The sequence below is a fragment of the Vanessa atalanta genome, chromosome 15 (assembly GCF_905147765.1).
Source record: "Vanessa atalanta chromosome 15, ilVanAtal1.2, whole genome shotgun sequence".
NCBI lineage: Eukaryota > Metazoa > Arthropoda > Insecta > Lepidoptera > Nymphalidae > Vanessa > Vanessa atalanta.
The window spans coordinates 8512709-8584797 of record NC_061885.1 but is presented as its reverse complement, the minus strand read 5'-3'; positions in this window follow the sequence as shown (position 1 = coordinate 8584797).

The window sequence follows — 72089 nt, the reverse complement described above, 5'->3', positions numbered from 1 at the left end:
GTTTGAACTTTGGATCTCGAAGTCAAGAGTTCAACGAGTCAGTAAACCTATAATTTGATTAAACTATCAGAAAGCATAATGACAGCCATTATGAAGTATTTAATTTGTTTTTTTTTTTAATCTTCATTTTGCATCAATTCTGCGGTAGCCTTTCATTAAACTTTTACTATTATTTTTTGTATTAAACCTCTAAAAAATATACAGCACGTAATGAAATTTTATATAAAACGTGGTCCACGTTTTATATAAAGTTTCAGAATAATACAGAGAAATTAACATCAACAGGATTATACTGAAGTGGTAAGCTTAGCTTTACGGCCTGGCTGTGATATATCGTCTCCTTTGGTTTTGGTCGAATAACGTCGCATTCGTGGGGTGGCCAGCTCTACACTGCAGGATACAGGACAAATATACTACAAACGATTTTTTTAAATAATTATTAGAACTATTACATAAACATTTTCTTTATCTAATATAATAATAATGTGATAAAATTAAAACATTTAAGATTTTATATCTTTAAATCGAATATGATATTTGACATGTTGACTCATATAAGAAAATTTTATAACAATGGTTCGTTTTTTAAGCAAAACTGGCCTTTTACCAAATTAATTTTTTTTTTAATAACAAGCACTTAATCACCTTTTTTTTAACAGTGTTCTTAGGGTTTTACGATATAAAGTTATATCTATCTTTATCTAGGTTTAATTTAATTGTATAATTTTTTTAAATCTTTTATATACTACTTAGCCGAAACGACATTATATGTAGATATTGTCATAAAAATAAAATAACTTTAATAACCAATAACAAATGTATGTTTTTAAACTTTTGCAGTGTAATATTAATCATAATTAATTCAAAGTCAATTTGATGTTCATTTTTATAATATGTAATAAAAATTTATTGGTAATTGCATGTATTGTTCTTATTTTTTTATTTTTAAATAATCTATAAATATTATATTAGATTGTGTGGAATTCCAAGGAACGTGTTCACCTTCAGATTAAAAAAAAAACATAAATAAGCATCAAACAGGCGCCAGAGCGAACCTTAAAACAACCAAAAAGACTTATTATACCTAATAGGTTTGATATTTTAATCTAAAATAATATGTTACGAACTAATTAAAGTATCAAAGTAAACCTGTTTTGGTCGTTCTTTAAAAGATCGTCATCTAAATTAGAGTATTTGGAACAAAAGCCGGACTTAATGCCAGAAGGCATTATCTACATTAAAACTCAGAAATACATTAATATTATACATTATTAGTTTGATCCGAAAAAAGTCAAAGATAAAAATATTTATTTGATATTTCTTACTTGGTGGTAGGAATCTGTGCCAGCCCAGTTGGTCAGGTACCATTTCATCATAATTATATTCTACCCTCAAGCTGCACTAATTAGGAGTTTGTTGTGTTTCTGTTTTAAGTATGAGTGATCCAGTGTAACTACGGGCACAAAAAATATAACAACAACAACAACTTAGTGCTGAAGGTCGGTTGCTTTTTGGTGATAGATGTAAGGAATGGTTAAAATTGGTCGATGGTGACCACATACCATCAGCTGACCGATTTTCTCGCCCACCTATATTCTAATTTATTTTATTTTTATATTTTTAATTGGTTTACCTAATTAAATTTTTACGAACTGTTACTGAAACTATCACACTCAATTAGCCAGGCTAAATTTAACTGATATATCGAAGCGTTCTAAACTATTAAAAACACAAAAAATTAACTATAATTTAATTCACGATCAGCCAAACTTGTGGTTAACAGCTAGTATAAATATAATATATACTCATAGATGATTCATCAAAAAAGAATAAACATATATCAGCAGTCTAATTATCTTTCACCCAAGAGTTCAAAAGTGACATAACTATTAATCATTGACTCTGATTCGGCTGAATGTTTTAAATGATGCTTCGCTAAGACAATATTTGTGACGCTTACGTCATTTCAGCTACTAGATATAGAGCGGAGGAAGATAAATGACATGGCATAACGCATTGATGAAGTTATTTCTATTCATTTATTTTTAAGATATAATAAGGAAGAGACAAAAATATTGTATCGATATATTACAATTCATTTTTTTATTCTTATTAACCAATGAGATAGACTTAAAGGTCAGAGAGCGAACACGAGTGTTGCTAATGACTTTAATATTTGCACGCCAGTAAAGCTCTTAGTCGGCATATTTTTATGGGACATTTTTTTTATGATATCGATTGGTGGACAAGCAAATGGGTCATATAATGGTAAGTGGTCACCATTGCCCAGAGACAATGGCACTGTAAGAATTTTAAACCATTCCTTACCACGCCAATGCTCCACCAACCTTGGGAACTAAGATGTTACCTTGTGCCTGTAGTTACACTGGCTCATTCAACCCTTCAAACTGGAATGCAACAATACTGAGTACTTATGTCTGGCGGTAAACTATCTTATGAGTGGGTGGTACCTACCCAGACGAGCTTGTACAAAGCCCTACCACTAAGTAGCGATCATCATCATATTTCAGCCAATTTACACAAAACCTAAATGAATAATATACCTAAACCTTCTTCATAATCTTCTCAGTCCATTAGTGAAAGCCGTATAAAATCCGAGGGGTTGTTTTTGAGTTTATCGCGTTGACAGGCAGATGTGGAGGACTTATATTAGATAGATATTAAGAAAATGTATTTATATTTGCGTTACATTATAACTTTTTGTTACCATATTGTTCGAGCAATTTTCACTTATAATTGAGGTACAATTTTTATTCTTTATTTTGTGAATTTTGATTTGTTTATATTAGAGTAACTACTGTTAAATAGTTGAACTCTGGAGCCTTTAAGAGTAGTTTCTTTTGGATGGGCGTGTACCACCTTCGTCTTCATCGACACTTTCCATCAGGTGAGGTGAGGTGAGGTGAAGACAAACGCCTATTTCATTATACCTACATAAAAATAACTACTGATTTTCTCAGCAGTTATGCTAACCAACACAACATGAGACCTGTGATTCAATCAAACACCATTTAAAAGTATCGTGACACTTGTCTAAATTCCTATTCATGTTACAATACTTACAATAATGTAATTTATTCTAAACAGCATGTAATGTACGGGTGGCGCTATTTAGTATTCTATTTAGATAATATCTTTGACATAATGACGCGTGTAATGTACATAGGTTATCAAAAACCCAGTGAGTATACCTAAAGCTTTGACCGTTCGATTCATGGAATAAATAGATAGTAGATATGCGTCTGTTCGTTATCTATATAAATAGTGAAAAACAAAGTCGCTTTCTGTTTTTTTTTTTTTTTCAAACAATTCTACGCATTTTGAATATTAGAAACAAGGAAGGTTTTTATAAATAAGTTGTCAATATTTTTTTCAAAATGGTTGTGATGCGTGTTTTATCTACAAAGCGTTTTACGTACTCTAACACAATCCATAAGAAATACATTAAAAAAGTATAGATTTATTTTATGGTATTGGTAGGTGGACGAGCAAAAAGGCCACCTGATGGTAAGTGGTCACCACCGTCTTTAGACAATGGCGCTGTAAGAAATATTAGCCATTCTTTACATCACCAATGCGCCACCAACCTTGGGAACTAAGATATTATGTCCCTTCTGCCTGTTGTTACACTGGCTCAATCACCCTTCAAAACGGAACACAACAATACTGAGTACTACTATTTGACGGTAGAATATCTGATGAGTGGGTGGTACCTACTCAGATGGGCATGCACAAAGCCCTACCACCAAGTAAAAATCTCAAAAAGATCTTCATATAAGTACACGACAACATTCCTCTATCTTCTAAGTTTCACAATAAATTATTTATCATTTATTTATCTTAAGTTATTTATTTATCTTATACAAAAATTAAAATAATTATTAAAGATGACATTATCATCCAGCGATTGAAAGTCGCTTGAAGGGATCGTGAAAAGCGATAAAATTATGCTTGTTTTTAAGTTTGAATAGTAACACTATATCTTTGATCTTTTTCATCTATAAAATATATTTGAAATGGCGGAGTTTTAAGAAAACCGATGAACAGTATTAGCGGTGACAAAAATATCAGCGGCAAATTGGGACATATCGAATGATTTTTTGGAATACCGCCAGCGGTGGCGCTTCGTAAATATCTATCTCAATTCTGTTCAATGAGAACAGACGAGTGCAATTTTAAAACAAGCGTATTCTCTTTAAATACAACAAAGTGACTCTCCTTGCTACGTTTGAACTTCTTGATCTATATAATAATATATAAACTTGGTTTTCTTCAGATAAAACTGTAAAACATTGATGATACGTATTATTGTTTTCGTTACGAGTTCTACGCAGAATTTATTTTTTTTATGTTTATTTTAGTCTCTGTCGTTTAGCCGTGATAAACTTTGAACACTTTGATCGAATGACATAATAATGGGTATTCCCGGCTAAAATGTCGTGCGTGAATTCTTGCACTATAAAGCGCTTATCTTGTATAATTTTCATCATATCAGTAATTTTTAGTATATCACATATTCATTTCATATAATTTCGTATGCATGTATTCTTGCGTGTATAAATATTTTTGGATATATATTAGTGAGTAAATTACATTTTTCTTTTAATTTCGTTTATTTTCATTGTGCACACATATTAACGTCCTTTCCTGTAATTCTTAGCATGATGGGTTGTTAGATAATGCTTGTAGCATTCGGTCTGTGTTAAGTCCAATAAATAAATAAATATATACTTGAATACACAATAAAGTTATACATCATTATACACTACATAAAAAATGATATAATGCGACACATATTAAAAAAAATGTAAATTATATAAGTAATTATATTTATTTTATTATAATATAATTGTATATCTGTATTATATTTATCTTAATATTATCAATGCGAAAAGTAGCTCTGTCTGATAGCTCTTTACGATTTAACCGTTGAACCAATTTAAATTAAATTTGTTATGGAAATAGTTTGAGTTCCAGGAAAGAAAATACGTTACTTTTTTTAATTCACCCTTGGGGGATGTAAAACTTGGGGTAATGTGCTATAAGTAAAGTTCTATAAGTTTAGCGCGGGTAAAGGCGGAGATTCAGCTTATCTATAAACAAATATTGACGGTTTTAAGTCATAGAAAAAGGATGAGTTTATCTTTCATTTTTAGATTAGAGAGACAGCTAATGTTTGAATATCTCGCGTTGAAATTAAACCGGTATCAAATGTCTTTTTAAACAATATATAAAAATAACCATAATTATTTGACCTTTAAGAAAATATCAATGAATTTCTAACAAATATAAATATAAAAGATCCATTAGCATTTAAAGATATTAGGTATAAGTTTGTTTATGCTTCAATAAGTCGATCCACGAACGAAATAATTGACTTTTATTCATCCAAAAAATAAATAAACTTGATTTGTTTATTTATAATCAGTGCAATGTTTTACTTGGTGGTAGGGCTTTATGCAAACTGGTCTGGGTAGGTACCACCCACTCATATATTCTACCGCCAAGCAGCGATTTTTCACACAAACAAAGGACATAACAACATAGTCCCCAATGCGTCACCAACCTTGAGGTTGGTGGCGAATTGGCGACGTACGGAATGATTAAAATTTCGTACGGCTCCAATGTTTTTGGGCTGTGTGGTCCACTTACCATCAGGCCTTCCTCTTGCTAGCTTAAAAAATCCTTTCCTTTTTTTGCTTTTTTTATATTTCTTTCTCTGGTTATGTGCTCACTTACCTTTCATCTTCCTTATCGATCATTCTTTATAACTATCTCTTTTTAACAATAATGCTTTATGTAATAACTGATAATAAATATATCACAAACTGGATGCCATATATCAAGTAAATATAGTGAAAATTCGATCGTTTATATCATTTTCATCATTTCATATTAAAAATGTTAGTGGCAGAATATTTTCCGCATAACTAACACGTATAAAATAAAATGCTATTGTATTGAAAATACATTTACATTACATAATGTTATGATGTCATCCTGACCAATCAAAGTCATGGTGACCGTTCTCAATGGGTCACAACAAAGTACACAAAAGGTTTATATCAATAGTTTTTGAAAGTTTGCACAAACACTATATAATATCATTATAAAACTAAATTAATCTAATATGACCATTACATTATAAGTTTAGTTCAGTTTTCGATTATTTTTAACTTTGCCGTTTCATAGATTTAAGTCATTTGTAAAAAATGCATTGGTAAAGAAGGCATATTATTCGATACAACTCTTATTCATAGCTTTTAAAATAGTCTGTTAAATGACGATTCAAAAGTGCTTGTACTAGCCTACTTGAATAGAGTATATTTTGACTTTGAAGACAACCACAGAGAGTTCAGAATCAACAAACGACATCATAAATGGAAATAACGCAACCAACACAACCAACTACATTTTTCGGGCTGCTACTCAGGTATCTTTAAATATTGTCGAAAAACATTCAAAGGTCTGAACACAGGACCTCGAGATCTGACAGTTTTATAAACTAGTCACTAGATCAACGAGTCAGTCATAATAATATGATCAAGAAGTAACAGCAATAAATAACTCTTTAAAGTATGTAAATAATAGCATTAATATGCGAAAATGGTCCCGGCGCCAAGAATTCGTAATAACATTGGAGATTATACTTGAACTTGATTCTGTTGAAGGTTGACATTTAGCATTATTTTCGTCTTATCACAACATTTAATAATATCAGACGATTTTATTATTTTATGAATACATTTTCTTATATTTTTATTCACTTCTACAATTTAGTAGAGTCTCTATCAATGTATTGTAGAGTGATTTTATTGGTGGTTCGACTGATTAGTTACAAATTGTACCGCTAAACAGTTTTATTTATTATTAATGTGTTCAACTTTGGAGAGTGAGTGAGCCAGTGTAGCTAAAGACACAGGGAAAATAACATCTTAATTCGACATGCTTAAAATTTCTATCAGTTCTAATATCTATGGACAGTGTTGATCGTTTACCAACAGGTGTCCCATTTGCCAGTCAACATGCAAGAAGAAAAAATAGCCCGAGTAAAGAACGATCCACACTCCTTATCTTTAAGACCTTAAACTTTATACATGTCAAAAAAAGCTATAGTGATGTCCTGCTTTATGCCGGACGATTAAATTGCAATCAGCTGAAACCAGCGATGTATTGACGATGAATTCGCACAAGTGTTCCGAATTATGTACCGCTAACTCTCGATACGTTGACAAGTAATTATCGTTTCATAAGGAAACACTAAAACAGGTTGCAACTGGCTTGCTATAGCTAAAATTCATATAAATATATTAAATAATTATAGAATAAAATCATCATCACGGGAGGCCAGGCATTTGAAACATCGAAATGTTTTCGTAATAATCGTAAAATAATCGTAATTATTATTGAATACCGATATATGGTATTTAAAAACAACGTACGTCTGCAAACAATTCGTAGATTTCAGACTGACATTCCACGAAGGGGTATTATTTATCTTCTTGGAATTATGGGTTCCCTGGCCGGTCTGGATGATACTTGGCCAATATGTTGATTTTGGGATTGTCTCTACTATGAATCGACAACTTCAAATTGCAGTCCAGAACCTCCTTGGTAGTCGCAATTTAGCCCTCTACACCAGCGTTCCTAACATGTCTTCGTTGCCGTCGATCTAATATACGAATCTTTAATGTGTTACGATATTGAAACCACTAGGTACGTAGAAAAAATTAGTAAATAATACAAGTCGACTTTATTTAATATTATTCTTATATAAAGTAACAAAATAAATGGTATATGCGCCACACACACAAACAAAAGGTACTAAGAAAAAAGTTACTAAGGTAGAAAGTGGCAGATGAGGTTACGACGACATCAGAGAACTTCATGTTGTTCTGTCAGATACTCCAAACAACCCCGGAGATAGTAAATATGGTTGCATTTGCCACAACTGGGAATGAATCTTAACTAGCAGAATAGCTATAGTAGCTGCAGTACGCATTGCTTCAAGGATTCATCAAAACATCTCATCGTTATATATGAATTGAATCCATATTTTACCTCTTAGGCTGTATAGTGGTTAGACAAAACATAAAACATTTAGTCTTATACAAAGAGAGCCACTTTTAAGTTAGAGAGTACGCTAGGAGTACCCAGAAGATAAAGCGGTTACTCGAATTTTATTATATTTTAAGGCGTCAAAGGATTAACCCATTGCTTTATTTATAAATGAATAACTTCTACTTGTTATTTAAATAACTAAACACTCTTAAAGGATCAATTTTGTAACCTTTGTCCGTCCGTAGGGTTCAAGATTGCTTCATAACAAATTTTATTTAAGACGAATCAGTCGTTTAGATTTAAGCAGATAAGTGAAAGAGTAACATTCGAATTTATAATATTAGTACAAATTAGTACAGAATATTCAATTTTTAACTGACTAATTAATTTGGTCAAATAAAACTACCACTATATCTCAATCGTATTTCCTTTGCAATCTGTGTAATAGTAGAACATAATATTTTCTATTAAATGAATTTAATTGTAACATATTTTCTAGTATTAAGCATTGTTGAGTACTCATATATTTTGACAGTGATATTCTATAGAGTATTATTATTACTATCAAAACGTAAGATAACATTCTGAGACTGCTTCACGTCAAATATATTAATATTGAAACTCGGGAACATCGATTTTTTTATGAAGACGGTAATTTTTTTTCTTTTTTTTTTGTATAGGCGGACGTGCAAATATGCAACCTAAAAATAAGTGGTAACCACCGCTCATAGACAATAGCGCTGTGAGAAATATTAACATCGCAAACTCCCCATCAACCTTGGGAACTAAGATATTACATTACACCGGCTCACTCATCCTTCAAACCTGAACACAACAATACTGAGTACTGCTGGGTGGCGTTAGAATATCTAATGGGTGGGTGATACCCACCCATGCGGGCTTGCACGAAGCCCTACCACCAAGTAAAGTCATTGGTGATGTGATACATATTTAAAACCAACTGCATTACTAAGCTATAAGGAATATTACTAAGAGCCATATGAGTATGGGTCACCATTTGTATTAAACGTGTTAAGTGTTTTCGGAAATCAACACACTGTTTAATGTGTAGGGTATTTATTTTTAATTTTATATGAAATATACTTTAGTTAGGTTACAGTTTCAATTTCATTTTAAAACTACCATTACAATATAATGGAAATTTTATCTACTTATATTTATTTCATAATTAATTAATTACAATATTAAACATCTTAATAATATTTATACAAAATTGTGACTCACACTTGTGAGTAAAATAATTCTAGGGATATCATAAATTATCCCGTAAAGATCAAGTGCTTTTATAAAATCATAGCATAAAGTAATCGATTTAATCTTAAATCGATTTTTGAGGTCATTCAGATTCAGGTCAACTGCTTAGAAAGTGTCATTGGGACGCTGGGAAATCTCGGAAGAGCTCGTGTCAACATTTGCGACATTCGGCCTGCGGAGACAATTACAAAGTATTATTTTTCAACTGAAATAGACTTTATATACGAGCTTATAAGAGCGATAATCCCAAAAAATATTACGCAATGAATTTGTAAACTCGACACTTTAAGATTGATTGACTAGTCGGTGAATGAACTTAGCAAATATATCGAATGTTTGGAAAACAAATCTCTCAAGTAGATACGAATTGAAAATTTTGTATTGATTTTAATTAAAAAAAATATATATTATTATATGAAAGCTTCATCTTGAATGATATGCATATGAAAAATAATTATTACCATTTATGCCTTAATTATAATAATTATATTTTTTATTATAAGAGCGTGATTTTATATAAATATTCTTGAATTAAAAATAATACTGATAAAATAAAATTTCCATTCAAATAATACGATCTCGATGTAGCGATTAAAATGTATTTACATATTTATATTTTATACATCATGTTTATTTTATACATCAGTTAACATAATATCTATTTAAAGGAAAAAAACATATCTTGGCAAATCATATCTAAAGAGCCTTTAGACATTATAATTAAATATAAGTTTAGATACAATAAATTTATGTAAGTTTCGTTATTCAATTTTTAATTGATTGTCTTGTAATCAATGAATTCGAATACGTTTTCAAGACACAAAACGACTTTCAAACTAAAAATAGCAAAGCGAATATTACGTCACGTTGTGTTTCCTGGAAAACGAATGCCAACTGAATATTTATTCGTACTCAAAATGCAAACTGGGTTGCAGCTTACATCACATTACGATGTTTATAGATCATCTAAAGACACTCCGCCTCGGTTTTATTTCATTATTTAGAATAGGCAGGCTGACTGTCAAAGAGGTCGTTCGATGGTCAGTGGTAACCAATATCCTTAGACACTTCAACTACGTGTCTTGTGCCAGTATTAACGGCTCACTCAACAAAACAAAAGTACTAAGTGCTGATGTTTGGTGGTAGAATATCTAATGAATTATTGGTACATATGTTAGTGTAAAAGCTCGAACTAACAGTAAATCTTAAGCATTTCCAGTAAAACCTAAAATTTAATTTTATAATAACCACTCAAATTAATATACAATTCAATATTAATGATTAATTGTAATGACAAATTACTGGATATTTCTTACGTCATTATTTTAACGATGATTTAAAAAAATGCCTGAGATTTAATTTTAACACAAAATAAATAGTATTACGTACAGGAGGATCTACTGTATAGAACTGTACTATGAACAAATGATAAAATACAGCCAAAGGATCGTTATTCGATCTTCCAGTTCATAGCAAAAGTCTGTATTAACGAACGGAAGTATTGCTTTCATATAAAAATAATGTTTTCATAACAAGAACGAGATACAAAAATCACTAATTGCATATCAAATTTGTTATTAGGTTTGTTTATTTTAGATTTACACTGATAACGTATCCCGACTTCTCTCTCCTTCACACTTTAAAATTAGCTAGTAAGTATATTCCAAGAACCCTTTTCTATAGTGTTCCGAGACTAGCCCAAGCCTCCAATACGGTGCTGCGTCATAGGATATCATAATTAATTATATCATTAATAATATCACATTATTATTATTATTACATATTATAAATATATACAATTATTATTGTAATTAATTGATCAGTAATTTGTACAACTTAAATTAATATTATTTTATATGGAATAACATTTAATACTGGCATGTAACACTATTTCTTATTTTAAAAGTGATTGAGCTGGCATAAGGAAAACAGTTGGATGATTGGGGCATTGTAAAAATATAGAGAGAGATTGAAACATCATGGTACAACATAATTTTATTTTGCCATCCCGAACTACTGAAATTACAATAGTTTGCAATATAAAGTAAAGCTATGTGTATAGGGCAGGTGCGTTGCTGATCTTGTTAAATGGGTTCATTATAGTAACGGGCTTGTAGGTAAAGCATCTGTTAAATAGGTTCTTAATAGTAAGCAGATGTTTAATATTTGGATGCCATCATCTTTTCCAATTGGGAGTTTTTTTTGTTAAAGTATTTTTTAGCTAAAAATATAATATACGAATAATTTACAAAGTCGTGTCTTGTTGACTGAATGATGTCCTAACAATTATTGAAATACCGTTAAAAAATAAACAAAATGCCGAATTTTAAAAATCAACGTTATAAACGTATTGGTCTACATATGGTATTAAGATTTACAATACAAATAATTACTAATTCAAATATATTTATTCAACATAGAACTATCTCACTTTATTATTCATTTTCAAAATACTTCCATCGATTTGGAACACATCCGTCACCTGTAGTACGATGATAGCTTCTCATTACAATAAATAATAATAAATAAATATTGGACATCATATACATTATACTCTGATCCCAATGTAAGTAGCTAAAGCACTTGTGTTATGGAAAATCAGACGTAACGACGATACCACATACACCCAGACCCAAAACAACATAGAAAAGTAATTATGTTTTTCTACTCGGCAGGGAATCGAACCTGGGACCTCGGACTGGCGTATCCATGAAAACAGGTGTACACATTACTCGACCACGGAGGTCGTCTAAGTTATCTCATTATACTCCAAGTGTACAATTATTAATGATTATGAGCCGAGATGGCCCAGTGGTTAGAACGCGACTTAACCGATGATTTCGGGTTCAAACCCAGGCAGGCACCACTGAATTTCATGTGATTAATTTGTGTTTATATTTCAACGATATTCTGCCACATGTGTATTCCGCCAACCCGCATTGGAGCAGCGTGGTGGAATATGCTCCAAACCTTCTTCTCAAAGGGAGAGGAGGCCTTCGCCCAGCAGTTAGAAATTTACAGACTGCTAATCTAATGTATAATTTATTTGAAAATTTCATTGATGTCCCTCCTTTAATATTGATTACCTGCCGCGTACGCACTATCGTGTCTTCGGATTAAAGTGATATGTGTCAACGTTTACTTGAGTCCTTTACTCTTGACGTTACGTAGAAATTGCTATGTAGCCGTTTTTAATAGTCTTTATACATTTATTTTATTTATTCCTAAGGGACTCTAACAAGGCATTCAAAAGATTAGATCATAACTTTTTAGGCATTAGGAATATATTTGTTTGTATGAACACCTAGTTCATATTACTCGTGTAGGCGTGCTATATGTGCGTGCGTGCGTGTATAACTCTATACTAATATTATAACTGCGAAAGTCACTCTGTCAGTCTGTGTGTCGTTCTGTCTCCCTATCAGTTGCTCAAGGGCAAACTACTAAACGGAATTTGATGAAATGTACTATAAATTAAACTCTAAGACCGACATAAGCTACTTTTTTATGCCCACCCCTAAAACGCAAGCGAAGAAGACGCGGACTATTTGAAAAACGAAATGAATACATAACTGAATATATTTGGGAGTGCAAGTGAACGACATTATACTCTATACTAAAGGAAATATAAAAAAAAGGTCATAGTCATTAATTATAAATGTTTATAAAAACATTATAATTGCTTATTGATAATTAAAGATGTTCAGTTCGCATAAAATATAGGTGCACATCTGCGACCTGGGAATGTACATCACCCACAGTGACTGAACGACCTTTAATTTTATATCATTATATTTTTATCAATACGCTATACCTATATATTTCTTAATTTATTTGATTATTCAAAGTTAAAAAGTTTTTGAATGTCGTATTAAAATAATTTACCTTGAATTATTGTGTAATGAACCAATTCAAAAATTCTCAAGTAGATAATCAACAATTTTCAGAATAACATTTACCTTGATATATTGTACAAGAATTTACAAACTCAGTTGTTGTAAACATTATTAGATAATGATAAACAAGGTTTTCGGGAGCCCGTGTTCAATTTAAGGTAGTATTCATTTTAAAATTAGACCTTATAAGTAATGGACAGAAGCTTCCATTTCCTTTGAAAACTTAAAAAGATTTGTCTACGTGAATCTGTAATTGGGTTGGCCTCTGGATACTAATAAGTAGCAGTCACGGCAACTTCATAACGGTGTAACATTTTCTCAAGTATGACGTAACAGTGCAATGACCCTTATCTATCTATATCTGTTATCTTGCTATAAATAAAGTCAAGTGATGATAGAGTGCATGTCTTGAAATCTGCACCATCATATATTCGGATTTTTTTTATGTGTTACCATTTATTTATTTTCGTTTTATTTATCTATCTCAGAACATTTCTTGACACATGAAATCAGACACAAGAAACTCTTCCGTAAAATCAAGTTAAAAAAATTACTAAGCAAATTAATTTAAATTAGCGTTCAAATTATCAATACGTATCAATCGTGTTTGTCGTTGAAAATATAAAATCACAAATCCAAATATTTTGAGGCCGTCCATAAACTTGACCACATATTAATCTATAAAAGCGATTTGACATGATGACTTTTAACCTGACACAAACAATACCATAAATAAATGATGTAGATGAACTTACGTTACTTACTATATTACTAGTGTTTAAATGTATGACTTTCCAAACAGAAAACGCAGTAGGAGACGCTATTATCGTGTTATTAATAATAATAATAGGAGGGAAAATAAAATATTATGCGACTCTGACTTCTAAACTATAATGAGATGTATTTTAGGAACCAATACGTATAAATAAAACTATTTGTGATGATTACAATATAAAAAGATAGATATAGATATGAATAGTCACACACTCACACCACTCCACGTAAAATTTGCAACATACTATGTTTAGTATGTACATTCGTTAAAGTGCCACGTGTTTTATCAATTTTGAAACAAAGTGTCTAATATTTATTCACATTTGTGTTAACTAAGTAACAGTCGTATATGTTTATACATTAAGAAATGCTTTTGTAAAGACAATGAAATGTTAGAAATATACTTAATTGCAACAAAAATATTTACATGAGATTTTCTTTCGAGGCATGAGTGATACATATCAAAAAGAAATGAAAATCCGTTATGTTAAAACTCCGTGGATTAATTATTTCTAAATATCATTTTCTACTTCAAAAGAAGCTAAATTCTTAATAATTTATAAATAATATATAATTTAATAATATTTTTTACAGTAAATTCACTAAAAAATATATATTAACCTAATCATGATTGAACAACTAACTCAGTCGATCCTAAGGACGCTCCACAACACTAATGTTTTGCTAATAAAACTATTAGGTGCCACTGGTAACCATATTTATTCAAAAAAATTATCAATGCTATATGCAAACAATTAGCGAATCTTGCCATCGCGATTCAGAATTATCTACAATTTGACATAACGCCATCTAGTATTTACAAGATGAAATATATATATACATTAATTACGTATACAATGATACCGACGCGATAATATTATGATTTTTTCTGAAATTATGTCCAATGACCTGTTAGATTCGGAGAAATATTTTAGGAAATGTTGTAAGTTGAAATAATAGAATAAAATGGAATTTTATTGTTTTTGTATGTAATGGTCTAACAATACGGTCGAAAGTACATTAAAAACTAAATTACTATATTCTTCACCAAGTAAAGCTATATTTATGTAGGTACTTGATGCTTTAGGTCGATTTCCGTGACGAATACTCATATTACTACGGATGCTAACGGGTTTTCGAATTATTTCGGTTGTTAATACGCTTCGTCCGTTAAGCTAATACAAAAATCAGTTCATGAATGATTTATTTTATTAACAACTAATTAAGATATCACGTGGATTTCTTAAACTAGTTGAAGATAACCGTCGTATTTTGTTGCTGGATATTTTCGGAACGGATACTCACATTTTAAGCCACTGGTAGCTTCATAAATATTTGACCAAGATACATTTATAAAATTGACATTCAATAGCAATAACTCTTGTATGGTTAAACAATTCTTTAGTCTTATCTATAAATATAATAAAATTGGAGTGTCAGTTTGTAATATTAAAATAATCGCGTTTTACTAAATGCATATCTATGTATACACGGTACATATACCTAAATAACATTTTTTACAATTTTTGTCTGTCTGTCTGTCTGTCTGTCTGTTTGTTCCGGCTAATCTCTGGAATGGCTGAACCGATTTCGACGGGAATTTCACTAGTTGATATATTAAGGAGTAACTGTCACGCTTTTTATTAAATTCAATTCACGAAGTCGCGGGCACAGCTAGTAATATATAAGAATAATAATTTAAAAAAGTCTTTGAATTAAGAACTGTATATGTTATCTAAGTTGAAAATGTGTTAATATTTAATCCAGTGCTCGATGTTGATAGAAAAATTGTAAGAAGATCTGCCTCAATCAATTTTAATTCTGCCACCACCACCAGTGCAACACAAAGAAGTTTAGGCAGCCAAACTTCTCCTCTAGAAGAGATGCGACTTTGTCCGTCAGCTCTTGCTTACTTAAACTAGTAAAAACTTTATTATGTTATAAATTCCATCCATTTTTAATGAATACAAGTCGCATAACGCATTAGCTTATGACAATCAATATCAAAACAACACAATTATATTCGCATATATCCCCAACCGGAACATTATAGCCGATAGGATGTGACAATCATAATTCTGGTGGGAATTGCCATCGCGAATGGTTATCAGCAACAGGAATACATGCATATAGAATACTACACATTAAATAAGTAAAATTGTCAGTTAAATTATAATTGTGAATTTTGTTTTATTTTTGCTGAATTAAACTTCGAGATTAATCAATATCAAATTATTTAAGTAACTTTGCATGCATTTTTGAATCACTTTACCTAATTTACTTAAACTTGAACCACTGTTTATTTAATGTAGCAAGAAGAACTGGCAAGAAGACATAAGACATTTTCTGCCACGCACAACCACTCTGTGGAACCAGCTTTCGCCGGCGGTTTTTCCGAACCGATACGACTTGGGAACCTTCAAGAAAAGAGCGTACTCTTTCCTGAAAGGCCGGCAACGCACCTGCAAGCCCCCCGGTGTTGCAGATGTCCATGGGCGGTGGTAGTCACTTTCCATCAGGTGAGCCTCCTGCTCGTTTGCCACCTTTTGTTATAAAAAAACAAAAAAAAAGAAGCTCTACTCTTTATCGTCACTCAGTTGCAGATATTATTTAATATAATAATTGAATAATTACTTGTCCCGCATGAAAATCAATGAATACTAACTCCATAAATTTTTATCATCTACATAATCATTAATCATCATCATCCTCATCATCAAAATCATTTGAGTAATACGCCTTGTTAATCTACTTTTTTCAATATGACGTGATTAAAATTTATTTATTGGCAATACTAAAATTATTTGAGGAATTTTATTATAGACCGGAACATCTTGCCCAAAGAATGAATGAAATGGGTGAATTGACTTTTTGGAGCCAAAAACCAGGTGTTATGAGTTACGGCTCTCTTTTCTCATAACAAAAAACAATCGAATAAGATGATAAACAGTTGTGTTATTCTATATGTTCCAGTCAAGACAGTGTAATATCTGAAATAACATCTTAAATCACATACCCATGGGGATTAATATAAATTAATGCATACAAGTAATTATAATTTGGACTAAGCGCGCTAAACCCACTTGAAGAAACCTGCATTTGTTGGTTGTAATTGTGCCACATATAAATGTATCAACCAAACCGAATTGGAAAAATGGAACCTCAACTGGGGAAGAGATCCTTGGTCAGAAGCGGGTCATTTGCAGGCTGGTACTTTAGTTTTGGAACTAAGTTACTTTACGTGGGTTACAGTAGAGTCAGTAGAGTAAACTGACAAAAATCGTCATGTAAGGAAAAAGGTTTTGCGATATTTCCCTCTCTTTCTCTGTTCCTCTGACTTTTTCTAATGTAATGTTTCAAACCTATTTTTTATACAAAAATATAATTTATTCTGATTTAATTATTCTCGAACATTGTTAATTTATTCCATTGTTATTAAATACCTAATATATGGAAGCAACTTCGTTGCGACTGGGTGTCCAGCTCTTTTTAATGCAAATAATGCTCCAATACGCATCAACTTAACACTGCTAGTGTAGGAGTGCTTGTATTAAATGGAGGAAGTAAAACTACGAGTATTTTATATAAATCGTCAAACGTCATTTCCGTTATTTATCGTTATGTCAACAATATGCTAAATATGCTAATAAAGATATAGCGATTGTGAATTAACATAATGTTTGCTTTGAATGTAATTCGATTTGTATTTAGATAATAACCATTAGTCTCACATATATTAAAACTTGAAAATATTTAAAGGAAATTATTTATATCAGATATTAACTACATGCATACCAATTTTAAAATTCACCGACAATTCCAAAATTTCTGAACATAAATAATTTAAGATATAGTTATTGTTTAGTTGTCCCGACCAATATATATACTTTTTTTATGGTATATGTGGCAAACGGGCAGGAGGCTCACCTGATGTGACTACCACCGCCATGGAAATCTGCGACACCAGAGGGCTAGCAGATGCATTTCCGGCCTTTGACGCCATATCCACATTTGGGAGTACCAGGATAGGAGTAGCAGCAGGAGTAGTATATTATTTTAATATTGTATTATTCTATTCCTTTGGGTTCAAAATCCGATGTTGTCAATTCTTGCCCGGAGTTCAAAAAGTTGCAGTGTTACATTCTCATATCACGTAGAGTACGTACGGCATTTGTTTTTGGGTCTCTTTCTCATTGGATTTCGTTTCATCAGAATATAAGAACGTGCGTGTTTGCTCTAACTTCAAATCACTTTACTATATTTTTACTACAATATCTCCAGCGCTGTTTGTTTGTCCTTGCAACTAACCGACTTCAGAGCACTTCATATTTGGGAACATTTCTTTCATCTCACAAGTCATGAGTACCAAAAACTAATCGTTATTCCAAACTTATATCATCATGTTATTGGTAAGTAAATCCAATTAAGTTCCTATTAAATTTACGAAAGCAGTTTTTATGTTTCAAATGCTAAGTTAATTAGAACAGATAAATCAGTTTAGACCAGTTGTGGCTTTTTTATGGTTTAATATATAGTTTAATAGTAAAATATCAATATTAAAAATGATGTATTTTATTAAAAAATCATTATGTATTTTGACTTTATTTGATTCCAATTTAAATGTAAGTCGGTTTCTGTGTCTCTGGTTTAATAATATTTGACATAGTATTAATTATATTCATATAGACTTCCCCTCATATGCAGCAGTCTTACCATTAATTATAATAATGTCGACTGATTTCAGTTACACTACACACTCTATTCCCTCCCCCCCATAATGCTTGGGACTGAAAATCAGACACAACAATAATAGAGACATTAATTATAAACTTAAGTGCCCTTCATATCCAGTAGTTCATCGGCATCTTCTTTATTTAATTCAATGCATGTTACAATTATATATGTCGTGGAAAACCAACAATTTTAATTAAAAGTCACTGACATGATTGACAACGGGTAAACGCGGTGACGTCATTTGTTGTTAAAGTCACGTGGACATAGTCGTGTTGGAGAGTAAGGGGACTGTATAACGGACACTTGCGTTTAAGTGACCGATCAGCCCGCACATCCAAGGCGAAACTGTAGGTTTACCTATTTGTAACTAATTTGTAATTCGTAGTAATAAATCCTTGCTAATTCCTACGAGTTTATTTGATACATCGTGATGGACCGCGTACCATCGAAAAGGACAATATTAACGCTCAGCCATCGCTGCCGTCGTCATATATAAAACCTCCATGTATGCAAAATAATTAAAATTATATTGTAGGTGGTGATAATCAAGCCATTGAGGTTTATCGATGGAATGCGGATCAAATAATTATTGCAACACATTCAAAATGTAAATTCGATTAATAACAAAAATAATCACGTACATATCATTTTGTTTATATCGCGATGGTTTTTCTGAAATTTAATTAAACAATGACCACGAGCTATAATGGCGAGGTTTAAACTCGAATTATTTGTGCGTTAAGCTTCGAATTACTGTTGCTTTCGCTGATGTATGTTAACTTTTTGCTTTGCATTTTTAATATCAGCACCCAACTGTTATTTACATTGAACGATTAAATAAATATGTACGAATTATGACAGCGTGGAACACAACAGCACTTTCTCGTTTAATCGTAAATCTGATTATTTAATAACTTTATAAATAGTATATAATATATTATAATAGTATATATTGACGACCTCCGTGGTCGAGTAGTGTATACACCGGTTTTCATGGGTACGCCAGTCCGAGGTCCCGGGTTCGATTCCCAGCCGAGTCAATATAGAAAAAGTTAATTAGTTTTCTATGTTATCTTGGGTGTGTGTGTGTATGTGGTGCCGTCGTTACTTCGGATTTTCCATAACACAAGTGCTTTGGCTACTTACATTGGGATAAGAGTAATATATGTGATGTTGTCCAATATTTATTTATTTATACTACAATAAAGAATATTTATATATTCTTAGTTCTGATAACTTGGTAATGGTCATGAAAATGGCTCACTTAATGGTCAGTGATCACCACTACCCATTGATAATGACCGATGTGACTAATCTAGGGAACTACGATGCTATGTCTTTTGTGCCTGGTCACCCACTTTAAGCAGGAACACGACAATACTGACTATTGCTATTCGGCGGTACAATATATGATGAGTGTATGTATACCAATGATTTATTTATTAATATAAGAATTGTTTACATTAAAGTCTTACATACAAATTAATATTAAATGTATTGTACAAATCGTAACCACGTGGAATGTACAAGACCAGACCAAAACCAGATCCCTATGAGGCCATAAGACGATGTTTTATATTTATAAATTTAAATACAAGTACAATATGTGATCAATTATGTACACATACATATAAGATAAACTATTTTCAGCCTATCACAGAATATCTTATCAGTATCATGTATAATTAAATTATTTCCTCAATCTTAAGGTTCGTATTTGATTTCCAGATTTGGTATTAATTACCAATAATTAAATTATATTTAATGGATTTCAAAGCTAAGAAGCTTATATACCTCATTAATTTAAGCGATTTAGAATTGTAAGTCATCTTTAGTAAGCGTTACACACGGTCTCAGACGATAAGTATAAATTTTTAAAAGCCTTCGACTGTTTATGTATAATATTGCAAGCGTTTAGACGTGTTTCGGTAGTTTAAGCAAAATATTACAAAGCGTAATTAGACGTGATGTTAGAGCCGAGATAGCTCAGTGGTAAGAACGCGTGCATCTTAACCGATGATTTCAGGTTAAAGCCCAGGCAAGCACCACTCTGAATTTTTATGTGCTTAATATGTGTTAATAATTCATCTCGTGCTCGGCGGTGAAGGAAAACATCGTAAAGAAACCTGCATGTGTCTAATTTCAACAAAATTCTGTCATCATGTGTGTATCCAGCAGCAGCAGAGCGGTGGAATATGCTCCAAACCTTCTCCTCAGAGGGAGAGGAGGCCTTAGCCCAACAGTCGGAAATTTACAGGCTGCTTATGCTATGCTAATTAGATATTATTGACTTTGTACATGATTCGATTCAATTCAAACAACAATGCATTTTTATGGTAAGTGGTACCTGATTCTATAACCTGCATTGGCACCAGATTCTCTTGATGCCCGAAGAGCGAACTTCTCAACAATTTACAACACAGGTACAAAAATGCTTCTACCTTTAATTTATTACATAATCAACAATGTCAGGGTACGGCTGTGCGTAGAGTGTATCATAATATCCTAAGCTCAGATTGTATACAAAAAATACAGGGTAGTGTGCACGATCAGGCATCTTTCATCGATCTTTGTCTATTTAGGCTTAACCCTTTTCTGTGCTAGTTAAGACTATGGTGCTGTAAGTAGGATCATGTTCATCTCTCCTTATTATTGATAAATGCGCTTGGCTTGGACAATATGATGCATTCATTGAAATGAATAGATTAAAATCGTATCCATCTAAATCTTAAAAAAATGATATAAAACTTAATAGATTTTTTTTTAATTACAAGAAAAGTCAAGCTTTTATATAAATGAACTTAAAGGGAAAAAAATAATTAAAAAGTTATTTACACTACTTAATAGTAGTGTAGTCTAGTCAAGTAATCTTTATAATTTTAGTAAAATTTATATTTTTGTTTGTACGTTTGTAATGAATAAACTTCACATTTCCGATTTTAAAAAATCCTTCAGCATTGGAAAGCTACATTTACCTCGAGTAACATAGACTATATTTATCGCTAGAAAAGATTAGGGATCCTTACTAAAACTTAGGTAACGTAACCCAAGGTGTAAAAATGTGCCCTAAAACGTCTTTCGTCGCATGCGCTGCGGAAACTATTTATGATAGAACAGAAGTATGTTCTACAATATTAAAGAACATATCAATCTCTACAAAAAAAAAAAAATAGCAATACTATGTGTTCAACTATTATCGTTATGTCACAATAACAACTTTTTACATTTTAAGTTAATAGAAATACCGACTAAAATTAGACCATGTTATTCATACTTCTGTTCAACCCCTTATCCAAAAAAAATCATATTGTTTTCAAGAATGTTTCAATTCATGTAGATGACTTTCTGCAATAGATATTACGAATTTAATAAGTCATAGAAGTAGAGGAAAAAATATCTCTCTCCCTTAAGATTAAATACGTTACTCAAATAAAAAAACCGATGAACAAATTCGGATTGTAAGTATAAATAGATAACGTTACCACGTTATATTTAAACACAGTACCCTGTGTTTAAATATAATAAAAATAAAACAATAAAAATTTATGAAAGGTAAAAATATAAAAAAATATATATGTCCATAAAAGTTCGTCGCGTCTCAGAAATTAGAAGTCAGATTTAAAAAAAGAATTTGAGTTACATAGTTCATTTATTGTAAGAAGGTTACAGCTAGCATTAACCAGAAATGTTAACCAATTTGGCAAACTGTAGGAAAAAACACATCACGAGTGTGAAAGTCATGTGTTATCCAAAATTAAACACTACGTGTCAAAGCAGCTAACCTCTCATAAAATAATATTCCGTTTACATTTGCCAGCTACGGTCAAGAGTCATCCCAATTAAATACAGACATAAAATCTTTAAATGTTTATATATCCGATAACTTTTTATTACTACTATTTCAAGAATATACATTAAAGTTTTGTGACGAGTGACTTTTGAACCAAAACAATGATAGGGATTCCTCATTTCTTATTTAATAATAAATGTTTTTTTTTTGTAATTTCAACACAATATGATATTTTTTATAAGTTAATTATGTATTTTGACATAGGCCGGAAAATAAAATTCCGATTCTAATGGTTATTTTTCAGTAGATAAAGGTGATATTTGAACGAACGCGATTTAAAGAAACCATCCAATGGGAGGATAAAAGGTAAATAAACAACATTGGCCTTGAATTGAAATGACGTCAACTAGAGAAGGAAAATGCTGAATGAGTTGCTTAAGAATGAATGTTCTCATGGATTATTGATATAAAAGGTAGGCTTGCCTTACTTTTCTATCTATTGGAATGAAATGAACTATTTTATTATGTATGTGATGTCGTCGTGACCGATTTCGGTCACAGCGGATATTCGGAAGGACAGCTACTTAACTCGAAATTTATTACGATTTACACAAATATTTCCTCACTCTCAAAAATTCAATGGTAAGATAAAATTCAGCATGATATGACCTTGTGTTTAGATGCAAGACAAACAGCTTTACATTACGAAGCTAGCTATACCCTCGAAACTACGATGCCCTGATGCTGCCAAGAATTACTCGACAGATAATACGATTAAGTTTTTAATTCCCGAAGGTTACTGGGATTCGAAACCAGCATCTCGGATTCTGCAGCGTTATAATGTAACCAGTACACAGTCCATAATATACATTAAAGAAAATAATAAGGAAAGTGTAGGACTTCTGTTTTTCCGTTTATGTATTTGTAAAGAATCTGGATAAAACTTAATAAACATTACTGGCTAATCGGTCTGACAATAAATTTACCATCCTCAACTTTTGGAGTCTCATCGTATCTTTAAGAATTTTTTTTAACACTTATTCCGGTTGATATAATAAACTCCTCAGTTAGCCAAATAAAATGATGAAATACTACTATTTATCATGAACATTAAAGGGTGATGAAATAGACGATTGGAAAACAGTAGAAGTTGATACGCATAGTAAAAGACAGAATCAAATGGAAGTATTTAAGCCTCCTCAGGCCTTAGGCAGGCCTCCATTTCGCTGTCGAAAGAAGCTGTTATGATGAAAGAAAAACAAAAAGACGAGATTTTTTTTTTCTATTTATATAAGCTTAAAATTCGTATTCGAATTTTAAATATTTTCATATAATATTGCTAAACAGCAATAAAGGCTCATTTTGTGTAATAGACACAAAACTTGATCTTAATAATGTTGTAGTCAAAGCGTATCGTCCAATATTCAGTTATGCGTCTTGATGTTGAACCTTCGCATGCCAGTGGACTTTGGCATCGTGAGATATATAAGGCATGCTTCACATTGTTAATGTACTGCCAACGATGTGATCTAAGCTCTTAATATGTCTCTTGTGTCTGTAATGAAATTGTCGACGGTAAAATCATACCCTTATGTTTACGAATAGTTGTTTCATTTAGATACCCGTTTTCTTGAAGCAAGACTTTTTAATAGATAACCAGGAAATTGTTTCAGTAATATGAGTGTTATATTAAATAAATAATAAAGGAGAGCTGGTACTTTATTCGCCCAGAGGATTTGAAATGCGTTTCAACATTAAAATGCTCCCAGCATTCTTGGCATCATTATAAACCTTATGTAAATATATTCATGTAAAAATATTTTCATAATGATAGTTTATATATAGATACGAGATGAATTTATTTTATAATAAAAATGTTCCCCCTTGTTTCAGTAGTGTTGTTACATTTGACTCGAAATCAGAAATACAATATTCTTATACACCCTTTTTATCAAAGAGATAGCTTCTCAGTTTTTCGAAATATATTATCAATTCATGAACTGCCAGTTAGAATCAACGCCTTGTTATACGCGATTTATCAAATAAAATCACCCATGAAAGCAACTTTAGACATATTTCAACTAATATCATATTCATGAACTCGATAGAACGATTTTGTTATTCCCGTTTCAAGGAAGACTAGTCGCTATATCCTAGCTGTAAGGTTTATAATAGGTTTTTAAAAACTTATTGATAATGGTAACGCATGTGTGATTACTTTTGACGTGTCTAGTGAACCCAGTGTTCCAATTATTTCGATTTCTAATTGACTATATCGACATTATTTTTTTAGAAGCATGTAAAAGTTTAAAAATATAACATAAATGCTTTGCCATTAAAAGAAATCAACGTATTGTATACTTGTTATTAGGCGTAGTCTTATAAACTTCCTTGGAGTTCAAGCTTGCTTCGTCAAATAAATTTCTGAGGCAGGCAGACAGACATCATGATATAAAACGAAGATGAATCTTATCTTTGATTTTATTATAATGCATTCAAACTCTTAACAATGTTACCTGTAACCTTTACTGTCATAATATGCATTAAATTAATTTAGTGTACCTGAAATACGAAATAGCCGTTATTTGAAGGCACTTTGCCAGTTTACAATTGATCCTCTAATCTATATTTGATTTATAATTAGATTCAGATTTCGATTTTCGAATTGATTCTATAAATTGGACTGCGTTAATTGAAAGGTCGCTTGAGTTTGCTTATTTTTAATTAACTATAAAATCAAAAATCAAAATCAAATAATCAATATACTACTAATATACTATCAATATACTTTATTCAAGTAGGTTTTACAAGCACTTTTGAATCGTCATTGAACAAACTATATTAAGTGAAACTACCACCGGTTCGGAATGCTGATTCTACCGAGAACAACCGGATCAGTGCCATTAAAAGCCGTCTTCTATTAATGAGATAGATTTTGAACTTAATTCACAATAATTACTAGATGTTTGTACACAAGACGTTACATGATTGAAACCAAAATAGTGCTCGAAAATATTAATTATCACACGAGATTAAATCGACAGTAAAGCTTCCAAAGGTTCGAGGCAACAAAGATGGCCGAAGGCAATATGCAGCAAGAGGCAATCAACATTCCTCAATATTTCAAATCTTATTTATCTAACGCAACTACCAATAAAATTAGAAGCAATTTGATATATATTTCAATTAATGTGTGTCATTTACGGTATTTTTATTATTCCAATAAATCTTATCTATAATAATGGATATTGGTGCATCTGTTTGATATTAATAGACTTCGACACCATTACCGTAAAAGTGCATGTACCTAAAAATTTTCACTTTAACGAAGTGGGATCGAAACGTACACGCTGCCGTTCAGTCGTTTTCCTAACTTAACTGGAGTTGGATCGAAATATAATTGGGATCGTATCGTGACCGCTTTAAATATGTAGATTTGGCAATCTGTGTTGATTAAGCTGAGGTTTATTTTCGTGAGGAATTGTCTAAGTTAGATCAGAATAGAATTGAGAACTTATCATAGGCGTTATTATAGAATTGTTCCCTAAAAAAGTCTTATACATTTTGGAATGGATATACCATTCCAAAATGTATAAGATTTTTTTTATCTGCTTACAAAATTGCCGATTATAATTATGCTGTCGGCTTTTACTTTTATAAAATACAAAATGAAGGTTTTCCTCGCGGATAATTCGATAGCCATTTCATTCTCTCTAATATAGATTGAAAACCATTGGTTAAATATTATACCAAAAAGATTAACCATTAGTTTATATATCAGGTGTTCTCGATAGCATCTATATTTAATTTTAAATTTAATTTGATCTCGTAAAATGACAATTCAATATGCCTATAAGAGAATATTTGAAAAAAAAATTGCATTTTATTATGTAGGTAAATATATTTAATGTATTATAAATAAATACATTTTTTTTATTTCATTTTACACACATTAATTTAAATTTACTGTATTAAGAACGAAGTTATAAAAATCCTATTCGATTTATCCGTGCATCGGTATTCGATGTCAACACTTAACACATGAACTGTTACTTGCTCAATATTCACCAATCTATTAAATTTACTAACTTAGCAATAACTATTTAACATATAAGTTTGTTGAATAACTCCATTGTTTTCATCGATCCAGATAACTTAGTTGCAACGTACGAAATGTAACTAGTTAAATAAATGTATTCATACAAAGTTTCATCGACAAATACGTCCAAAATCTATTCGATTGGTCCAACATTTGTTATTAGAGTTGCATATTGATTATCTTTATATTATTTGGTTCAAACTTTGGCTTCATATTTATCCATTTACATATACGAGTAAATTACCAAAGCAAAACTAGCATATTTTGAAATTCGAGCAGATTTTGAGTTCGTTTAAATTGTTTAAATTATATTCGACACTATGACCAATTTCAACCAGTAAAGACCAGTAAAAACCAAAGTAACGACCAATGAACAACTTTGACATTGAATTGAAGCGATACCATTGGTCGATCACTGGAATCTGGATTCGAAAAAAATACGTTTTGAATGTCAGCGATGTTGTTATGGAACCTTTGGAGTAAAATTAGTGTAAAAAGGAATTTAAATGGAATATTCGTTTCATTATAAAAAATATATATATTAGTATAGAAATGTTTGTATTGGATAATATTGCAGAGCTATAAACAATTCGCATATAATAGGCTATATGAATCAAACGGCCTTCACTTGTTATCAATTGACTAAGCCAATTAGGAATTCTGTAAACATCCAGATATAATACCTAGTTGGTTCCATAGCTTAGCAGATCATCATCCCCATACATCTCATGATTTAAAGATCAAACGAAGGATCAGGCCAGAAAAAGTTATTGGATTTTTCTATCAATATATTCTTAGAGATCTTAAAAGTTACCAGTTTTTACACTACCACCCCCATAAACCAATGGATTTTCAAATTAAAAGGAATAAACAGTACCCCTGTGTACGTACATACTCACACACCCGCACAGACACACACACACACAGAGCGATCAATAAGAGTTATTATAAAAGTATAGAAGAAGCAAGAAATATACCTCCATGCTTAGTAACTTGGGTGCAATATTAAAGTTCTACTAATACTAGTTCAAATAACATCGCGTAATTTTTATAATATGATCGTTAAATTTAATGTCAAATCTATAACCTTAGTAGGTCTATGTTAATGTTTCACAGAGTTGTTTTATGTTTGCAACTTATTTGGTCGGATGATAATCGTCGTAATACGAATAGAGCATGATTAAGTGCACGTGGACTCCATTTAGTAGAGATGACCTAGAATATCGAATATGTGAATCTTAAAAGAAGGTTCTTAAAGGAAAGTTCAATGCCAGGTAGCCAAGTATTGTGCTTGTAATTCAGCTTGTGAACCAATCTGAATAAAAACAACGTGATGAAATCTGCATGTGATCTGATCCTTGTGAACCCATTTTTAACTTGAATGAGATTATAAAGAAGCATCTAATGTCAATCTACATATGTCAATTCGATTACATTTTATTTTTTGCAATAACAAAAAACATTGTAAAAAAGATTAGGTGTGAACGTACCCAGTGAAGTATAATTTCAAAAATAAAATGTTCAAAGAATAAAATATTGGAAGTTCGATAGTAAAATATCAGAAAGTGATAATCAATATTGACTTTATATTTTATTATAATATTTAAAAGATACACATATTAAAAAAAATATCCCCATCGGTTGGATATAAAGTGTGTATTTACACAATAGTCTTGGTGGTAGAGCTTTGTGGAAGCTCATCTTGGTAGGTACCATACACTGATTACTAATTTTACCACCATACATCAATACTGGTTTTGATGTATTCTAGTTGGATATTTGAGTGACAACATAAGGGACAAACATTTTTATTTCCTATGTAAGAAATGGTTAATATTTATAACGCTGCCAATATTTATATGTAGTGGTGATTATTTAACATCAAATGCTTACTGATACTATAAAAATAAGAATAGCACTGTTAACGCAGATGTTTGATATCTTATTTTAAATGATTGATTTATTTTAAATTGAGTCACAGACCTTTCAATTACAAGTAACACTTCTATTTAAATATTAGGTCTGTGGTCTTTACCGCCACTTATAAACACAACATATTACACACATGTGTGTAAGAAATGTCTTCTAGGAACGGTCAGCATAATCATTTAGTGTGTATCGTAAAACTACAAACAAAGCAATAACTTGTATGGAATAGTTCAAATGTAATCATTGATTTTGCATTGAAGATTCTATTTCTATTATTGGATTCCGGTCATGTATATTAAATGACCTTCAGACGAGCTACCTTTGTTCAGAGATGTTGGTAATGTAGTGGGCCAATATGCAATATGGCCAATTCGTTGGTGAGAAAATATTTGCCCAATACATACCAACACACCGAAATACGAATAAGTCTGGTTTTCGCTTAGTATTTAACCTTTAGTACAACTAAAACTCTATTTTACTTTCTTGTTATGTATATAATGTTGTATCAATTGAAGAGAAAGTAAATTTGTACAGTAAATTTGTCGCAAATATCATTGCTTTATTAATTGTTCTATTATTTTCTATCTTGTTATATATATACGTTATAATAACAATATTATAATGAAAAAAAAAAATAAAAAAAATTACCACTAATTTGTCATTTATTTTCATCCGTTTTGGTTCTCTAATTTTTCATAATAATATTTAAAACTGTTTTTACGGTTATATCGTTATAGAAAAAAAAATTATGACTGACGCCTGTAATTCATGTATTAAACTAAAGACTATAATTTAAAAGCCTTTAATTGATTATAAAACGCATTTTATTTTTCAATACCTTACTATTGAAATATACTTTTATCAAGTGCATTTCAGTTACAATTTATATGAAATTGATGACGATGTGAACTTAAAACGATCAACGATAATCAACTATGCACTTCAATACATTCCATTTTTTTTAAAGTGCTTAAAACAATAGCAAAATAAAAAAAGTGCCTAAAATAATAAACAATAAATAATTATGAAGTGGTAGCCGTATGAGAACATACTGAGAACAATTGAAAACGGCGTTGTTTACTTTGCTCGACGACAGCGGGTGTGGTCACGTACCGAGCGCCTGTGTTATTGTTAGAGACAGACGCTTATTGAAGATAGCTAATATTAATACTTTCTATACTAAATATTGAATTATTCAACTTTATTATATATTAAATAAATTTTAATTTACAAAACTAACATTTGCAGGCAAAATTTACGCTAAAGAAAAGATGGGAATTTGATTAAATTTTTGTTTTGTCCGACTTTCTGTCTTTTTTTACTGTCCTAATTTCCGCCATGTTTTGGTGAGGGAGGAGGGGGGTATTGTTTAGGTATAAGGTACATTTGTCCAAACTATAATCTTTCTATAAAGGTGGCAAACGAGCAGGAGGCTCACCTGATGGAAAGTGACTACCACAGCCCATGGATATCTGCAACACCGGGGGCTTGCAGGTGCGTTGCCAGCCTTTCAGGAAAGAGTACGCTCTTTTCTTGAAGGTTCCCAAGTCGTATCGGTTCGGAAAAACCGCCGGCGAAAGCTGGTTCCACAAAGTGGTTGTGCAAGGCAGAAAATGTGTTTAAAAATCGTGCTGTTGTGGATTTTCGGACATCTAGGAAAGTATGTAAGTTTCACATCAAAAGGATTTATAGTATTTAGTTGAATACGAATAAAAACTTACGTCTTTATAGAATGAGGAAATTTGTCGTATTCTGGTATGACTCATGAAGATCGTTTCGTGAAATTGTGTTATGCTAATATAATAATACATTTTCATATAAAATTATTATAATGGTACAATTTTGAGAAGTCTAATTTTACACAATATGTCAACACGTTTTGAAGTCTTCAGAGTCGTGATACACTATTTGTCATACCACGTGCAATCTTAATTGCATTGCGGTTCAATTACTAAGTGTCATATGCTTAATTTGTGTTTTTTATTCACTTCGAGCCCTGGGAGGGGAAAACTACACGGATCATGTTTGAATCAACCACGAGCGAATGTGATGGAATTACCTTTTAACCTTCTCAATGGAAGTCGAGACGCATGTATCTAGCATAGCATTACAATAGACTCAAATTTACGAAGAACTATTTTTCATATATCTTTTTCACCTTCATCTACGTTTGACATAGACGTTTCATTTGTCTTAAATTTCTTGAAAACAAAATGATATAATTTACAGAATTCACCTGACGCACAATAACGTAATGAGCACCTTTTTAAGTCGCCATTTATAATATTATATATAAATGCCAGTTCTAGCACTAAGGATTCCTTTGGGATAGAGCTACACGTATTATGTGACTATTCAACTGACTTGCTATTGCGCCGCTAAATATACAGACCCTTGCGATGGTGTTGAATGTGTAATAGCGTTCCAAAATTTGGACAGGGAACCCTACAAGCGTAATTTTAAGTGACTAATGTTTCTAGCCTAGGCGTTGAATGAAAAGATAATTAATTGATTATATCAGTCGAACAAATCGTACCCACAACAAGATAATTAGTTTTAAGCTTTAAATAAATATTAATAGGTTTTATTTACATAGATGATTTAAATAATTATATAAAAAACGCAATTAATTTTATAGGTATTTAAAATTAAGAGGGTTTTGTGGATGCCCGTGTGGGTAGACACCAAAAAGTTTTTTGTATTGATTTGAAGAGTGAGTGAGCCAATGACTACAGGCACGAGGGACATAACATCTTAGCTCCCAAGGTTGGTGGCGCATTGGCGATGTAAGGAATGTATAATATTTCTTAGTGTCAATGTCTATGGGCGTATTTCACCACCCATCATCAGGTCCATGTGTAAGTTCTACCTATATCATTAAAAAATATATAATATAATTAATAGACAATTATTTTAGTTATTTTGGTTGAATAATATTACAAAATTTTGACTATTGTCTATCGTATTGGCACGTAACCGTTATCAGTTGTCGTGGGTTCGATTACAACTTGGAACGAATCTTTATAGGTCATTTGTTTCGGTCTGAACGTTGTCCTAATAGGTCTGCTATGTTACAATCACATATTGGAGGACAATATCTGCCAACGATTTCATCACTTCGTTGAAAAATAATTAAGACTAGGGTGTAGATCTACTCCTATTGATTGCTTCTTTGGTCCCTTCGCCGAGCCGAAATGGCCCAGTGGTTACAACGCGTGCATCTTAACCGATGATTTCGGGTTCAAACCCAGACAAGCACCACTGAATTTTTATATGCTTAATTTGTATTTATAATTTATCTCGTGGTCGGTGGTGAGGAAATCAGCATATGTCTAATTTCAATGAATTTCTGCCAAGTGTGTATTCCACCAAACCGCAGCAGCGTGGTGGAATATGCTCCAAACATGAGGAGGAGAAAAACCTCAAAGGAGAAGAGGCCTTAGCCCAGCAGTGGAAAATTACAGGCTGTTAATGTTGGTCCCTTAAGCGGTTTCGAAATAGAATAATCGAACAGTTAAAAATCAAGTCACATTTTTATATTTAAATAAGTTAATAAACTTCTAGAAAACGTATCCATATCTATTTATCTTTCTGTCTAAACGTACCTATGCTCGTTTTAGGAGAAGAGTTTAAGTAAGTATTTTGAACCGAGCAAGTTTGCTCACCGGATTTTAATGTATAATTTTCACCGATATTTGGCTAAGGTCAAGGTTCTTTCCAATATGCTATTTCATATACCGAAGAATTTGGTTCGAATCGATAAATATTTTAATGAATGCTCAAATAATATTATAAACTAGCTGCGCCTCGCGGTTTCACCCCGTGATTATGGGGTACCTCGGAATATTCCCCATATTATAATAAATAATCCTTCTTGACGATTGCGTCGAAAAATCAAACAGATAAACAAAAAAATATGATTTTTTTTTTTAATTACAAATAAATACAGTATTTTTATATATAAAGCTTCTTGAAACCACAGACAGACATCGAATTTATTCATTTATATAGACAATATAGATGTGGTTAAAAAATCACGCTTGGCTACTGGATTTAACGCTTGAACAAAACACCTCGGAATTTATGAACACCTGGTAGTTTATAAGGTGGCAAAATTTATTGCCTTCGAGGACAAGTTTAGTATAAACATAATGTTATTTATCACGAGAGTAAGCCTTCTATTTATTGAACATGGTCTAAACTGCAACGATTTTAAACTAAACGTATCTGAGTCCGTGTGATAATCCTGGACGACTTTTAGAGAAAATTTATTTAACACCAGTTGAATCTGCGGTTATACCAGCGCTACAAAAGTAGCCTTTATCCTTTCCCGGGACTCAAACTACACCAAAGTTCATCTAAATCTGTTCAGCGTTTTAAGTGTGAAGAGGTATTATTTTACTAAGAATGGAAGTTTTGATCGTCATGGTTTATTTTGGAACGAAGTTCTTCTACACTGCTTACAGTAGAATGAACTGGCAAAAATCGTCTAATAAAGGAAAAAGCGTAATGCTTCCAGATAAGCGTCAGCCTCAGTTTTTAAACTCTCTGATTCTTTCAATTATATAATATTTAAACTTATTTTTTGTTATTTGTTTTAATTAACAAATATATTTGAATAACAATTTTTTTTTTTTTAATTATTCTTAAACAGTGTTGATTTTTTGAATTCAAATACATATATTTAGCGAAAGCAACTAGTACCTACAATGATTCTATTGATATTATTACAGTTTTAGCAAATCAGTTTACTCTATAAGAATAAAAGCAATTAAAAAGCACCGCGGCTTAGACTATGCTATCATGAGTTATCTCATTATATATGTATCACGTGAACTACTAATCGTATCGGGATGAGATCATATACCAGTAGACGAGAAATCGTCCGTAGACCGTGGTTATAGGCTAATATTTTTTTGAATTCCGGTGATCCCTTTTTTGTTTTATTTAATGCCCAGAGGAGCGAGCGGGTAGCAGTTAGTAACCATAACAATATATAAACATTCAGAAGGTTTCTTTAATAAACATTTAATTTTATCTATTCTGTAAATTATTACGTTCTTTCTTCTAATAAAATAAATAATTTAAAATTCAGAACAGCGTTTCCTACGTTATGAGGTCAGAGGTATGTATTTTTTTTTTACAAATGGAACCTTTAACGAAATTAATAAAACACCTCGGAATTTACTCGTCTTCATTTCGAAATAATATACTGAAAGGTTATAATCAATTAAGAAGAAACCCGAAACTTTCAGAAAATTCATCGCTGTTGATTTTATTTCCCTCTTTTGGAAATTGACATACATAAAAAAACTAACCAATTCGCGGTTCCTTACTGATTCTCCTAAAGAACCTAAGAGTCTCTCAAATCTCACATAAAAATCACTGAGTCAGATTTACTAAACGTAAGTGTGTTTGTGCGAACAAAAAAGGTCGATCGAATATATCAGTCAGAATACTTAAATAACATAAAAATAAATTTCCAACTTATAATTCCTGTTGTGTTTTTTAATTCATTTATGGTTCTTAAGTATTGCGTGAAACGTTTTAAAAAAATGTTATTTAACTCTGTTGCAATCCCTGTGTCATATAAGCAAGGAAATGTATATTTTATACGTAATAGTATATTATATGTATTATGTTATAAGTAAAAAAACTAAATAGTGTTTTGTTTAGTCATATCGACGAGTATCGTAAATTTAGCTGGAATTTTCATATTTTTTTTTCTCATAAAATATATTCTTAATATTATATTATATATTTCCATACTTTTTTTTTTATTTGAACAAAATAAAACTGAAATCATTTTAGGGTATGAATAATTACAGTTGATGATCTGAATATATTATTAAAATTAAAATAAATAAATAAATAAATTACGTTTTTATAAGCAAAATATAAAAAAAAATCGTAAATTTGAATTGCAATATTTCATCAATGCAAATGCAATATAAAAATAATAAAATTAAGTTATTTAAATCAACTCTAGATTGATTGATATTTATAACTTACCTATTTGGTTGCAACTTTTTTATTTTATTTTTTTTAAATGTTATAGCAAATTAAATTAATTTTATATATATATATATATAACTATGTTAATTATTATTAAAATAAATGTATTTATAATTACCCTTTTTAATTTAAATAAAATAAAATATTAGGTACTTACAAAATTAAATTAATTCTTACGATCCAATTTAATGACTCCATTTTCAAATTTAAACTTCAATTCACAAATACAAAACACAATCAAGAAATATATTTATTTGAATATCGACATTTACATTGTCACTCGCGATGTAATTTACGTTTCTGCGCAAGCGCACGGCAACGTGCGTACACGTTTACACCAGTTCATTAACTGATATTATTTCACTTCGCGAGAAAAATCGCCGGCGAGCTTTATTCGACGTCATGTCGGTCATAAATTATTCTTGATTCTTATACAATGCCTTATTAAAACTGCCGAATTCGGTTAAAATTAATGTCTGCATTATTAAACATAAACAACATCAAAACTGTAGTTTTGATGTAGAATAAATCCGTATCGATTTTTTTTTTAATTTAAAATTAAACTTCTATGGCTATGACCCGAATTTGAGTGCAACATTTTTTATACGTACGCAAAGTTTCTGTCATAAATATATTTCACTTCTATGACATTTATTGTTTATTAATACAAAGATTTGTTTATTTTATTGATATATGTATAAAGGCAGACCGGCAAATGGGCTACTGATGGTAAATTGTCACCACCAATAGATTTTGACGCTGTTAGAAATATTAAGAATTTACATTTTCATCTCCAATGCGCCACTAACCTTGGGAACTAAGATGTTAAGTATCTTGTACCTGTGGTTACACTGGCTCACTCACCATTAAGCCCGGAACATAAACTCCTAATATAGAACATATTTTTTATTTCATGGAATCAATAGTGTATATGTCATGATTTTTATAGAAATGTAGAACACACGTTTATTATTACACAAGTAAATATTCCAATGCTGGGCTAGGGCCTTCTCTTCTTGATAAAGATTGGACTTATTGGTAATCCACTAACCTTTAGGCCGTGTCGAGTTGTTATTAAGGTATTAATTATAAGTTGGTTATAGTATTCAATGATTTTTATACTTCTACTTGGTGGTAGGGCTTTGTGCAAGCCTGTCTGGGTAGGGACCATCCACACATCGGAGAATGGTGATGCATTGGCAAAGCAAGGAAATATTATTATTTCTTTCAGAGCCAAAGGTTAAATTTGTGACTACTTATTATTAGGTAATCTTTTTGCTGGCCCCACTACTATCCTATCTTTGTTATAATAAAGTACAGATTTTTTTCATGTGCTTATCATGCTTATAATATTGGAGCAGCGTGGTGGAGTAGCCTCGAAAAGAGAGGAGGCCTTAGCCCAGTAATAGGAAATTTACAGGCTGTTAATGTTGTATGTTGTAAAAATTGTATATTATGTAAATTTATTTAAGGAAAAGATGAACTGCGTCTGTAGCGGTCTTATTTTTTTTTTAATGGCAATTTAGATTTATATTTAATTTAATGTAAGATGATTAAGGATCTACTTATAAAAAAAATATTTTGATTTTGTTTATTAACTAGTTTAATATAACTAGGGTGTATCTTACTAAGTACCTACATATAACTGTCGATATAAATGTCGCGCAATTAACTTTAAAGAGCCATTTCTTTGACGCAGGAAATCTTCGGAAGGTGCCCGTTTAATGCTCAACTTTGCTCGGGACGTTCCTGAGCACTCGAGCGGAATTCAAACGGGACTATTTCAATACAATATGTTTGGTACTACTCCTATATGTATGAATAAATATCTAAATAGTACATCCGAATGGCATAGATTTTTTAAATTTACAAGGATTTGGTTTTGATAATAAATGAGTACGATCGAGGTAGCTAAGACTGAAAATGTATAAACCACTAGTTTTTACCTATGGGTTTGTACGCGTTTTAGGGATTATTTGTTGTTCTGATTTATAAGCTTTATTGTTGTAAAGTTTGACTAAAATCGATTCAGTAGGTTTTGTATGAAAGAGTAACAAACATCCATACGTATGTATGTAAACTTTCGCCTTTATAATGTTAGGTAGGAAGTAAGAATGTATGGATATATTATCAATGTTATACCTCAACATAATTAATATATAGCCCTCATTAAATATATATATGGCATCGAATTCGTTAATAATAGGGGAAAGTATTTTATGTTTTTACAAAGATATATCACAATATCACATATATAATATAAAAATACTAGCGACACGCGCCGGCTTCGCACGGATGCAAAGCTGATACTAAATATACTACACTATGTCTTTATATACAACGTTCGCGGTTTTTCAGTCATTAGACAATACAAACGGCTATGTCTCTGCGTTTTAAATCTGTAATATCTTCGAAACTATTCATTTAAATTACATGCTGTAAGGGGCCATATTGATCTATATTAAATGCACAATGTATTTAAGGTACTTAATTGGATAAGCATTAATGCTGTATTGTGTAAAATCGTTTCAAAAATAGGCCATTGTATCTCCTAAAAAGTAAAGGATAAAAAATGGTTATAGTGGTTTATGCCTAAGAGCTAGACGTATATCATCCTAGACTTTTTTGTAGACTTCTTTAAGGTGTACAAAACTGTACTATATTACTTTGATCTATCTTGTAGGGTTAAGCCAGCATTTACAATGTCTTAAAGACCAAATGATTTAATTTACGACATCACATTAGAAACATCTTAAATAATCCTCAGTGATTCTCAACTATATTGTGCATCTATTATACATATAAACCTTCCTCTTAAGTTGATTAATAAATAGTTTCTCATTAAAATACGTTGTGTAATTTGAAAGATCTAAGCATACACAGAGACAGACAGAGAGCGGTAAGCGACTTTATTTTATACTATGTAATGATTAACGACCGAAGCGTTTGCGTAGAATCATATAAAATTCATAACTTAATTCAAATATTTGTCATACAGAATCTCATCCGTTTTTGTAGTCGGTTAAAACAAATTCACTCGTGTTACAAATTCGTGTATTGATGACGTGATTTTAATCATACGTCACCGCTGTGGTTTATTTACGATTTCTGTATATAATGATATACAATTATAAAAACAATATGAAATGTGTGTGGTTATATGATTCATTCATCCATCGTTTAAAGGAAACAATGTGATGTTTCATGGTGACATAAGCGACGTATATTTATACATTTACCGAATGACTTATCTCTCCTGATAACAGGTATAGCGTACAACAGCCTAGGTGGTTGACCGATTGAATGAATCAGGGCTGATAAGATTATTAATAGTTATATTAATTGCCGTATCGTAAACGTCAACTTTGCTTCACTAATCAAAAGTTGAAATATAAAAGTGCCCTTTATACTATGTCGGAATATTATTTTCACGCTTCTCACATAAATATTGTAAATTTTAAGAAGTTGAAACTGCGAAGGTACTTAATTGATAACATAAATTAAACCTTCACGGAACGCAATGAATCATCTGATATGATTTTTTTGTATAGTTATTTAGTTTTTACAGTTAGGCGTTGAAAATACAGCTTTAAATGGGTGGCATTTATAAATCCACTGTCTCTGATAATGCGTTCTCAAGGTTTATATTCAGAACAGGTCTATCGGAATACTTGGGATTGATGATTCGAGCCTCGTTCAGTTCCGCGGTCGATTGGAAGGTAAAGCCAAATTATAAAAAAAAGCTCAATGTGCTCAGTAAGGCAAGACGGTATTTCACGTCAGCCCATCGCCTAAAACTATACAGCAGATGCAGATGTCCATGGATGATAGTAGTCACTTTCCATCAGCTGTGCGTCTTGCTCGTTTGCCACCTATAACAAAAAAAAATTGAAACTTGTTTTAGTATGGACTATGGACATACCTGGAGTACAAGAGAAGTGCAAAGGTAGACACGAAACGACCTCAATGAGAGTTATAATTGAAAATGATCAAATATCATAATTGCATGTAAATAAATTTATAATAAATCTCTAAATTCGTTTGTAGTCGTAAAAGTTATAATATATATTTCTGTTAGCTTAGAATCAGATATATTGTGCTCTGTCTAGTTTATTTACATGTTAATATACTGAATTAAATTATGTTCAGACATAACACGAAATACGAGTACGGACCGACAGAAATATATTGTTTTGATACATAGTTGTTGAGATTAGAGGTAAATATGTCAACAGATAAATAATGTAAATAGCGAATTACACTACTTGTCGTGTACATTTTTTTGTTTCATATTAATTTTATATCGTGGCATGTCAATATAAATTAATTCATATTTATAAAACTAATGTAATTGTTAGGAAGACGGTCCAATGGGCTACCTAATGATTAGTGGTAACAAACCTTAGAAATTGGCGCTGTAAGAAATATTAAATATTCTTTATATTATTAATATTCCTTACACTATCGCGCAATATTACATCAATTAATTTCAATTTAATGAATATAATATATAAAATCCGGCTCGAAGGACCAAATTTACGAACCTCTACACCAAATCGCGTCTGCAGACTAAACCCAATACAGTAGATTTTCTTAGATATATATGTCTTCCGTATGTTACTAGTTGCTAAAGGGACCAGGGAGTATCATCCAAACTCACATATGATGGTAGCACGATGGTTCCGAGGTGTACCAAAAAGCGAATCACAGGTTTTATAAGAGCGCGTAAAATATCGGTCGGTCAATTCAGGTATCGATTAGAAGAGAGTGTTTCAACGCAAGTGGCGCTTAAGTCGAGCATCGCGTCAATGGGAACGTTTCTACCCTGTTTCTTGTGTTTATTAAAGAACGTACTCGAACTCATATCCAAACGAGAAAAACAAATATAAAACTAGAAAAATCTTCTTTTATATAATAGTAAATATATACTACACATTAGTTTTTACATTAGCAGCCTGTAAATTTCCCACTGCTGGGCTAAGGCCTCCTCTCCCTTTGACAAGGTTTGGAGTATATTCCACCACGATGCTCCAATGCGGGTTGGAGGAATACACATGTGGCAGAATTTCGTTGAAATTAGACACATGCTGGTTTCCTCACGATGTTTTCCTTCACCGCCGAGCACGAGATGAATTATAAACACAAATTAAGCACACGAAAATACAGTGGTGAATGCCTGGATGTGAGCCCGAAATCATCGGTTAAGATGCACATGTTAGATTTTTTATAGAGATGTAATACATTATGTCAGGATATTTTAAGATAATTTCTAAAAGACAATAAAAGATTATATATGAAACGCAAATATTTATTTAGCCATTATAATAGCTGAAGTAATCGTAATACTTACGTATACTTTATTCAAGTAGGTTTTTAAAAGCGCTTTTGAATCGTCATTTAACAAACTATTTAAAGTAAAGCTACCACCGCTTCGGAATGTAGATTCTACCGAGAAGAACCGGCAAGAAACTCAGTAGTTACTCTTTTTCCATATCCAAAATTACAATCATGTTAGTTAAATACTGTTATAACTAACTTTGTTTATATAATACTAACTTTGTATATTGATAATTGCAAAAACAAAATTCATATATTCATCAATAATTTAACAAGCAATAACAATTATTATACTATATCACAAAATTATATCGTACCTTAAATGTTAACACCTTGCTGCTCCAGGAAGAGAAAAGAGTAAAGTAAAGTCCGAAGTAAAAAGTGTTCTGTACCGAGCTTCCATCACTTATATAAGCCTCACTACAAATCACGTGACTCACAATAATGAACAGAAAAGTCAAAGTATCAACACAATTCAAAAATAACTTAAATTAAAATATTATTATTACAGAATTGACTAAAACATACAATACATAGTGTTGTTTGCATTGTTGTTGCTTGTTTGTAATTGTCTAATTATTTATTTATTTCTTACTTAATCTGACACACGCGTTCTAACCACTGGGCCATCTCGGCTTCAACTAGAAAATTTACTATTATTTAATATAATAGTAAATTGTGGTTTTGCTGAAAATAAAAAATAATTGTTAACTTTTTACGATGAAATATAATGATGAATGAATATTAAATATATTGCGGTATATTATTCGGAACATATTATCATACGAGAACATGAAATTCACGCTTGTCACGTTGGTAATAGAAATTTAAAATGGATGAAACCCCAACGCCGAGCAACCTATATGATAATATTATAAATATAAAAAAACCTTCTTCGAAAAGCTGCATCTTCCAGTATACGTTTTATGTACATTGGTTAAGTAGTTCTTTTTAGTTAGGCTATACTTAAAAGACGTCTGCTTTTTAGTGAGATAGTCTATATTAATATTATAAATGCGAAAGTAGCTCTGTCTGTCTATCTATCTCTTTCACTTCCAAACCATGGAACCGAATTGATGACATTTGATACGTTCATTTGACATTCCATACTTAAACTCCAAGGAAATACATTGGCCAATTTTTCTTCCAAACACCAGACAACCAACCTCTAAGCAAAACTGTGTATGAAAACTAGTTCAGTACTAGTAAAATCATCAGACAAATGTACTACAGTGTTAGTGGTCGACCGATTGAATTCATTTAATATATTTAAATATAACCACTAATGAAATTAATTTTAATGAACTTACTGTGGTTTAACAAATGTTATCCCACTATTTATGACATGTCATTATGAGTAACCAAAAATTACATATGTTTTAATTTTAATGTACAAAGTTGATACAAAATTTTACACTCCCGTTTAAGTGCGTGGTGAAAAATATATTAAAGAAAAAAAAAGTATTTTTATTTATAGATTTTCGAAACACCATCGGCATATTTATAAATTATGGAGTAAAAGTAAGAAACAAATACTTGTGCGGTGTGATACACCACTACAGGCGTTTACATTATACACTACACAACACTAAACTTCTACATTAATATATAACAACAATATGGAAGAACTAAAAATAATAATAAATTACTCCAAATTGAAAAAAAAAAACATGAAATAAAAACAAAGATTGAACTTGACACTTAGCAAAGAGATCATAAGTACATTTCAAGAGGTCAGACCAAATCTAGTATTTATGAGGTTTTATTTTCAAGATATATTTATTATTTTATTCAAACGCTGGTTGATAGTGCCTGATGTGAGACCGTCTGGGTAGGTAACAATTATTCATCAAAAATTCTGTTGCTTACGCTTTCCGAAATTAGCTAAATGACGATTTTTTTCCAGTTTACTCTTCTGTCCGCCTGATACTAAGTTCCAAAACACCTTTTATAGTGATGGGTCTAATTTTCGACATATCGACGTGGTCACTTTTTTTAAAATGCCAAGAAATATCAAAAAGTTAAAATATATAGCCGTACATACAAATTAACCGTTAATTTGTATTGGAAACTTAGCTACTACTTGGATTAAATAATGTAAGCTGTTTTCCTCTAGACAGTGTTGCTTAGATTCCCCAATAAATCCCTTCACTGCGTTCGTATTGAGTTCGTATGTAGCAAAAATCCTGGCAAAAACTCTGTATAGTTTTTGTGAAATTTATTAATTTAAATAACAGTTTTTCTCACTAACTCGCTATTATTATTCTAAGTATCGTTTCGTTATTAATTTCGAAATAACCAATAACTTCTAAATGGTGTTTACTTGTTTCGAGTGAAAACAGATTATTATTAATGAATATATGTTTTGCTATGTGAAATCAGCGTGGTGGAATAAGCTCCTAGCCCTTGTCCATTATTGGGATATTAATATGGTGTACCTTTTTTTTATAAAATATTTTGTTTAGTTTTAATCAAACAACCAAAATAAATAACTTTTTAATTCCTATAACCCTAAAAATATATATGACGAATGAATAATTGTACTATGAATATATATTTTTAGTATGCCTTACAAATGTGGGTCAAATATGTCATGACGTATCTGAGAGAGGCCATTAGTGTCTCATTACTTGTTAAAACTTTAGCTTTCAACAAAGTTGCCCGCATATAACACATCGTTAATCTATGCAATAAATTTTAATAAATCTTTATAAGAGTTTAATCTAAATGTTTTTATGAATCTACAATTATTAAGGTAGAAATACTTGATAGATTTTAATGAAATAGAGTCACGATGGCAATTATTTAAGTGATATTACATAATTTATAATCAAAGTCATTATTTAATGAAAAAGCATTCATATGTCGATAAATCCTATTAGACCTAAAGACCTAGTGCTTAAAGAAACCCTCTCAATCTCTCAAAAAAATCGGCGAAGGCAAGTCCGAGGGATTTTGTTTTTATGTGTATATTTTTTTATGAGGCAGGTGGTCTGGCATATGGGTTTCCTCATGGTAAGTTATCACCACTGACGAAAAACATTAGCGCTGTAAGAAATATTAACATTCCTATTAATATTAACATCACCAATGTGCCACCAACCTTGGGAGCTGAGATATTATTTTTGCCTCTAGTTGCACTGGCTCACTCACCTTTCAAAACGGAATACAACAATACTAAATTTTACTGTTTGGTGGTCGAATTATGATGAGTGGATGGTACCTACCCAGACGAGCCAAATAAATTTAATTCGCCCGTCCTGGGGAGTCCTTTATAACTGTACTGAATAGTCGTTTACCTAATAAGGCAAAACCTTTGAATATATATATATATATAGTAATACATATAGATTTTTCATTAGGAAATTCAATGAACGTCGATGAAGATGCTGTTATAAATTAATTCTCGCTTGATTTCAATTGAACTTCCAAACTTCGGAGTTGGTTCATTTAACGTTTTCAAGTTGTTTAGAGCAATTAGCTCCAAGAATCAACGTCTTGTTTAACTTTGATGTTACGAGAAATGTGTTTATCTGACGATTTACTGAATGCCAATTTATTTATAACTACTGTCTTCTTATGGATTCGTTTACACAAATAGGCTTGTAATTATAATTCTGCCCAATATTATCAAATTAACTTGTGGGCTTTGATTCCGATATGATATACTATACAGATGGTAATCAATATAAAATATTATATATATATATATATATATATATATATATAAAGTATATGTTTATGTGTGTAAATAGATGATTTCCTTCACCGCCGAGCACGAGATGATTTATAAATTTATTTATTTATTTGGATCCCCAACGGTTGTACATAATGTACATTTAAAACATACTTTATATTAAAACTATGTATAACCGATTACAGGAGAACAAGCCGTTCTCACAAAAAAATACAAGCGGTATAAAAAACACGAATATTTAAATAAAAGGGAAAAAAACAAAAGGAGTTTACTAATTAAATTAAAAAAAAATATTAAAATTAAAAAAAAACACAAGACGTAACTAAATTTTTTTAAAAGTAAATTAAAATTTGCACTATAAAATAAATCACATATTTTCATGAACGATGACAGCCCGTCACAATCAATATCCAGTGAATACAATAAATGCTAATTAAGCACATTAATTTACGGTGCTTTCCCCGGGTGTGACCTCAGAATCATCGATTAAGATTCACGTCTTGTAAACACTGGATAATCACAGCTCAATATCGAAAATACTTATCACTGATAATATTAAAGTCTATTTATCAAACACGGTTTAAAATAATATTTTATTTATAAATACGTATCAAAATTTTAATATATGTAAAAATGTAAATTGATATGAACTTGTAAATGCATTCGACGTTTTAATTAATTGTATTCGTTGTAAAATTAATACCGCATAGTTTCGTTTAGGAATTTATTTTATTTCAACGCATTTATTTTAATCTCATCATGATGTCATAATTTATTATTCATTGTATTTTAATCTTTTGTTTTACACGCGTATATTGATTGCTCGATTAACTTTGAAACAGATATAACAACTGCGGGTGTATATCGTGGACGTCGAGAACAATATTTTTTCATTAATGATCATTTACAAATAAATATTAGTGGTAGATATTCGGTCATATTCGTCTAATGTTTCATGTGCTTGGACGTTTCGACCCGTTTTTTTTTAAAAAAGCATTCACCGTATTATTAACACTAAAGTTTGTGAAATAGTCACCAATGAATACGACGTATACAACACGAGCAGAATAAGCTATAAAACAGAATATAAAGATATCAAATCATACCTAAAGCAAGACAATTGCTTTTTTAAGAAACATTTAATCTTTAAAATATTGAAACAACGTAAATACTGCATAAAAAAATGAATTATTAAAAAAAAGAATAGAAAAAATATGTATTCAAAAATAGAACCAATAGGAGATAACTTATTATTTGTCTCACAATATTGAATCTGTGTATATGCAATAATGCCGGTAGAACAAACAAGCCTTAGTAATTAACATAATTAGATGAGGCATTGTACAGAATACACGTAAATCACGTGATCATTGAACCGATAATGAAGAAACAATAAGGGCGATGTCTTAAGGCGTGTCATATTTACGCCCTAATAATTTCTAGTGTGTAGATAGCCTAAAATTTTTCCTTTTTAATTGTTACTACTAGGAAGACAATATACGTGCCAATAATAAAATATGTACTGATTGAAACCTAATTGTATTACTTCCTTATTGTTAATGGCATAATATAATGGAATTATTATATCTTTACGGTACTCAGTTTTTTAACAACATCGGCGTACCTTTCGATTTTCAAATAGGACTCTGTTTGTAACAGCACTGGCTAACTGTTCCATTTTCAAAAATGTATAAAAACTGGTAGAATTAAATTAGCGGTCATGTTAGTCAGGAATAAACACACGTAGGACACAATTAAGAATCCTTTATATTACTTATCACGAACAGTGACCAACATAAAAACATTAGTAATAAAGACTTTTTTGTTTTGTCACATTAATCACTGTGAAGATCATCTCTTGTTTTGCTAAGTACGAAGAATGTAAGGCGAAATATTAAAAATGTACTAATGGTCGATTTCGTCGACAGCTGCAGCTCTCAGCGGAGTCGAGCTAACTGTGTGAGCTATTAAAGGTAACATATGTATACGGCATATACAGATGTACTTACCATTTATTCACAGGCCTAGTCCATTAAGAAGTCCAATAAGAAGGCAAGAGGTCAACGACACGTGCAAGACAACGTTTGACTCCTGGCTGGTACTATGATTGTGTTGATAGGAAAATGTTAAAAGGCAACCTTTATAGGCTCAACCTGGGTTAAATTCTAGGACCTCAAGATCTAAAGCCATGTTAGTTAGCCACTATATCAACGAGGAAGGACTTGTGTATATAAGATTCATGTTATGTATAATAAAGATTTATACTCGAATGCAGACACAGTTATTACATACGTTTGATAAAAACAAACAAAATTAAAAACGAACGGCGTCTACGCACCACAACCGGTATAGCAACGTTAATCAATCATTATAATATGTTAAGCTTACAGAATCTAAAGGTAATCGACCGAGGCTGCGAAAGTAGGTTGAACAAACAAATAACTTTTTCATTTGTAAAATATATAATACTAATGTTTGTTCTGTTCTCAGTCAGATAATGTCAATGTTAACTTTAGTTGACTAATACATTAATGGATGTCATTAATTAAAAAATAAATGAAATAAAAAATATAGATGCCTAAACTTTTTATATATTATCATGTACGAGTATTTGTTTAATCCTCCTGTAAAATTACTATCCATCGGTTACACGATGGATCGTAAGTACATTCAAAACATACTTTATATTAATTAAAAATACAAGCGGTATAAACAACACGAATATTTAAATAAAAGGAAAAAAAAGCAAAAGGAGTTTACTAATTAAATTAAAAAAAAATTATAAATTAAAAAAAAAAAACACAAGACGTAACTAAATTTTTTTAAAAGTAAATTAAAATTTGAACTATAAAATAAATCACATATTTTCATGAACGATGACAGCCCGTCACAATCAATATCCAGAGAATACAATAAATGCAAATTAAGCACATTAATTTAATGGTGCTTTCCCCGGGTGTGACCTCAGAATCATCGATTAAGATTCACGTCTAGTAACCACTAGATAACCACAGCTCAATATCGAAAATACTTATCACTGATAATACACACACACACACACATCAGCCCGCATTCGTCCACTGCTGGACATAGGCCTCTCCAAATGCACGCCACTGTGGTCTTTCTTCCACTGTCACTGATAATATTAAAGTATATTTGTCAAACACGGCTTATAATCGTTTATAATTACGATTGGTTGACAGTTGAAATTTAATGTAACAAAATACAATGTTTCTAAAATGCTAAGGTTTAATTTTTTTTAGTAGAGACCCTATATATATTGGGGTGAACCAAACGTAAGCGTGATTCAGAAAACAGTTACTACATAGAAATTTTCAGTACAAATATTTAAAACATTTATTACGACTACCTTTATTGAAATATTTAACAAGGCAGACGATTTAATTATCAAATTGTAGTAAGTACTAAATTCTGATAAAATTTTAATTAAATTCCGTCCACATCGATCAATCTGCTAGACTTTTTATCCCAACAGACATCGGCGAAATAATCCGTCTTCACTAGAAACAACTAAATACCATTTAGTAGTAATTGGTTTACGAAATTTATAGCTAGGAGACAATAAAAAAAGAAAAATGGAGCTCGTCAGAAATCCTCTTATTCAAATCAATATGTCTCAAAAACTAAACATACTAAGTGTTTGCAAGGAATTTTGCTACATAAGAAGTCATTAAGAACGCAGTGAATGGAATCGTTTGAGGATCTAGGTAAGCGATATTGTCTAGAGACAATGAGCTTATATTCCAAAATTCAAGTACAATCTTATCCTACCTTTAAGGTTCATTTTTCTTGGGCCTTTTAAAATATATATTTACGATTCGATGAGTTAAAAGTTGGATAAACAGTTGGATCATCAGGCCAATATTTTTTTATAACATAGGTAGGTAAATGGCCAATTAAGAAAACTGATGGTAAGTGGTCACCACTGCTCATAAGCATTGGCGTTGTAAGAAATATTAGCCATACCTTCCACCTTGTGTCATGTGCACCAATCTAAGACCTAAGATCTCATGATCCTCGTGTCTGTAGTTACAGATACTTGTATCTGTGGCTTCCTCACCTATCGAAATGGAACACAACGAAAATAACTTTATAGGTAGAATATCTGAAGAGTGGTGGAACATACCCAGTTGAGTTTATACAGAGCTATAAAGCAGTAATACTTAAGAAACACTTATAACTTTATTAAAATAAGAATTTAAAGCTTGATTTGGAAACAAACCATGTATTAGCGATAGGTCTAATGACGCGTGCGTCCGTTCAATCATTACCGAGTTTGCCGCGTCGTCGAGTTGTTCGTCGAAACCGATAATGCTTCATCGATTCGAAGTGTCTATTTATGTACGAGCTATTAAAATAGCTTTTTGTATTAAAATGCTTTGTTATAGCCAGAAACTTGAGTTAAAGTAAATTTAATTATCGATGAGTAAAATTTAATGCATATGAAATATTATTTAATAATCTTGCAATTGACAGTAATACAACAATTAATACAATAAGATAATGTTTAGGTTAATTCTACAATAAAAGACTACCAATAGTTATTTATCTAGTCTGTTTTTAAAATTGAAATATAATACACATCGAAACAAATCATATCAAAAACTCTGTCCAGAATACCACGTGTTAAAGCAATTATAAAAAAAAAAAAACAAAAAGGCAAGGAAAGATGTATGAATGGACTTAATCAAATAGTTAGTAATACTCTTTAAGTAAAAATGAGCAAAGATATATTTGTTGATATAAATTAAAGCAACCGGTAAGAAATGAAATACATTATCATTTTAAAAAAATTAAATGATATGAGGTAACTGAATGACATTCAATGTTTATTCCCATGAGAATTATTAACATTAAGTCCTCAAATATATACAAATATGAATTAAAAAAAGTTACTGTATAATTCTTGACCGCATGGAATGTTAGTAAGAATGCTAGCGGCATTTCCCCGTTGAATCGCAAGCAAACAACTGAATAAATAGTAAATAAGATAAATTTTATATGATAAATTTAATTGCCATTAATTTATAATATAAATCATCAAGTATATTTTTGATTATTATTTAAATTTAACTTCAATAACATTTCGAATGTTTAGCAGCGAATATAACATATTATGATTGAATTTGTTTTTAAATTATATTTGTTAATCGGCTGTTACGTATTATATTACTCGTAACCGAAATTAAAATAAGATTACAAAATTAGTTTAAATACATATTTTATTACATAGTATGAATTACAAACACACTTTATAAGCAAATAAAAATATTATTGTAAAACTAGAATATATCAATTATAATTAAACTAAAGCAAGAACTGAGTATAGAAATGCAAATCTAATGCGTGTTCGTGTGCGTTATTGTTATTCGTCATATAAAAGTTACGATTCTAGTTTTATTATGTGAGCAGCTGTGTCACGTGGTTTAACTTTATTTAGATCATACATTCCATACGATGAAAACAAGCATTTTATTAATTAGGCACACACTAAAAAGTTAAAATGTTTAGGGAGCAAATTTCACACGACTTTGACCCAATGTTTTAAAGTACGTTTTTATTTATGACAGGATGACTGAGTGTTTCCAGATTATAGAAAAAAAATTGTAAGCTTGAAATTTAAATCCTATCACAAAGTGTAACACGTAAAAAAAATGTGTGAATAAGGTCAAAAATATGACTCGAGGTTTGTCCCAATTCATCTCAACCCTATTCCCAACCCAACCCTATTCCCCCATTTCATGGTACCTTAATATTCATAGTAAACTATTAATATATAGTCTTTCAAGATGTAAGGTAAGTTTTATTGCATATATTCTTTATTAACATATGTTAGTAACTAACAATAACCAATTTAAATTTAAATAAAATAATTGTTTTAATAACAAAGTTTACCAGGTAAAAAAAACATATTTATAAGATATATATTTGTGTGTGTACATGCATATGGTTGTGTGCAAAATACGGGAAAATGGACTACTTGATGGTAAGCGACAACTATCGTTTATAGATATAGACAATGCAAGATATATTAAACATCCCTTACATCGTTAATGCACCACTAAACTTGGGTGAACTATGATTTGACGTCCCTTGTACCTCTAATTTAACTGACACTTGTGTCACTCACCCCACAACCTAAATCCAAGTCAAATAAATATTAGTAAAACTGTTAGTTTAATAAAATAATAATTAATCTTAATTAAATATGAACAAGGCGTAAGATTATGGCCGATAAAAGCCGATAAAAGCTGAACAAATGTAATTATTTAATAACAGCCAAGACAAGCGTGAATCATTGTAATTCGAGACACATTGAAATATCCTTGACCTGTTTTTTTTTATAATAAATGACCGATATGATTTGACGTTTAAAAAAATAGGTCACGTCATCGTGCCTCTGTATCTAAAACGTCAAATCAATGTCAAACTAAAGTTTTGAAGATTAATCATACATATGTTGTTAAGCTTTTTGGGTCAACTGGGCGTAATTATCTCTATTGGCCGTATGAATATGTTCCTTTATTCGTCAACAGCAATAAGAATAATTATCATTAAAAATCTAGTTTCTTTTTTAGAAAAAAAAAAATTGTAACTTTGTACAAAAAGTTTACTGAACAATTTCTAGATTTTAAAGTTTTTTTTTTATACTATAATCCAATTAATATGAACATTTGATTTAAATACCTCTAATTATATATAGAACTTGACATTATACAATTTATTTGATATGAGTAATAAATTAATTAAAAATTTCGCTTGGATACGACCACCATTAAAATTTAAAATTACTCTTATGTAAATAATGAAACATACCGAGAACAATATGATTTTATGAAGTGTATGAAAATTTAAAGTGAATGAAACTAACGATTCAAATTGAAACATAAAGTGGATGTCACCATAGACTTCATTTCTATCAAGTGTGGATTACATGAGTTCTTTTTTCTGTCAACTGGACGTAATGTGTCCTTGTGAACGTAGCTTTACGGACGATTTAGTTAATTAGCACACATAAAATACGCTCCATGTAGAAAAGATGAATGTATTCCATTCGTTTGCGAACATTTATTGATGATGTCCTTCAGACAGATTTTGGTCACGGCGAACGTTGAATGGGAAACTAGCTAACTGAGCAGGAAATTGCGTTATAGTTCAAATGTTTGTGCTAACTCAAGTGTGTGAGAGAGAGAGATAAAAGATTAGTTATCTAGTTTAACTCAGCTTCGTTGATATCTCTTTTTATATTTTATTGTAAAAAGTATCAATTATAAAATTCTAAAGAATCGTTAAAGAGCGTTTGTGTGCTAAAGGATATTACAACACTAATGACTTTTTAGTTGACTGCACACCTTAGGAATGAAATTATCGCCGCCAGGCTGTTTCAAATAACTAAAATATAATTATTATTGTACATGCAAAATGAAAAAAGAAAATAAAAGAAATCCGCTGAGTTTCTTTCGCCGGTTCTTCTCAGGTCCGAGGTGTTAAATTGAGAACCAGTGGTAGATTTTCGACTATTAATAAGCAAGTGTAAACACTTCTATATTGAATAAAGAAATTTGACTTTTTTTTTTTTTATGGCATTCGTTGGCGGACGAGCATATGGGCCACCTGATGGTAAGTGGTCACCACCGCCCATAGACAAAGGCGCTGTAAGAAATATTAACCATTCCTTACATCACCTATGCGCCACCAACCTTGGGAACTAAGATGTTATGTCCCTTGTGCCTGTGATTACACTGGCTCACTCACCCTTCTAACCGGAACACAACAATACAGTGTACTGTTATTTGGCGGTAGAATATCTGATGAGTGGGTGGTACCTACCCAGACGGACTTGCACAAAGCCCTACCACCAAGTAAAAAAGTCAAAACTTTGACTGTTACTTTGATACCACTTGCACGCCAAATATTATCATGTACGGGGAAAATGCTATCCCAAAAACATTTACGAAAGACAAGAACAAATGTACTGATCTGTAATTATAACTATAGTAAAATAAATTGAAATAAAACCTTTGTAACAAGAAACTCATTCTAGAATAAAACAAAAATTAAATAACGTAATAAAAAAAACCATGAATAAAACACAAGGAATGCAATTCACAATTCGCATTGTAGAGAATTAATAGCCGTACAAACTAAATGTTGTTGTTTTTTCCCCAAGACGTGTGTGGTTGTATAAAATAGAATAAATGACATCAGGGGCCGCGGTCACAGTTTTATTATTCGCAGTGGATGATGTAAGTTACACATTTAGTGAGCCGTTAAACGAAATTACTTAATTGAACACGAGGGTTTCTAAGAAATTGATTGTAATCAATGCTAGCAGATTATAGAGTATGTCATTAAGAATATTTACGTATAATTATCACGTATACTTCTGCAGTAATGGGATTTGATAAATGGGCGTGTCCTTTTAAACAGCCTTTTATGATGGATATAAAGTTCAATTTCGAAAATACGTAACACTAAACTTTTTAGTAACAAATATTAAGTAATGGTAAAAATAAGGGCAGACTGTTGGCAAAATTTGAATCTTGACAGTCAAAAAAGGACACACTATATAATAGCAAAAAGATGTCTGCTAATCAGTGTAACCCCCTGTGTGTAGCTTGTGCTGAAATTCGGGGATGTATACAATGACCCACAAAGTTCAACGATGATTTTCAGCGACCGCGGTAGAGACCATACAAACAACAGTGACAGATTCAAATAAATAGATATATTATAAAATAAACAAATGAATAAGAAAATGATAAAAAATTTACTAATCAACTATTGTTTGTTCGTATTTTTAATTTTTTATAAATACTTTAGGAGTTATGTCGAAAACTCGAAGACCAATTATTGCGTAAACATGTACTATGCCGGTATTCAAGACTTAACTCATGTCCTGGAGTAAAAAATACTAGTCAAAAAACCTTATTGTATAACTACAGACAAGATCATACTTCGCGTGAATGAAATTTATTGCCCACCTTAGGGTCGTTTTAAATAATTAATTATTAACGTAAATGTAAAAAATATTGGAAAATTTAAATATTTTATATTACATTGAATTTCTTTCGCTAGTTAATTTTTCATGACTCAGATATTTCCATTCGACAATGAGAAGCAAATGCTTGTAAACTAAATTAAGGTACGATCTTGTTTGATTGTGAGCTTTTAAAATATATTATATGAAAAATAAATCTACTTCAACAACATCATATCTAGGCAAAACTTTTAGATCTCATTGTAAAGACATCCATTTATCACTTTTACAGCGGTAATTACAAGTATCAATTAAAGACATTGCATCCAATCAGACTGCAATTAGCAAAGTGATTTCGAATTAACAATGGAAACCTAAAGGTGTTTCATACAACCTCGCTGACATTCGCGTGACGATGCTATGAAAGGCCTATGGCCTATGTAATGAAGTTAATACACTTTTTTAGTAAATTGAACGCGTTATAAACGATTTTCTTTATAGCCTTACCTTAATTGCTTTGTTAGTTTTTCCTATGAGGTTATGATTTTGCAAAAATGAAAGCCATGTTGACTCAATCATAGAACGTTCCCACGTCATGCTACATTTTAAAATTAGAGTGTTAATATGAAGTACTTTATTACTAACGGATTTTTATAGAGATCGTTTTGTGTTGTCGATGTAATTGTAATTTTATATCAAAGGCGCATTAAAGCAATTATTGCCACACTGAACTCTATTAATATTAGTTACTAAAATATGAGTGATCGAGTATCGCGTTAATCTGTAAAGTTGATTTATCACACAAAACGTATTATTTAAGTTAACATTAATAAAAATGTCGTAAGTCTTTTTCATTTAGAATATTTTGGCTAAGATGATTATAGAAACGAATCGTATTTTTTTATACCCACGGTACACGGAACACTTTGGCAAGTGTGAATTTAAACATACATACTTGTCTAAAATGATTAGAAACAAAATTAGTTAAAAAATTGTATTTATTCGTTTACTATTAACACTCAATATTAACACTGCTAAAAATTATTTTTCTAAAGTTAAACGGCTCTAATTGAGTTACATTGATTGTTTTTACTCCCGATTTTCGGAAAAAGGAATTAAAAACTAAGAATCTCTAGTGTATTATTGCAGAATAACTGCAGGACGAGATGATGCGCTGAACGAAACTGTGTCACTTTTCTCCACAAATATAGGGCACAGGAGGTAAGGTTTCCGCGCGGTATATTTATGGGTAACGACCAATCCAGCAAGGTCAATGACTTATATCCACTTCTCTCTCTCTCCACCACATTTTCTCATATCTTGATCATATTATGGACTTATTAGGTACGGGAACAAGCAATGGAATACTTTGCTTATATAGTATATAGTATATAATATATAAATTAGATCAAAATTATTGATCTCAATATTTTTTTCTGTTGGTTACCTGTAGGCACTTTACTGTATAATTGAAACACCGTGCCTTCATTTACTTGTTGGTAGAGCTATGTGCAACCCGTAGGTACCATCAAGTCATCAGATATTTTACCACCATATACTGAATACAGCAGTATTCAGTCTTTGTGTTCCGGTTTGAAAGGTCACATATCCTTAATCAGTATAAATACAGGCACAAGGGACATAACATTTTAGTTCCCAAGGCGCATTAGCGATGTAAGCAATGGTTAATATTTTAACCGGGTGGCACATTTGTCCGTCCACCTACCTATATCATAAAAAATAAATATTATATAGCGGTATAGACAAGGACACAAAGTCAAAACGCTGGGAACAGTGAACTCTAGATCTTTGACATCTCTTAGATCTATAAAAGTTCAATGACCTTTTAACCGCATTGCCAACACTTATTGTAATCGAGAACGATTGTTCTCTTTTGGTATTTCGATATATTTTTATTTTATTTTATTTAAATCACATGTAATATTTTTGTAATTATAATTCTTGAGTGATGTCACTTGTCAACAGTCATTTGATATACATGTGTGTATGTATGTGTATACGAGGCGCCACTGACTCATGTGTTGCTTATTCATTTGTTTTTTTATTCATGGATGGACTTAAATTATCATATGACATTCTTATTTCGTTTTTATTCACACCCATTATAGTGATGTGTTGTGTCATAACAAGATAAATGTTAGATTCGTTTTACTTTATTTGGTATAAGATACTAATAGAATTATTATCATATCAAAATTCGGATAGCTTATGTTTAGGTTACCAACCGTCGTATTCTGATGATTCATTCATATTTTTCGGGTATGTATTGTTTTTATTTTTTCCAAGACATTTTTCTTTGCACTCTAAAGATTTTTCATTTCAAAAATATTTCCAAGATAAATTAAAACAGTCTCAATAACAGTTTTTATTGTGAATAAACCGTGTTTATAGTGATTGAGGACTAGCAAACGGTCACGGCACGGCCACCGTGTCGGCAGTGTTATTATTATTTTTGTGTCTGTATTTATTTCTACTTTAATTTTATAGAATAAATCTCGTCTCCTCGGGGGTTAATTACAATTGATTTATAGCAATTATTTAGACATAGTTTTATTCATATCTACAGTTTTGTAATAATTATACATTATCACTAACTCGACTTGAATGTAACGGCAACTAGTAAATTGACATCCTCTTCTGAATTTTCAATTATTTTGGAGATTTATTAAATAAGATTATAGGTATTTCAAGTTTTTATTCAAAGAGCAATTTATTTTAATCTTTTTAAATATATATATATATATATATATATATATATATATATATTTGTGGACTGCACCATTATAATACGGTGGCATATGCATATATTTTATTGGAGTGAGATATATCTATTCTACTTTGTGAACCAACTGGTCTAAAGATACGTTGACATAAAATTGTATTTGATGTCTATATAATATGTAATACAATTCGTCTGCCGCTATCGTTAAAGGAAAACACGACGAGGAAATTATTACGAGAAAAATTCTTAAAGAGGAATTCATTCATCAGCTATTTTTAGATATATTAATTATTATAATTAGAAATATATTATATTCATCTCATCCACTTTCTGATTTACGGAACTTCATGGTCCCCCGTGCCATAGAGTCTTACACTCTAGAACCTACTTGTCCCAACGGCTATCAATTCTTCGACAGATGTGACCGGCCTACTGCCACTTCAGCTGGCTGATTCTCTGAGCTATGTCGACCACCTTCGTTCTCCATTGGATAACCTCGTTCCAGATCTGAACATTGAAATGATTCAATCATTTTGTGCAAATCACGAGTGACTGGATTGAAAACATGAGTGTATCGTGTCCCTGTTGAATCGATTTCTCATTGTCTTAGCAAAAGCTTAGTTATTAATATTTATACACATTCAAAGAAACGTATTATGTCTCTTCGTTTATATTAAAGTACATACTATTTGATTGTAGTATCAATTGATCTATAATTATCTATGATTTCGTACGTTTTCGTTCCGTTCCTAATGTCTAACTGAACTACAAAACCAATATACTTCAAGCTTATATTAAAATATATTATTATATAAGAACTGCGAAACACCGTTACAGCCGATTTAAATTTAGACGATTGCATTACAAACATGAATTTCACTTTCTTGATTACAATAAACGGCTTGAGATAAAAATAATTTACGTTAAAAATAAGTATATTAACTATAAATATTTAATCTAAGTAATGCAGTTCGCCAAAGTTGTAGTTTCGCAAAGCCTGTGAGAGCTACTTCTTGACAGGTTAGACAAAGGCAGTTAACCGATACTGTTCTAAATTCACTGCATTGTCTTATTCGTAATCCATTTTTTTATGAGTTTAAGAGATTTTTTTGACGACCTATAGTCTTCTATTTGATATTATTTACTAGCTTACACCCGTGACTTCGCTTCGACTAAGTGCTTGGTACTCTAGATTTTTTCCTGTACCCCTGAAAAAAACTATGCAAAATTACAAACATTACAGACTTACATTCGCATTTATGATATAAGTGTAGGTGTTATTTATAAGAATATAAATAATCATTTTTTTTTTTATTTAATTATATTTAAATTTGTATCTAGGTTTAACAAACATTTATAAATTAAATTCTGATGGGAAATTTACAGAAATTTGTAACTGTGTGTTGTTTGTATTTCAAACGCAGAAAGGTTTAAAGATAATTTTAGTCAAATACGTCCTCAAATAAAAACTCAAACAAATGGTCGTTAGAACAGTGATTAAAATGTAAGCAAGCTCGTTAATATATTATATCAGTATGTAGTTTTTGCAAATATCAAAATGAGAGTTTATTTAATTTTTATTTTAACTATGTAGTAACTATAGAGAAAATAAAATATTTACTTTATGCGAAACAAAATATACAGGCGCTAAATGTAAGTTGTATACTCCTGGATATATTAGCTTTGAAATTAGGTTAAAGATTACTAAAAGCGTTTTAGTACTTTCAGACTTTATTGAACACAAACTAACTAAACTCTTTATGCTATCCCATAGGAACTGTGCATTTCTACGAGATAAAAAGTAGTCTATGACCATCTTTGACCTTTAAACTACGCATATGAAAAAAAAAAACAAAAGCATATCTGCTCCACTGAAATTTACCTTTTTTCTTGGATAAAAAGTAGTCTATAATTTATTCCAGTTTATAATAATCTATCCCTGTGGCAATCATCAAACATCCATCCATCTAAACATTCGCATTTACAACAGTAGTCATAATAGTAACTATTATGCATATGTTCTTATTTAGTTATAATTTGAATTTCGAATTTTATTGCTGCTTAACTTTTGCGTCATTGGCTTAGGATTAATTGTATAAAGATCATTGTTTCAGCATAAGAGCTTCGCCTTAATAGCATTCGTGGGTGTAATTGTTCTGACGTTGAGGATACCTTTTTTTTTTTTTTTTCGCTGGAAAAACGCGTTACGCGTTTCCCCCACGTGGAAGTGGGGGGGTATGTGGGACTCGCCGGTGCCCAAGATGTTAGCGGCACACCGGAATACCCACTAAAAAACCAGCGGTACCCTCTCCGTCTCATCGGTAGGCGCCACGGGATCGCTTTCGCATACTACCGTGACGCCCTGACGGTCGGCCCACCTATGCGGGCCTCCAATTCCTAGGGGGGATTCCCGGGGTACTGAGAACCCTCCTAGCTCCTGTGGCGCCTATTGAGGCGGGGGGAGAAGGTGCGCGTAGCGTTGTTTCCTCCTCCCCGGTCTTCTTCGGCGGATCGGGTCTGCAGCAGCGTCCACCTCCCGCTCCCGTTCCGCTGCCTCCTTCTGCGACATAACGTTTTCGCAGAAGGAGCGCATTTCTGACCAGCACGCCTCGCTACCGAGCATTGCGTTGATGACGCTCGGCAGCGAGAGGTCTCCGCCCAAAGACGCCACCAGGGAATGCCTCTGGGGCCCCCACGCAGCACACTCAGTCAGGGTGTGGTACGCCGTGTCCACTGACGCGCCACACTGATGGCAGGAGGGTGACACCTCCCGCCGCGCTATCCCGTGCAGATACTTACCGAAGCATCCGTGCCCGGTAAGTACCTGCGTCATCCTGAACGTGAGCGTGCCACGCTTTCTCTTGACCCAGCGACTCAAGTGGGGACGAACCGCCTCCACTGTCGCCAGGCCTGCCGTGGGTGACCCCAGATCCTCCTCCCATCGGGCGATCAGGGCTTGCTGGGCTATGGCTCTGATCCGCCCGACCTCCGCCAACCCTGGACGGTCGCCGCCGTTCCTCGCCTCCGCCCGGAACCGGTACACCTCTGCGAGCACCTCCGCTTGGAGTTCCCAAGGTGGATCACCCGCGAGAAGTGTCGCCGCAGTCCATGACACCGTACGGTACCCTCTTATACCTCTCACTGCTATGACCCTCTGCGGTTTCCGCAAGAGGGCCCGATTGCCAGCGGTGAGGGCGTCTATCCAAATCGGGGCACCGTACAGCGCCATTGACCTCACTACACCGGCATATAGTCGCCGACATAGCGATCCCGGCCCTCCCACATTTGGTAGGAGGCGTCCCAGCGCGGCAGCGGCGTTGATGTGCTTCGGCCCGAGTTGAACGAAATGCTGCCTGAAGCTCCATCGTCCGTCCAGGATCAGGCCCAGGTACTTCATCTGGGCCTGCACCTTGATCACCGTCCCCTGGACGGTGATACTTGCCCCTCGAGGGGGTCCCCTTCGTGGACCGTGGAAAAGGAGAGCCTCCGTTTTCGAAATGGAGACCCTCAGGCCCAGCGCTTCCATCCGGTCCACGGTGAGAGCAGTTCCGACTTCAGCCAAGCGGGCTGCGTCCCTAAAATCTCGCCCTGTCGCCGTGATGAGGGTGTCGTCCGCGTAACAGAGCACCCCCATCCCGGGAAGGAAGACGTTGAGGATACCTAGACGGTCATTGCATTATAAGATTAGATTTGTAGGTGGAAATTCATGCACCTTTAACCCCCCTGGTGTTGCAGATGTCCATGGGCGGTGGTAATCACTTTCCATCAGGTGAGCCTCCTGCTCGTTTGCCCCCTATACCATAAAAAAAAAAAAAAAAAAATGTAAACTAACATAATTTAAAAGTCTCACCGCTAGGCTTAGGCTTTCCGTTTTGAGGAGAAGATTTGGAGTTTATTCCACCATGCTGCTGCAGTGCGTGTTGATGGATATTTAAGTGGCAAAATTTCTGATAAAAATAGGTTCCTTCATGGCGTTTTCCTTGTAGTAGTCCTTCCAGAGTGCTTGTCTGGGTTTGTACCAATAATCATGGGTTAGGATTAACAATTTCTAATAACTGGAACTTCTCGGTCAAATATTCTTTTGTCTCTATTATATATCAAATTATTTTATATGTTTTTTTTTATGTTATAGGTAGGTGAACAGGCGAACGAGTCACCTAATGGGAAGTGGTCACCACCGCCCATAGACATTGACGCTGTAAAAAAAATAGTCATTCCTTATAATACACCAATGGTACCAATCTTGGGAGCTAAGATTTTATGTCCCTTGTGACTTGTGACACTCACCCTTCAAACTGGAACACAACAACACTAAGTAAAAATGGAATTTGAATTGTTGTCATTCAAAATTAATCTTTATTGCTTACCTAACTAAAATTGAATTTTGCGTGTTATAATGTACAGTATACGTTTTGGATAAAGGATTTTAATTTTCAGAAAGGTCTTCCTTTCCTGATGAGTGAATAAATAATCTGATATTTTTAAATGGTTAAACAAACTGGCAAATGTCTACCTGGGATGTTCACCACGGTTTTTTGACAAGGTAAGTAATTAATTCCTCTCTAGCATCTTCTAAATATATTTATATATATATTTGGCAGTAGAATTATATATTAGGACTTGGTCGTACCTGTTTGTACACATTTTAGAATTAATATTTGAATGTTGCAAATCTTTAGGCAATTTTGCAGTAGTTATTGTACGAGTCACGTAGTTGAAGATATATGTGCTGTAAATGTCTAAGCGTTTCTTAACAGGAGTTGGCATACTTCCTATTTATTTATATTTAGCTGCTGCATAACATTTAAAATATGGATGGAATAAGTATTTCGTCTGAATTTGATTTGGATTGTTTTTTTTTTACTGCGGCTATCCTCAACTGAAAAAGCAAAAAGTGCAGGACATATTATAGTTTCCAAGTTTCCTACACAGGAACCAGGGAACCTGACTCACATTATCCAAAGGAACGGAAATCCGACACGATTGGAGCGCATGACCAAAGGCTTCAATTGCTTCTGAGGCACGGGAGTATTAACACTACTAAGTTCCAAACTTTGGTCTTCTAGTGAGAATTTCTTTTTAGAAAAACTATATCTCGTTTAATGAGCTCAACCCAAACTTTGAACCCGAAATTTCGGGATTTGCAACCTTTTAATATAGCCAATTGATCTATGAAGTAGTCAAAACAGTTACATATACATAAGCATACATACCAATTACAAAAATAGAAGAATCGATCCAAAAAAATTGGACTTACGACGAAAAAATTTAAAACTAAATAACTTTATAAAAAACAAATAAAAAATATCACACGTCTTTCAAGTTCTACTAAATTCTTCTACATAATTCTAGAACTATAGTTTAATTTAAGTACCATTGTTAGAAGACATCGCGTGACGCTTTTAAATTATAGGTGAGTGCCATTTGAAGTCCATTACGGACAATGCAAATATTTGTGCTGATTGTTAATAATACCTACATAAATATTAAATACTCAACTTTAAGTATAACACGTACGATCTTAAGGTATAAACGATATAACATAATATAAGGTATGAGGTACATTAAAATATTTCACACGTTGGAAATTCAATATCTTCAAAGCCCATCCGATGGTCAGATGGAACAGATGGTGTATAAATCGCACAGAATCGAAACGTTAATTATGGACGTTCCTTTAATAAAACAATAGGTTAACTTTAATTGAATATCCATAAATAGAAAAGGGGCAAGGCACGGAGGTATTAACATTTAAAACTCATTGTAAGAAATTGCGAGGGCGTTAAACGTTCACGAAGTAAAAAACTAAATTATATTTTCAAATATTAACACAATAAAAAGTATTTTATGGACATGACAATGAATGGATATAATTTAATTTTGAAAATATTAAACCCTCATAGTGTGAAAGCTTTGGAGTTTATGAGCTATGTAACTTTAGTTATTAGCTACATATGTATACTTCAAGGTTACGACTCTGTTACTACAGTAACGATGGATAAAAAGAAGAATTTATCCGTGAGATGTAGAAGTTCATTCCTTTAAAATCTTAACGGACAGTAAAATACAACGTAAAAAGTAATTCATAAATCAAATGACATTTTGATTTAGACGGGTTATCTTGTGATGTTACAAATTGAAATATTCTTATAAAATATAAATATGGAATTATTATAAGCGTAGCAAAATTGAAGTCGGTGTATATATAAGGATTAAAAAGAAAAAAAAAAACAATTGAAAGTTGTGTGATATTTATCAAGGTTGAAGTAACTGTTTCTAAAAATATAATACCGTGTTCCAAATACGTAATTCGAATGATGATTTATTGCTTCCAGTTAGTTCTCGAAACTTCAAAATAACCAGATGTTAAAATATTAAATGCCATGCCGTTTTTGGACAACACTCAGACGCTGTCTTTGATATTTAATACTAAAATTTGCAGCTAAACGTTATGCAATATATTATTTCAAGTTCTTACTAGTTCATATATACATATAATAAAATTGTAACGGGACTATGTCAAAATATTTTAAATATATGAATAATAATACTTCATTTTAATCAAGTAGACGCTTAAAAACAATAATTTTACTTATTATTTTATTAATTAAAAAAAATAAGATAGCATAAGTAGTAAATTTAAGATAAGTTGTTTAATGTTAGATTAACAGTTTTTTTCATCTGATCGCTTCAAAAACCGGAATTTCTCATTTATGTCGTCTGTTAGAACGCAGTGTCGGGTACATCATAACTAGCGGTCTTTACCAATTACCGATCCATGTTGCAATCAACTTTATAGAGATTAGTTTCAACTCCGACGGCTTGTGTTGTGAAATTAATTTGACACAATCATGATTGACATAAAATATGTTTAGAAATTATTAATACACTATAATTACTTTTCAGGGATTTTAAAACGTCAGTTAATTTTAGATCCTTTAAATATTTTTTCATATTTTGAATTCAAATACTATATATACAATTTAATCTTCTGTTAAACGTTAACTGCCGATTAAAAAAACAAACGATCGCTAATTATTTCATGGGTTTGTTTTCTATTCTGATATAGAGTATTAATTTTTGAATCATAAGAATGTTGGAAGCAAAGTTATATGACATAATCTGCATTTGAACTACATAGCACAGCTATGGACTATGTTCGTGGATCAAATTGACTCGTGGTTAGGTGAGACAGATGTTCATTCGTACGTAAATAATTCATAATATGGCAAATAAAAAATTACAAGTCACCAAATAGGTCGCTGGACATATTGAACAAGCGTCAATAACGTCAGTTTCAAATTTTCGAAGCTTAACTATTCCGAATTACTTATCCATTGATTCTCAAACTTCGTCGTAACTTCTCCAAGCCTCATAATAAATTTCTGGAATAATTAACTCGTATGTTAAATTAACTTAGAAAGTTGTCAAAGTGAAAGTGGCAAATGTAAATGCAGTTTACATAATTATGCACACTCTTTGTTTGAATGGTAATTTTGGGGGTATTGTGTTGAAAGGTTTGGTGTTTGTGCAGATTTAATGTTGACCTTTTATGCCACAATATAATTTTTCTGTGTGAAAATAACTTTGAAACATTTTTTTTGTAGACTATGAAAATATTATAACACTGAAGTTACAAGATGCTGTAAGGGTAAAATGCATTTTTTTTAAAACTACAGTAATTGTTTTGTACACTTTAAATCTGTGATAATGATGATGATGTTGTCCTAGCCAAATTTGACTCAATAAAGGCTACTCAACTAAGCAGGACATAGTTTAGTGTACAAGTGTACACTTTACTCGTTGGTAGGGCATTATGCAAACCCATCTGGTTTGATACCACTTATAAGATATTCTACCGCCAAACGACAGTACTCAGTATTATTGGGTTCTGGTTCGAAGGGTGAGTGAACCAGTGTAATTAAAGGCACAAGGGACATAACATCTCAGTTCCCAAGGTTGATATCACATATGGCAATATATGTATGTCTGTATATAAAAATTTACCTAAGTAAATAAATGTAAAAGTGTATAAAAAATAAGCTTATTTATAACGTTCGCAGTTAAATATATATATGTCAGATTTGACATAATGTTTTATTGCCTCCACTGGTAACGGGAAAGGCTGGTTCATTTTCGCCAGAAAAATCTGAATTGCGATTTGCGACAACAGGGAAATGGATGCCATCATTCTTTTGACTATACCTCGCCGTGATTTATACAATAATTGTTTTGATTATGATTTGTATAACTCTCAATACTTAATATAAAATTTTCTCATAAAATAAATTTTGTAATAAATACATATCCATATTATAACTTCTCATATTAATTCCATAATTTAATGAATGCATCGCCAACTCTCTTCAAGATTTAGTATCCTTGTATCCAATGTCGGCACACATACATTCACTAACGGAATACAGCAATACATAGTGCAGATATATGTAGGTATATATCGGCGAAATGAATGATGATCAGACAGTAGCCTGAAATCAAAAAATCCTACATACATCATACATCGGTAATACAAATATACCCAATAAAAATATAGATATTTACAAAAACATTGATATTGTATCAGACTTATATCTAATATCCCAAAAGCCGCAGAGTATTATTTATTATTAAATAAAACCAACAAATAAATTTGGAATTAAATAAATAAATTTTATCAATTAAATAAATATATTGCTATCATTGATATAATAATATGCAGCAACGTAGTTTACGCGCCCTATAGTAGTAGATACAGAGCGAAGGCGGAGAGATATGACGTCATAAGAGAGCGTCATGCAATTTGCCGTCATGGCGGTCATATATCCAAGATAAACCAATGATGTTTCCCATCAGCATCGATACTTTTAATTGCAAGGTTGTATCATTCTTAGTTTTTCACGGTCTTTCGATGTGTGTTAAAGAATGTCATATACGACTAACGTTTTATTTGTTTTTAATAAGTTTCCAGACGAATTTTTGTATTAAACAAAAAAAATAGATGTAAAAGAAAAATATTTTAAGCCACGAAGTCACGAGAAAAATATTTTAAGACATGATTCACGGATGGAAGTTACATGACTGACTATTTTCGGTCATTCTGATTTGCTATTTGAATATAGTTGATTTTCTGTAAAATATTAAAAATATCTAAAATTCAATCTCTTATAGTGGTAGCATATGTATCTGATGGCTAATATTCCACAATTGTCATATTCGTTTGAATATATTTGATGCTTACAACGTGACCGTGATCAATTAAGTAACAATTACGGACTTGATTTAAACCGTATGTTTGAAAGATTGAACCGAACAGTTTTCTTTGGGTGACGTAAACGTGTATTTTTGAAACCATTTTGCTGACACTTAAATAAGATTCAACATTTTATTAGCTGTTATAACGAAAAAGATCTTCACTAAAAACCTTTTCTTTTTTTGCTGAAAGTCTTCTCTTGTCTTTTTGAAAGTCCATGTATTGTCCTTTACGCCCTTTGTAACCCAGTGTCGATGTGTACTCGGTCATGCTTCCCGTAATAAAAAGTAGAAAATTTATTTTCATTTCGAATCATTTACTGAAATAATACACGTAGGTCAGCATTGGAAAAACTTTCAAAGAAAACCAGCGTTAGTCTTAAGTTATTAAACTTAACTTTTGACAGATTATTAATACTTTAAAATACCACATAATAACACAATAACAGCATTTATATGTATATATGTGTGTGTGTGTTTTTACAGTGATTGTTTACAACTGTGTGCAACAATTAAAATTACCAAAATATTCACTACGTTATTTTGTTGTATTATCTTGTATATTGTTGTATTATAATTATATCATAAGAGTCGGTGTTAATAATATTTATTAATTATATATTCTTAAATAGAGCGAGATTCTTAAATAGAGATTCCTTTGCGATAAAACGGTCTTGATACTTTATTAGAATTCCTGTAATTCTGAGGAATAGATTTCAGAAATAAAAAGTAAAGGTCAAATCGACATAAATATCTTTGATCAATTTTTAATAACCACCTGGGAAACTTATTCCCCAAATCTTTTAGGGTTCCTTACAAACGATTTTTTTTTAAAGATAAGTCGATTTTATTTTCGATCTTGTGATGATGTCTAATTACTGTTTATTTATTTTTTAAGAAAAATAAAAGCACGGTTAATTTTTATGTAAATAATTAAACGGATTTTGCCAAACTTACTACCTTATAAGGATGCAGTTTCCGAGGCTTTGGTTGTAAAGTCCGCACGGAATCAATAAAAAGTTTTTGTGTCAAATATATCATAACCGCAGCCTTCACTATGGAAGTTGACATTGTTTAAAATCTCGTGCCTCAGAAAGCAAGTAGAAGAAGCTTGAAGTTAAATCGTGGTCCCATCGTATTGTGCTGGTGAACTGATGCTTGCACAACATTTGTTCTCTTTAATATATCTTATAAAGTTAGCTATCTCTTTTCAGTTTTGTTCAGACAGGAATCATTATCATCATAAAAACAGTACTAGGTATATTTTATAATAATTGTAACTAACTAATGTCTAAAATAACCCTCAATATAGTAGCTCTAAGCGTTCTTCTCATAAGAAGATTTTAATCCAGCAACAGAATCAATAATCTTTCGATACATTTTAAGCTGTTCGCTGTTCACCAAAACTTAATATATCAATTATGTACAGAACCATTTCTACCCAAATCGAAGACATTCTTGTCCAGTTTTACATCTCAATTCTGAGAATATAAGAACGTTCGCCTTCTTGTAAAAAGGGTCAGTATGTATTCAGTAATGGCGAATGATTATTTTCTGCTTAAAATATAAATTGCTACAAAAATTGATCTATGTACGATAATGTCGTCTCTATTAAATTCTCATTTGGAATTGAATATAAAAGGACCAATTCTCGGAAGTCCGAAACTATATTATTGAATATTATTATTACGTAATCCGTATTCAAGTAAACTTGGCCATATAATAGACTGTTGAGATCAACTATTTCTAGTAGAATGTATTGTAAATAAGTTAGATTTTTAAACCACCTGATCATAGACATTGTCACTGTGAAGATATTGACCATTCCTTACATTATCAACGCATTACTGACCTTGGAAACCAAGATGTTATGTCACTTGTGACTGAAACTACACTGGATCACTCATCTTTCAAATCGGAATACAACAAAACTTAATATTGCTTATACGTAATATGATATAATTGGTACATCCCCATTTTAATTTCTATTATGTTGCTTATATATTGTCGTTGTGGTTATAATAAATCTAAGCTTAAAATCCTCTATTTTATTTCTTTACTTTTTTTTTCTTATTATGACAAAAGTCTGAGTAAGTTATAAGTTGTGAAAAAAATATCGTTTTTGTTTATGTTATTTTCGTAAGTCCCAAAATCTAATCATTCTTTCTCTTGTTTTTCTTATTTTTCATCATTTTTAAACATCATATTTCTATATTTATTACATATACATTCAGCCCAACATATTGACCTTTTAATAAAAGTACCTGGGCGACTGAGCTCAACTTGCCCCCAATTCAATCAGTTATTTTTTTGGAGAGAAGCGAATACATTTTTCAAGAAACTACTAATATAGATAAACTTCAAAAGTTTAATGTAAATAAGATATTACATTTAGGCCCACTTCGAAATACCCGTACCTTATAATATTAAATACTCATAGTAAAATAAAATATATTTTGAATATTGTCATACAAAGGAGAGAATATAATACTGGTACTAATTCTATCATTATAAAAAAATCATTATATAAATATCAATACAAAAAAGAAATTATTATAAATAATAATTATGTCACACGCAATCCAGTGATTGGGTTGTAAAGAGAATCGGCGTAAATAACTTATTCTAGGTCAACATCATATATGAAATATATTTTAATCCGGCCAAGTGAAAAACTAGTCGTAAATTTTCGTTCAAAATTTTCAGAAACAAAATAACTATATAAAAAGTATAGATTCATAAATACATCTCTGTAGTTTCCTATGTTCTCAGATTCATCTATTTTTGTTTCCGCTATGGAAGCTTAAAAGCAAATGTCATGTTACGATACCTGACATAACATTATTTATGGAGGTATATGAAAGGAAATATACTATGTATTTGGTAATAGCTATTGTGATTTAGCTTACATTTATAGGCAACTAATTTTTGTCCGCAGCTTCGTTTGCGTTTTAGGTTTTGGTTAGGTGCTAGAAATAAAAAACCTATGTCCTTCCTTGGAATTCATGCTTCCTTTATGCCTGTTCCTGGATTTCATTAAATTAGCTTCAGAAATTTGGCCGTTAAAGAGCAACAGACAGACAGAGCTACTTTCACATTTATAATATTAGTAGACGTATTGTTTTGTAATGCGAAGGGATCATTATATTATTCAAAATTAAAACAATTTGATGTCCAGTCAGATGATTGATAATGATTTATGATATCATTTGTTCGTTCATGTGTGTGTTAACTGACGTTGATCTAGTAACTAATTATAAAAAAGATTTAAAGGTTCCTGCTTAAAATCAAGAGTTAAGCTTATAAAAAAGTACCGATACAAACATAGACACGGTCAATAAAATAAAAACGAAAATTTCCTTAATATAAAGGAGCAAAACTTGTCGAAAAGTTGCTTGAAGTAATATAAAGAGAGCGTTTTACAGTTTGCCGTCACGGTATATGATTCGGTTTCACCACCAAGGCTTGCTAACAAATGCCGCACTTAAAAAAGTTACTAGGTTTTGTTCGAAATTTCTATCTATTTGGTCTACGCGAGTTAGGAAATAGAGGTTAACCTTTTTATGACATAAGTAGCAAACGAGCGGGATCTCATCATGTAAAAAGTGACTACCACTGCCCATGGACATCTGCAACACCCCGGAGCTTGCAGGCGCGTTGCCGACCTTTAAAGAATAAGTAGGCTCTTTTCTTGAAGTCGTATTGATTCGGAAAAAACCGCGCTGTGGATTTTCGGACATCGAGGTTGTGTGGATGAGTAGTTTAGGAAATTCTTCCCCTTCTAAATACCATTTGCACTAGTATTGGCATTTTTAGCCGTGGCCGAATTAAGTGTGGTCAGTGAGGATCTAATAGGAATGGTACTAAATACCTTCAAATTATTATTTTTTCATCTTTTAGATATTTTCTAGTATTCTTATTCTTATATATATTAATGCAACTTCACATAACTTCGATTTCGTAAACATTGCAATGGTTTCGTGTTTTAAATAGTTACTTGTCGCCATAATCAATTAATCAAAGGGAACGTCAACGAGAACGAATGTCAAATACCATTTAAAAATGCTCAAACAGTATAGAATGTAGTGACATACAAACACAAATCATATGTATTTATAAATACATTTTTATTTAAGTTTATATGAGAGTCAAATCCATTAACACCTTTTCAGTGCTATTTTTAATATTGTGATTTGTTCAGAATAATCATAAAAACTTTAGTTAATCCAGCTCTTAGAAACACTATTTTAAAAAAGTATCGTCAGTTACTTTTTATATACAGTTTATATTATTTGTAGACAGTTTTTTTTACCATTCATTTAAAATTCAACATCGGTATGGTTATTCTGTGGACTGTAACATCAACTCTCTAATTGTAATTAGCGGTTTAATACGAAGCATTACGAACAATGCCAATGTTTTCTAAATAGCTTTCGGATAGATGTCAATTGTTTTCGTAACTACGAATATATTAATTTATTTCATAAATTTATATAATAAAAATTTCATAGGTACTTATAAACGTAGTTTTAAAACGATGAATTGAGTTAGGTTCATTATATAAAGATGTAGTTACTGAGATATGCATTCCGCGAGAGTAACTCAGAAGAACGACAGAGGAAACACGCTGTACGGACCGCAAGTAAATGAGGTCACTTAAGAGGTATTTTTTAAATAGCGCACAATACAGCTTGCAACCAAAGTTCGTACAATTTGAGAACATCAAATTAGGATCTAATTAACAATCCCACAAATACACTGGGTATTTGTTCTACAATAATACATAATAGGTAAAATAAAATAAAATTTTAAAAATGAAGTTAATCAAAATTGACATGACAGGCAAAATTATAAAAATATATCTAAAAAACTTAACGTTCAAGTGATATATTAATGCGTCGTTTATATTTAGCCACGCAACTGTTATTGTAAAAATACGGTCGAATAAAACATTAGTATTTCACAAGTATTTGTTAACCATCAACCTTTAAGACGTTTTGGATTATGGTATTTAGAATATTTAAAGACGACATAATTTATTAGTAAGTAGTATAGTCATTTTTATTCACAAATGCTCCGTATAACGTCATGGAGCGAACACGTCAAAATTGTTGACGCTACATTATCAAGGGAATTGTAGTCTGAAATACATCTAGCAATGCTTTACAAATAGGGTAAGTAAAGATAGACTAGATATTTAATAATAACAATATTATTAACACTTAATTAAATTAAGTTATTCTTTTTTCAAATATTTTATTTGGCTAATGCAATATCCTACAAGCACATAAATGTACACTAAATATTATTGTAATATAATCCAAACCAACAATATGTTAACCAAAATAACACACATAGATAACGCAATGTATATACACTAAATGAACCAAATACATACATACAACAAACGCACCTTTACTTATAAAGCATTCGGGAAATAGGGTTCCGTAATTTAAGTAAATAAAAAAATAAATACAAATATTAACTTTTATTCTTGGGTCAATTAAATACATACGTCCTGACTGACGCAAGGGAGACATCCCAAGTGTGTGTGCAAACAGGTGTATTCTCTATTACCACACTCTCATAGTCCAATGGGACGGCGAATCCAACAGGACCAGTAAGAGTTCAAGTGCAGGACTAATAGTTTAACATGCTCAATAATAATGATAATAAATCTATATAAAAATATTATAATAAATCTTAACATATATAGTTATCGAATTAATGACGGATTTCGTTTAGTTTGTATAAATATGACAAGCATTGAAAAACAGAGACTAAACATACAATAAACTTAATTTGTAGGTAATGTTAAAAATAGTTACGTTAGCGTATTTGAATTGTGAAGTCTAAATTGGTAAGCCACTCAGCTTACATTGGAAACATCATAAATTAAGTTATTATTTACATTACATTAACAGTCTGTAAATTTCCCACTACTGGGCTAAGGCCTCCTCTCCCTTTGAGAAGAAGGTTTGGAGCATATTCCAATTTATGATAATTCATTTAATATGTTGGTTGATCCACATGTGGCAGAATTTCGTTGAAATTAGACACATTTCGTTAGTAGACAATTAAGCACATGAAAATTCAGTGTCGCTTGCCTTGGTTTGAACCCACGCACGCGCACGCGTTCTAACCAATGGGCCATCTCGGCTCCTCGACTCATGAATTAAATTGCAACGCTGTTATTCTGTTGACCGTCAATAAATAAGATGCATTTTAGTAATGTGCATCTGCTCCAATAAATTTCAGGTATATTGTACGAAACCCAACTTAAAAAATTAATAACATTCGACCACACCCAATAGTAATAACAGATATCAATGGACATCAGCAGCCTAATTTCTTTTGATATTTTATCGAACTTTATTCTATCACCACAATGATAAGATAATCTAACACTTTTAACATTTTGCCAATTGACATAATTGTTTGATAATCGTTATCGACTTAAGTCAAATATTAGTTCAATGACCTATATTATGAATACTGGTTTGCTTTTCATTTAATTTTATACCGTAAACGATTTAAAAGGGCACGTATGAGCCTATTTGAATAAATAATATTTTTGATTTCCATTTGATTTCGACGTAACGAGCTATTGAGAACAATACTTAATTATATTTACTAAATTATATACACGGTATAACAATCAAGGGTATTATATCTTTTAGGCATTTCATTACAGACTAAATCAATATACTTAACTTGAAATATGATTTTAGTCAAGTGTTCATTACAAATACAAAAAATGAAAAATATTATTGACAGCAGATGACGTAGAATGTGTTTTTTTTTTTTAATTTAATTTAAAACGCAATGCATCGCAATGTGTTGCAATGTGTGTGTGAATAGTTCTACATCCACTAACATTCCCTTCGAATTATTGATCAGAGAAAATAAAATCGGATAAATATTACTCTATACAATGTGTATTATTTAAAAAAAAAAACTAATTTAAGACTCGACGAGTACAAAATTACTTTTGTAAATTATTATCGAAAGACAATTTGTAAAAAAGATATGTATAAAAAATATTTCCAGAATATTAACTATCTGGAGTCGGTTCATTTTATGATCCCTTTCTCCGAAGTCTGAAGCTAAATAACCTGGATTACAAGCAAAAAAAAAAAACATATAAAAAGCAATTTGTTTCTGCGAAGTCATTACCCTTGGGATATTCGAAATTAGTCTTCATCTAAAACAGATTATACGAACGTATCGAAAATATTTATTCTGCTATTTTAATCTGGATCTGTTTCATTTTTTTAATTAAATATAACTATTTAACTGAAATCGACGTAACGAGAACAAATTAGCAGCGAACCACTGATCGTGGCGCAAATAAGAAAAATCAAAACAATTATGTTTTGGTAATACACGTGGTATTAGTTATGTATTTAGTTAGAACTAGTACATTTTACGTCAATAATAAATTTTTCGCGAATGCATAATATTATGT